Source organism: Jatropha curcas, chromosome 10, assembly GCF_041381405.1.
Source record: "Jatropha curcas cultivar XTBG-Jc1 chromosome 10, XTBG_Jcur_1.0, whole genome shotgun sequence".
Lineage (NCBI taxonomy): Eukaryota > Viridiplantae > Streptophyta > Magnoliopsida > Malpighiales > Euphorbiaceae > Jatropha > Jatropha curcas.
The window spans coordinates 15,959,067-16,020,014 of NC_143160.1; the positions used below are offsets into that span (position 1 = coordinate 15,959,067).

The 60,948-nt window shown below is 35.7% G+C and overlaps 3 protein-coding genes, 2 long non-coding RNA genes and 1 pseudogene across 8 annotated transcripts; 3 read left to right on the forward strand and 3 right to left on the reverse strand.

Annotated features, from left to right (window-relative positions):
• The first annotated feature begins 18,317 nt into the window (after positions 1–18,317).
• On the forward strand, positions 18,318–21,075 carry LOC105641061 (peroxisome biogenesis protein 16). 2 transcript variants are annotated; one of them, XM_012225511.4, is made up of 8 exons: positions 18,318–18,709; positions 18,867–18,924; positions 19,273–19,489; positions 19,578–19,879; positions 19,961–20,229; positions 20,364–20,431; positions 20,540–20,601; positions 20,722–21,075. In XM_012225511.4, exons 1-8 carry the CDS (start codon positions 18,641–18,643, stop codon positions 20,781–20,783), a joined length of 1,107 nt encoding a protein of 368 aa, XP_012080901.1. In that variant the 5' UTR covers positions 18,318–18,640; the 3' UTR covers positions 20,784–21,075. The 2 variants fall into 2 exon arrangements, with proteins under 2 accessions (XP_012080901.1, XP_037497423.1); XM_037641495.2 differs by lacking the exon at positions 18,318–18,709 and having other exon boundaries at positions 18,867–18,940.
• A 4,736-nt stretch (positions 21,076–25,811) lies between these two features.
• Positions 25,812–29,281, reverse strand: LOC149493180 (uncharacterized). Its single transcript, XR_016318446.1, has 2 exons — positions 28,959–29,281; positions 25,812–26,122 (listed from the first exon to the last, which is right to left on the reverse strand). It is a non-coding gene; the product is annotated as an uncharacterized LOC149493180 (long non-coding RNA).
• An 8,622-nt stretch (positions 29,282–37,903) lies between these two features.
• On the reverse strand, positions 37,904–42,246 carry LOC149493181 (uncharacterized; annotated as a pseudogene).
• A 3,119-nt stretch (positions 42,247–45,365) lies between these two features.
• On the forward strand, positions 45,366–48,643 carry LOC105641060 (peroxisomal 2,4-dienoyl-CoA reductase [(3E)-enoyl-CoA-producing]). The gene is made up of 5 exons (XM_012225510.4): positions 45,366–45,652; positions 46,691–46,850; positions 47,786–47,955; positions 48,045–48,267; positions 48,362–48,643. Exons 1-5 carry the CDS (start codon positions 45,464–45,466, stop codon positions 48,514–48,516), a joined length of 897 nt encoding a protein of 298 aa, XP_012080900.1. The 5' UTR covers positions 45,366–45,463; the 3' UTR covers positions 48,517–48,643.
• A 2,017-nt stretch (positions 48,644–50,660) lies between these two features.
• LOC105641058 (uncharacterized) lies at positions 50,661–51,933 on the reverse strand. Its single transcript, XM_020682079.3, has one exon. It carries the CDS (start codon positions 51,775–51,777, stop codon positions 50,812–50,814), a length of 966 nt encoding a protein of 321 aa, XP_020537738.1. The 5' UTR covers positions 51,778–51,933; the 3' UTR covers positions 50,661–50,811.
• A 1,112-nt stretch (positions 51,934–53,045) lies between these two features.
• On the forward strand, positions 53,046–58,749 carry LOC110010255 (uncharacterized). Of its 3 annotated transcripts, XR_002285240.3 has the most exons (8): positions 53,046–53,679; positions 54,653–54,721; positions 56,412–57,093; positions 57,185–57,361; positions 57,574–57,916; positions 58,011–58,199; positions 58,281–58,373; positions 58,469–58,749. It is a non-coding gene; the product is annotated as an uncharacterized LOC110010255 (long non-coding RNA). The 3 variants fall into 3 exon arrangements; XR_002285239.3 differs by lacking the exon at positions 54,653–54,721 and having other exon boundaries at positions 57,519–57,916; XR_002285238.3 differs by lacking the exon at positions 54,653–54,721.
• The last annotated feature ends 2,199 nt before the right edge of the window (positions 58,750–60,948 follow it).

Below are 60,948 nucleotides of genomic sequence, written 5' to 3' on the forward strand. Positions count from 1 at the left end.
CGAATATGAGCGAGAGTTTACCAGACTCAGCAGGTATGGTAAGGGGATAGTGGCTACAGAAGCCGAGAGGTGTAAAAAGTTTCAGGAAGGCTTGAATGATGAGATTCAGATGGGAGTGGTAGCTTCCAGATTTAGAGAGTTCTCAGCTTTGGTAGAGGCAGCTCAGGAGATAGAGCGCATTCAGGCCAGTCAGCGTACCAGACGCCAGCGGTCTCAGCAGAGGAGAGACCAGACTCAGAGTGCACCCAGTACCTATCAGTCAGAAAGTAAGAGATTCAGAGGTGCTAGTAGTTCAGCTAGTGCTAGACCTTCCTTTAGCCAAGGCACAGCTAGGGGTGCTAACATGCCAGCGGTATCAGTTGTGGCTAGTTCTGCCGGAGGTAGTCGAGGTTCAGGCAGAGGAACTGGTAGAGGCACCAGTAGAGGTGCAGAGTCAGCCGGTTATACTTTTCCACCTTGTGAGCATTGTGGCAGACGGCATGGTGGAGATTGTTGGTTGATGACTGGTAAATGTTGGATATGTGGAGCATCAGACCATCAGAAGAAGGATTGTCCGAAGAGGGCAAAAGTTCCTACACAGTTCATAGCAGGCAGAGATAGAGGTGAGAGCTCCGGAGGGCAGAGACAACAGTCAGAGACTGTGGACAGACCTGATACAAGAGGTCCAGCTAGGGTTTATGCTATGCGAGCCAGAGAAGATGAGGAAGCTCCAGATGTAATAGTTGGTGAGTTTTCCTTATGTGATCATACAGTTTATGCTTTAATTGATCCTGGTTCATCTCATTCATACATTAGTGTACCTAAACCTTGGGTTAAAGGGTTAGAAGTTGCATATGTGAGTCAGGGTATGGTAGTTACTAATCCATTAGGAGATGTAGTACAAACTCATACAGTGGTTGAAGGATGTCCAATTGTTATACATGGAAAAGAGTTTCCAGGAGATCTTATGGAGTTACCATTCAGAGAATTTGATGTTATTTTGGGTATGGATTGGCTATCCAGACATCAGGCTATAGTTGATTGTGCTAAGAAAAGGGTGACACTATATACAACAGCAGGGGAAGAGATTACAGTCGTCGGGAAGCGGCGAGAGTTTCTAGGTAATGTGATATCAGCCATGGCAGCAAAGAGATTAATTCAGAAGGGTTGTGAAGCATACTTGGTATGTGCATTACAAGCAGAGAAAGAACAGTCAGAAGTGCAAGATATACCAACAGTGTGTGATTATCCAGATGTATTTCCAGAAGAGTTACCAGGGTTACCACCAAGGAGGGAAGTGGAGTTTACCATAGATGTCTATCCTGGAGCAACACCAGTATCAATTGCACCTTACAGAATGGCACCAGCAGAGCTAAAAGAGTTAAAGATTCAGCTACAGGAGTTATTGGATAAAGGCTTTATCAGACCCAGTGTATCACCTTGGGGAGCACCGGTATTATTTGTAAAGAAGAAAGATGGATCATTTCGATTGTGCATTGACTACAGACAGCTGAACAAACTGACAATCAAGAATAAGTATCCATTACCTCGAATCGATGATTTGTTTGATCAGTTAAAAGGTGCAGGTATGTTTTCTAAGATCGACCTTAGGTCGGGATACCATCAGTTGCGGATAAAGGAAGAAGATATCGCTAAGACTGCATTCAGGACTCGATATGGTCACTATAAATTTTTAGTCATGCCATTCGGTCTCACAAATGCACCAGCGGTTTTCATGGATCTCATGAACCGCGTGTTTCATTCATATCTGGATCAGTTTGTGGTGGTATTTATAGATGACATTTTGGTCTACTCCAAAGATAAGGTCGAACATGATAAATATTTGCGGATTGTACTTCAGACACTGAGGGATAAACAGCTGTATGCCAAGCTCAGTAAGTGTGAGTTTTGGCTGGACGAAGTTTCTTTCTTAGGACATATGGTGTCATCGGAGGGTATCAGAGTGGACCCTAAGAAGATTGAAGCTATTGTTGATTGGAGACCACCCAGAAATGTCACAGAAGTTCGAAGTTTTCTGGGTTTAGCCGGCTATTATAGAAGGTTTGTAAAGGGATTCTCCATCATTGCATCACCTTTAACAAGATTGTTGAAGAAAGAGGTTGTATTCCATTGGGATGATAGATGTCAGCAGAGTTTTGACACTTTGAAGAAAAAGTTGACTGAAGCACCAGTGTTGACTCAACCAGTGTCAGGTAAAGACTTTGAGATTTACAGTGATGCCTCTCATATTGGGTTAGGATGTGTACTCATGCAAGACAGGAAAGTCGTAGCTTATGTCTCCAAACAGTTGAAGCCACATGAATTGAATTATCCAACCCATGATTTAGAACTGGCAGCCATTGTTCTAGCATTCAAAGTATGGCGGCATTATCTGTATGGTGAAAAGTGTTACATTTACACAGATCATCAGAGTTTAAAGTATTTACCAACACAGAAGGACTTGAATTCAAGACAACGGAAGTGGATGCAGATTCTGGCTAATTATGATTATGTCATTAATTACCATCCGGGCAAAGCTAATGTGGTAGCTGATGCCCTTAGCCGCAAATCATTATTTGCTTTGAAAGCAATGAGAATTAGCATGGAGTTGCAACAGCAGGGAGTTATTCTAGCACAGATGCAAGTACAGCCATCTTGGGTTCAAGAAGTTGCAGAGGTACAGAAGAAAGATGCACAAACAGCACTATGGGTAAAACAAGTACAAGACGATCATGGTGGGAAATTCAGATTGGATAACAGTGGAGTCTTATTCTATGAAGACAGAGTTGTTGTACCACAGATAGGGGAGCTTAGACAGAAGATTCTGCATGAAGCTCATAACAGTCCATAGACAATGCATCCATGTAGTACCAAGATGTATCAAGATTTGAAGAAAGGCTATTGGTGGCCGGGCATGAAGAAAGATATCGGAAATGTTGTAACAAGATGTTTAACATGTCAACAAGTAAAAGCAGAACATCAATTACCATCTGGGTTACTTCATCCAATAACAGTGCCAACATGGAAGTGGGATCAGATCACGATGGATTTTGTTACTGGATTACCTCAGACGCAGCGGAAGCATGATGCAGTATGGGTGATCGTGGACAGATTAACTAAGTCCGCACACTTTCTACCAGTCAGGATGGACTATTCTCTGGACAAGTTAGCAGACATTTATGTTAGCGAAATAGTTCGACTACATGGAGTTCCATCATCCATTATATCTGATCGTGATCCAAGGTTTACATCAAAGTTTTGGGGTAAACTGCAGGAAGCATTAGGGACGAGATTGCATTTCAGCACTGCATTTCATCCTCAAACAGATGGCCAATCAGAGAGAGTCATTCAAATTCTAGAAGACATGATGAGATCATGTGTTATAGAATTTGAAGGCAGTTGGGACAGATATGTACCTCTCATGGAGTTTGCCTACAACAACAGTTACCAATCAAGCATTAAGATGGCACCATATGAAGCATTGTATGGTAGACCATGTAGGACACCTGTGTGTTGGACAGAACTGAGTGAGAAGAAGATTTTGGGTCCAGATTTGGTTAGAGAAACAGAAGAGAAAGTGGAAATCATCAGAAAATGGCTGAAAGAAGCAAGTGATCGACAGAAGTCTTATGCTGATTTAAAGAGAAAGGATATTGAGTACTCGGTCGGTGATAAAGTATTTCTGAAAGTTTCGCCATGGAAAAAGATCCTAAGGTTTGGACGAAAGGGTAAGCTTAGCCCTAGGTTCATTGGTCCATACGAGATTGTTGAACGCGTAGGACCATTAGCCTATCGCCTAGCGTTACCTTCAACCTTAGATCGAATTCATAATGTCTTTCACGTATCCATGTTAAGGAGATACAGATCAGACCCATCCCATGTGTTATCAGCAGAAGAGATTGAAATTCAGCCAGATCTCACCTATGAAGAAGAACCAGTTCAGATCTTAGCCAGAGAAACTAAGGAATTGCGGAACAAGAAGATAGCATTGGTAAAAGTTCTTTGGAGGAATCATAAGACAGAAGAAGCAACTTGGGAAGCTGAAGACACCATGCGACAACAGTATCCGCAGTTGTTTACAACAGGTAACTTCGGGACGAAGTTTTTTTTTTAGGAGGGGAGAATTGTGACATCCTACTTCGAGTCGAGTCTTAGCATAGAGTTGAGTAGTCGAGTTGAACCAAACCCGGTTGGGGTAGAATGGGTTATTAAGTGGACTTATTTGAGTGAGAGAAAAAGATCAAGCACATGGGTGAGGAGTGATTTGCATTAAAAGATTGAACTTGGGTCTTTAGTAGTAACCTGTTAACAATTGAGGTACCATTTAGGAAGTTTTACATAAAATCCTTTGATTTTTGATAGCCCACCCGTGCATACCCATTTCACTTTCCCCATTTTCATGTTTATCTTCATCTTCTTCCTTTCCTCTTCCACCTTACTTTCAATTTTCATGGTAGTTAAGCCTTAACCTCAACTTCTCTTTTATCCAAGTAAGTAAACCTTTTTGAAGTTCATAATTGAATCATTTGGTGTTATTATTTTAGAATTCATAAGAATTCTTATTTATAGGTGAAGGGAGTTCTAAGAGTGTAGAGAAAAGAAGCTAAAGAGGAGCTTAAGCTTTTGGAGTAAAGGTTTGATATCTCTTGTTATTTTTCATTTTCTTTGCATGAGAATTGTGTGGTGTGTTGCTATTGAGACAATATTGCTTCATGTTGAGTGGGAGGACTGGTAATGGTGAGAAAACAGGGGAAAACAGGGGAGGTATTGAATAAATGAAGTAAATATTGAGGTTATGTTGAAACAGGTTTTGCTGGAAATCTTACCAGTAACTTCATCTTGATTTTAACCCCATTTATTGATGGAATTAGGAAGTGTCATAGAAGCGTTATTTGTTCCTCTATGTGTTAGCTTTACATGGGTTTTTGAATCATTCAAATTGGAGTTGTATATTGAGAGATATGACCAAAAGAGTACAAACAGTGCAGGCTGGAAGCGCGCGCGCGAATTGCATTTCGAGTTCGCGTTGCCTTCTCGCGCTCGCGAATTTGAACTACGCGCTCGCGACTTTCACCTGAAACTCTCTGACTCTCATTTAGCACATCTCGCGCTCGCGACTTTGAAGTACGCGCTCGCGACTTGTGCTCGCAAACTCTCTGACTCTCATTTGGCACATCTCACGCTCGCGACTGTGAAGTGCGCGCTCGCGTACTTGGCCCTTGGCCTGTAAACGCTCGCGACCTTCATTGCGCGCTCGCGAATTTAGCCTGAGAACTCACTGTCTCTCAATTGGCACTCCTCGCGCTTGCGACTTTCAAGTACGCGCTCGCGACTTGTGCCCGATAACTCACTGTCTCTCATTTTGCATTCTACGCGCTCGCGACTTTGAAGTACGCGCTCGCGACTTGTGTTTTCATGCACTTTTGGACTTCTTTTTCAATGCAATTGTATTCCTTTGCTTCACTTATATGCCTCCAATCATTTTAACATCAAATACAACATTAGAACATGTATCAAAACAACATTCAAGCATGCAAATGATGTGAAACCAAATAAACATTATGAATTATGAAGTTATGAACTATGACTATGATGTTGTGTGATATTATTGACATACCGACATTATGCTCCATTGAGGTTAGGTAGAAACCATGTAGATAAGGCTATGTCGCGACATAGGATAGCAGATCTGCGCCCCATACAGTTTGGTACTCCGGCTACAGGCCGTTGAGTGGATATGATTATATATCGGCCATAGCAGCCAAGCATACAGTATTCATCCAGTTTCATACAGTTTTTCTTATCACTTCGGTTTCACTATAACCTTATGGAGCCATACAGGTATCTTGACATAACATTTCATGAATTATACAGTATTGTAAACAGTACAAAAGATAATCCAGGTATCATGAAAGTATCATGATGTGTGTGCTTATATGTGCCATATGTGTTTACATGGTTCTTTCTATACATGTATGTGCTTAATTGTTTCTTTACATGTTGAGATATCCACTGAGCATTATTTGCTCAGCGAGTTACCTGTTTAACTCGCAGGTTTTGAGATTGGACCGTAGAGAGTCCGCGTACAACTGCAGCAGTTCATCTGTAGAAGACTTAGTCTTCAGGGTAGCTCCTCATTTTAATATGTATCTATGTCGACCCTTTTTATGGCATGTACAAGGCACACAGTTGGGCCCATTCATTTTGTAAACTAGTATCATTTGTAAAAATAAATTACATTATTTTTGTATACTACATCAGCATGCTATTATATTCAATATACATTATGATTTCAGCATGTCAGGCCATACAGTCAACCAGTTTGTAGCGCCTCGGTTCGGTTCATTCGGGTTTACGGGTGGACCGGAAAGGGGTGTTACATTACCCCTAAATTGTTCATAATAATTCATTCCATCCTAAGATGAGAGTAAATGTGAAGTAATTTTTTTATCACATAAGTAATGCTTCTGCATCTATATGTGGATAGGTTTCGTTAAAATGGGAATACATATATCGTTCTCTTTTATCTTTATTAATCTATAGCAATACATTTGTTTTCTTTTTAAATAAATTAGGTAGGTACCATTAAATCAGACAAATGTTTGAGGTTTGTAAGATTCGAGATCTATAGAAGTTGAATAATGTAGGTATAACAAAAGTAATGTTAAGGAAGTGAATCCATGATTATAATATTTGCCATATGAGAGTACTGCTAAATCAATTTGAGATCTAAAATAAATAATATAACATCTATTTAATAATGACAACTTAACACGTTAGGTGTTGAACTGATTTGGAAATATTCATTTAGACCAACATCATTAAGATACCATTATAATTCTTAAACTTTTTGAAAACAACTCCGACTGTGCACATTAGCTAGCTAAACAAACATTAATCTTACACTAAAATAGCTTAAATTAACCGCAGTCATCAGACATTGATGTACATAAATCAACTTACATATGTCTATATAAGTGAACATATATATATATATATATATATATATATATATATATATATATATATATAAACACACCATGTATCGTAGAAGAACGTTTAGATCTAAAAAACTATTCAATATCTTCTTTATGGAAGCAACTATGTCTGCACACATTTGGTCATGAATGCTATTGACTAATGTTAATTGAATTAGAGGTGGCAATATCATCGCCCATACTGTATAGCCTTATTCCCAATGTATGAAATATTAATGAATATATTAATAAACAGTCATATGTTTCTTAAACTTATAAACTGAATTCATAACAAGGAAAGATATAACGAGAAACAATATGCATAGTTTTTAATGTTATTAAATTTTTCATGAGTTTTCTTTCATGAAGGCTTTCATTTATTTTACAATAAATAAATTATCGTATTAAAGATGTGGAAGCAACGATCAGTACTAAGAGGACACAAAGGACTGCAACTTTGGAAGCAATAGACAGCGCGAGGAGGACACCGAGAAAGCAAAATTTAGGCAAGAATAAGAGGTTAGTTGTTTCTCAATCTATTCTCATTTGTTGCTCGGAAAATACTTTTCACTTTAGACTGTGTCGATAGATGCAAAATTTGATTATTGTTTAAGTGATGACAGGATTGAATCAAATGAAGACAGAGAACGTCATTTTTCAAAAATTGTGCAATGACTTCCCAATCAAAAAAGGATGCAAGAACTAGACCTTTCGCATACCTCCTTCGAATACATTAATAGATTGACACACTTATTATGATTAATTCCTTATATGAAAAATTTGTTATGGACATAATAAATTTCAAATATAATGCAAAATGTATGTGATATTGTGTTTCACTTGTTCCCTTCTAGGCTGACTATTACTGAAGTGATCCAGTTCACGACTAAGCTATTGAAGTGGATCTAGAGAATAGCAGTCTAATGTCGATTATCACCCATGGAGAAATGGGCTTCACATACATTTTGTATGTGGTCTGACTTTTATTTACTAAAGGAACTAGTATAGTGCATAAGTATAAATTACCAACATATTCCAAACCACTTTTCGATGTACAAACACTACTCATAAATCGATCATTTGTTTGGCAAAAACCATTGTAAAGAAATTTGGAATTAATAGTATTATAGGACTTCTACACTTATAGTTTGTTCTACACTTACAAGGATGTAAATATTATTCACTTTCAGATTACCAATTGAAGGAGCAAGGGATGACCATACTAGTGAAGTGGTTGAAGTTGAGTAGAAGACCATTTTGGTGATGTTGTTGGAGTTGACTCAAAAGACGTAAGCAATGAAATGAAAATTTTTATCCATCTATTCCACATACAATACAAATCCCAATATTCCCATTTGAGTATTAATTCCTAATAGCTAACTGAGTCTTCCCAAACAAATTAAGCTCCCCTTGCACATTTATTTACAATTTGGCCAAATGGAATTTATAACTAGTTTAAATTCGCAAGGTGTCGAGGTAACAACCAATGGTAGGTGCATGACCCACTACCTTGGACCGGACTGGCACCAAGACTTGGGAAGGTTTAAAGCCACCAAGGCCTGTAGTAAGCCAAAAAATATACCAAACAAACTTCTTGTTCAAAAGAAATGGCCTCAAGCACAATATCATCAACATTCACATATCATAAGTCTTGGGCTCACTTGGCCCATATCATCATACTTTGTACCAAATCAATTTCCAAATTTCTCTAGGCTCATATATATCAATATATTATATAATAGAAACCTCAATAAGTAATACGTCAATGATTTTTAAATTTATTATATACATAACTATAGTAATTGCGGAACAATCTAAGAATTTAAATTTTTTCTTCAATACACTAAACAAAATTACTCAAGATTTCATTTTCAACGTTTCCTCTAGACGTCGGGTGGCAAAGAATCACGAGATACTGGAAGACTTGTAACTTGAAAAAATATTAAGGCAAGAATGAGTGCCTAAACTCAGTGAGTAGGTTAGTTAACCCTCTCACCCCACACAATCACACAAATGCGTAAATAAATCAATCTGGTCATCCGACTAGTTATATGATCATGCAATCCATCACACAAATGAAATAACAACAGCAATCACAAAAAAATCAACATATTCACATAATCACATCATGTGGAAAATGCTCAGTGGCATCACTAAAACCTTGACGAGCCGTCCTCCCACATGGCCCACCCTCTTAAATATGTGCACTAGGGAGCCGATCCCCCATACATGGCCGACCGATCTAAACCTCACTTGACCAGCCCTCTCATTTTTTTTTACACCCTCTTTTCTTTTCCATACCAATAGGAGGCCACCCTATGGTTTTCCATATCATATATCATCAGATGCACATAGGGGCACCGATCTCCCGATACATAGCCGACGGTATCTACGATCGCCCTCACAAACCCATGGTGACCCACTTCATTCCAATTCTACACAAGCAAAGCATACATAAAGCACATCACAACTAATCAAACCATTTCTAATAGCAACACATAATGCAACACAAAATAACGATTTAATAAGTAATGCATGTCTAGCATTTAGCCGTATATGCATGAATGCAAATGCAGGTGGATAATACGAATTATCCAATACTACTCATAGCATTATATGATGCAGGAGCAATCCTAGTCCTAATTGGATTCCTAGCACAACTAGGATTTTTTTATTTACTGTTTTATTTCAGATTTGCATTAGTTTTCCGTTTCCTTATTTGATTAGGATTTACTATTTTATCATTGAATAGGAATATAGTTTTAATTCTTTCTTTAATTAGGATTCCTAATCTAGTTAGGATTTATCACTATAAATAGACAGCACTAGTAGCATTGTAAATCATCTTATTTTCCTCATAATTTTAATTCAAAGGTTATAAACCTAATTATTTACTGTTCCACCTACAATCAACCCTATTCTAGCTTACTTGTTAAAAACTGATAGCCCTACATCTTCCCCCTGCGTTAACTGGTATCAGAGCACAAAAACAGATCCTAGGATTCTTTTTTTTGTTTGAATTAAACCCTGTTGGAAGAGGCAGAGGCAGAGGCAGAGGCAATCAGCCCCAACAAGATGAAATAGCTGAGATGTGGCGAATGATTGAGGATTTGACCCGGGCTGTACAAGCCTTGCAGCGTCAGGAACCCATGGAAGCCTGAATGGAGATTTCGGAAGGCAACCACCAAAACCTTGATTTTCAAGAAGCTCTTGAGAGTGAAGAGGAAGTCGAGGATGTAAACCCCTTTCATGAAGCTGGACCTGCAAACCCAGCAGCACGAGGCAGATTGGAAGAGCGTTTACTTCATGCTCTTGATTTAAATAGTGGAGGAGTTAAAATTGAAGTCACTGATTTTTATGGAAAATCGCATGCCGAAGACTATTTAGATTGGGAAACTAGTTTAGAAAATTATTTTGAATGGAAACAAATGGTTGAAACCCGAAAAGTGCTTTTTGTAAAGCTTAAATTAAAGAGTACTGCACTTCAATGGTGGAAGAGAGTTGAGGAGCAGCGTGCACGACAAGGAAAGATTAAAATCAGCACGTGGGAGCACATGAAAACTAAGCTAAGGAAGCAATTTTTAGCAGCTGATTACGCAATGGAACTATATGAAAGGTTCCACTGCTTGAAACAAAATAGCATGTCTGTTGAAGAGTACACTGCAGAATTTAATAATTTGTCCATTCGAGTTGGAATATCTGAAAGTAATGAACAAATTACCTCTCGCTACCTTGTTGGTTTGAATCAGTCCCTTAGAGATGAAATGGGCATAATCCGATTACACAATCTTGAAGATGCTCGCCAATATGCCTTAGCAGCTGAAAAGCGAGTTTCTCGTTACGGTGCTAGAAGGCCCATAAACAGATTGCAAAACAATTTCGGACCTGCAAGAGGGATTCAAACAACTCAACGAAGCGGGAAAGAGGCTGCCGCTACTAATAAATACAATGAAGAGACAGCCCGTGTTGACAGGAACGGTAGAGGGAAAGGTATAGTACCTTATGGTGGACAAAACAATTCTGGTTCGTCCACAAGGAGAGGCAACAATTCTCAATTTTGTTGTTTTACTTGTGGAGAAAAGGGACATACTTCATTCATCTGTCCACAAAGGAGGGTGAATTTAGCCGAGTATGATGAAGACCAAGGCCCTATTTTTGATGAATATGATGAGGAAGTAGAAGAAATTGATGTTCACCCAGCTCAAGGTGAGTCTTTAGTTGTTTGAACAGTTATGACAGCCATGAACAAAGAAGGAAAAGAAGATTGGAGGAGGCGTAGCATTTTCCGTACACGTGTTATTTGTGAAGGCAAAGTGTGTAATTTAGTCATTGATGGAGGAAGTATGGAAAATATAATATCAAAGGAGGCCGTAGAAAAATTAAAGCTTCCTACAACAAAACATCCTCATCCATACAAAGTAGGTTGGTTGAAGAAAGGACATGAGATACCAGTAACATCTCAATGCTTAGTGCAATTCACAATGGGAGATGACTTGGCAGATGAAGCACTATGTGATGTAGTACCAATGGATGTTGGGCATATTCTAGTGGGACGACCTTGGTTGTATGATCATGATATGGACCACAAGACAAGGCCTAATACTTATTCGTTCTATAAGGACAACAAGAAGTACACTTTTCATCCTCTCAAGGAAGAAACAAGGCAAACAGCAAATAAAGGAGCTGCAACTAGTAAATTAAATGGGCTTGTAAGTGTTAAAGAATTTGCAGCTGCGCCTAATGAGGTGGGAGTCACATATGCCTTAGTGAGCAAACTAATAGGAGCTTACCAGGTTGAAAAATCAGTTGAATATTCCTTTGAAATTCAACGATTATTGCAGGAATTCAAGGAGCTGATTAATGAAGATGTACCGAAAAGCTTGCCACCATTAAGAAGTATCCAACATGCTATTGATTTGGTACCAGGAGCAGCTTTACCAAATATGCCTGCATACCGAATGCCTCCTTTACAGCGGGCTGAAATAGAAAGACAGGTTAAGGAATTATTGGAAAAAGGTCTGGTGCGTGAAAGTAAAAGTCCATGTGCCTGCCCAGCCTTATTAACACCAAAGAAAGACGGTTCTTGGAGAATGTGTGTAGATAGTCGTGCTATAAACAAGATTACAATCAAATATCGCTTTCCAATACCAAGATTGGAGGATATGCTTGATCAACTAGCGGGTTCTGAAGTGTTCTCCAAAATTGACTTGAAAAGTGGATATCACCAAATTAGAATGAGGCATGGTGATGAATGGAAAACAGCTTTTAAGACACCATATGGGTTATTTGAATGGTTAGTAATGCCATTTGGCCTTTCTAATGCACCAAGCACATTCATGAGAGTCATGACAGATGTACTTAAACCTTTCTTGAATTCTTTCGTTGTGGTATATTTCGATGACATTTTGATTTATAGCCGCACCGAGGAAGATCATTTAAAACACTTGCGACAAGTGTTAGAAGTACTTCGTCAAGAGCAGCTGCACATAAACCTAAAAAAATGCAGTTTCCTGTAACCAGAAGTGGTATTCCTGGGATACATTGTGTCCGTTGAAGGATTAAAACCAGATCCAGAAAAGGTTCGTGCAATTACCGAATGGCCAGCACCACAATCCATCAAAGAAGTTAGAAGCTTTCATGGTTTGGCCTCTTTCTATAGGAGATTTATCCAAAATTTCAGCTCAATTATGAGTGCTATAATTGAATCTATGAAAGAAGAAAAGTTTGAGTGGACAAATTCTGCACAAAAGGCATTTGAAAGAATCAAGTTTTTGATGACTAGAGCACCTGTTCTTGCACTTCCAGATTTTGAGAAATTATTTATGATCGAATGTGATGCTTCACATGAAGGGATTGGAGCTGTTCTTAGCCAAGAGGGCAAACCTCTTGAGTTTTTTAGTGAAAAGTTGTCTGAAGCTAAGAAGCGTTACTCAACTTATGATCTAGAGTTCTATGCCTTGGTAAGAGCTATTCGACATTGGCAACATTACTTAGCTTATCGTGAGTTTGTGGTTTTTTATGATCATCAGGCCTTGAGGTATCTAAAATCTCAGAATAAACTCAATAATCGACATGCTAAGTGGAGTTCTTTCCTTGATGAATTTAATTTCTCACTAAAGTATAAATCCGGTCAATCTAATATTGTGGCTGATGCATTGAGTAGAAGATCCCTAATTTTGTCAATTTTGAGCAATCAAATTACTGGTTTTGAAGAACTGAAAAACTAGTATGATTCAGATTCATGTTTTGGCAAGATAAAGGCTGATTTGTTGCATTCTTCAGAAGCTGAAAGTCTGCCATACCGATTACAAGATGGTTATTTATTCAAAGGGAATAAGCTATGCATTCCTGAAGGATCTTTAAGGGAACAAATCATTAGAGAACTTCATGGAAATGGTTTGGGAGGACACTTTGGTAGAGACAAGACTTTTGCGATTGTTTCTGACCGTTATTATTGGCCAAAGATGGAAAAAGATGTGAGAAAATTGGTGAAACGATGTCCAGCCTGTTTACTCGGAAAGGGAAGCACGCAAAATACAGGATTATATACTCGTTTACCCGAGCCAGATGCACCTTGGGTTCACTTGGGGAAGTTGCAGAATCCTTGAATTTCAAAGTTAGTCAAAAATTTGTGCAATCGTGATTTTTTTTTTTTTCATGGTTTTTTTCCCTTTTTTTTCACTAATCATTTTTCATAAATGACAGGGAAATGTTCGTGAAATCTGTGAAAGCATGTGTGGTCGTTTGATTCGGAGCGACTTCAACCGAGTTCGAGATATTATCTTAATCACAATTGTGGAGAAGTGAAAAATGGTACAGGACAAACACCAAACAACTTAACATTTTATCTAATATATTGAACCAAGTATAGAATGATGATTGGGTCAGCAATAAACATTTAAGTCAGGACAAATTTTTGGCCCACAATGTGGGTTTGCACTACTATAAGTATATAACTTTTGTGCAATAAAATATTATTTAAATGTTGATCAATTATATTATGATGTTATGATCCAAACACGAGATTAGGGGGTACAATGTTATAAGCTTTTTCTTAACTTCGATTCTCTTTTGGCATATAAGATAGTGGACAATACCTTTTCCGTAATAGATTGTAAAATATTTGAACCACAAAAGGCATGTAAACATGCCTCCACGACCCTGCTCATAGTTTCGACCCCTATCTATGTCAATTTTTTTTCAACAAAATTCATTCTCGTAAATTTTCCGCGTATCGTTCATACAATAATACCTCCAAATGAACCACAAATTAATTGAAATATTTACGTTGAATCGGTGCGACATAATATTATATACTCAACTGTTCATTTTAATACTTCTACTCAGTTCCTTTGCAAAACTGTTAACAAATTGTTACTAACTAAAAATATTACATATAAAAGGCCTCTTTGAACAGCCTAGTGGACCAAACTCACAACATTCATTCAATTCTTATCCACTTCCCAAATCATTGTTAAACTTGAAGCCAATTCAATTCTAGGCTATCTCGGATACAAATAATTTAAATCCTATCATTTCGTTTGCAATGCAGCAAGAGCAAGGGAAACTACTCGGTCCATTCCTACACTTGGATATATAATTACTTCAATGCTTTTCCAATTCCTAGCTCAATATTTAAATTTGGTCATCCTTGGATCCAAATAATTTAAAGCCACAAAAACTAGTTAAAGCTTGATTGCACAAGTACTTGTCTAGATATATACATGAATAGAAATTTTATCTCACTCCCAATATCACGGTTTTCTTTTCATTCGTTAAAGCTCAAATGTTGCCCCTCTGGAGGAGATTCCAATGCCGATTAAATGAACAACACGATTTCAAGCTAAATTGCAACTCAAATGGTCATTTCAATGTGAAACTAAATTCAGCAGGTCATTAAAGGACAATAGCACACCATCATATTGTACGGGAACATTTAAATTCAACTGCGATATTATTACAGCCTTCCTAACATTTCTAACATGCAAATTTCTTCCATCGGGATTTAAGCCAGCAACGGGTAGATTACATTGGCTAAAATTTATAGATGCCAATACATATACCAAACCATAGACCAACTAAGAAGATGGCTATGAAACTTAAGAAATATTTTCCCTCCCTGCAATTTACTATTGCAAATTCATCCCTTGCTTTCACTTCAACTTCGTGAGAATCTATATTTACACCAACTGTCGATATTGGATATTCAATCTCTTCCTCATTTCTTACTTCAGATCTTGCCATGCTTGATTCCAAATTCGCTCCTACATACCCAGTTGGGGACAAACCCGAACTTGCTGGCCTTTGAACCAAGAGAGGTGCGCCACTTGATTCCAAATACAAATGGCAAGCTTTCACAGCATCATCTTTGCTTTCATAAGATCTATACAAGCCATGGCTGACGCCTAAGACTCGAGACACGGACTTTGACCAAGAATCAAAACCCCAGTTTCAATTCCATGAAAAACTACATGGACCTTTCCTTTCTTCTTCGTAGATTCATGTTATAATAACAATTCCTTCTCCGTTCAATGGCATTGTAGAAGAAGATAGAGACTTTGTTGGGTAAAAAGATTTTTGGAGTTAGGGATCTGAGGGGAGAGAGAGTGTTTAAAGCTATAATAAAGCACTTTATTTGGGGTCTTGGTTATTTTCAGATTCTCATCATTAAAGTAGGAGAGATAGTGTAAATTTTAAATTTAAATTCAATATCCCTTATCCAACTAAATAAAAAATTATTAAGGGCATTATAGACATCCCATCTATATAGATTCTAGTTGAGCCAAGCTCAACTTGAGCCATTTAGCATTGCTCTTTTATAAAAATAAAATAGTACTATGAAATTATTGTCAATGCTTTTGATGAGTATGAGGAACTAGTTTATCTCGTGGGTGATGTTCTTTTAGGAATATGAACGTCTCATTCGGACCAGCAGAACTACGATGCTTGTGGAGGAACGTCTGACGCTCTAGATACCTCATATCTTTGAGACTCAACTAAAGATATTAGAGGAACGTCTGTTGTATTTAGTCCGATTCTTCTTGCTCATTGTCAAACTTTGTTTGGAAAACCTTTTGGAAGGCTCTAATGGTAATTTAATCATAATTTGATTGTTTAATACTTAGGCTTGTCTTATGTAAGTGGATGCTTAGACTGGATAGAAATAACATTTGCAAAAGTAGCAAATTTTATAAGTGTTGGCTCATCTAATCTGCTAAGTCCTAAAAGTCCTTTCTTTCTAGCCCTTCAAATTTCTCAGTTCATATAATTGAAAGCTTGCACGATAAAATTATATAAAAAACTCAAATAATCGTGATAAAAGAAAGGTTATTTCTTATATTATATATGATTTAGCTTCAAATTTGAGGGTTGAACTAATATATATATATATATATATATATATATATATATATATATATATATATATATATATATATGCTTATCCATATATTTAATTTAGGATTTAAAAAAAATACTTGAAAAAATATTTATCACTTATTTATTTCAAGTGTTAAATTTCTTGAAAAATTAAAATAAATAAAACCTAGAAATGGTTTTTTATGTTGAAACTGAATTTTAAATATAGAAATTAGCTTTACGTAAATATTACTTCTTTAACATGTATTTGAGGTAGGAAATTGATGATGTGTGACTGAGCCTAAAAGGGGTAAAAGGGTTCTAAGCCAAATAAATAAAAGGGTATTCTAGATAAATTGTTTGCCATGCCAAGTCTTAAGGAGAGAAAGTTTTAAGCTTAAATAGTTCATCACTTACTAAGCTTGCTCACCTTTTACGAAGAACTGATCAGAGGCCCAACACTCATCATTTACCTAGCTTAAATAGCTCCAAACCTGGTGCTCACCTTTACCAAGCTTAAGTATCGCTAAACCTTGACGCTTATTATTTAAGCTGAGCCTAAGCGTGCTTACTATAAAATTTTTCGAGTCTAAAAAACTCAGAATTAACTACTGAGGTTTAAGAAATTCAAAGTTAGAAATTCAAAAAGAAAAACCTAAGCTTATAATATCTTTATGCTAAGAAGCTCGAAATTAATTGTTTAGACTTAAGAAGCTCAAAAATAGAAATTCTAGAAGAAAGCCCCGAGCTCATAATATTCTAAACCTAGAAGGCTCGGAATAATACTGAGTAAAATAACTATGAAGCTTAAAAAAGCTTTAATTAGAAATTCAAAACCTCAAAGTCCAAACTTATTATATTATGAGCCTAAGAAGCTCTGATTAAAATAAGCGAGCATAAGCAGCTCATCCAAGGCACAAAGCTATTATCAAGCTTAAGTAGCTCAATTAAAGCATATGCATAAAAATCAAAAGCCAATAAAAGAAAGAATCATGTCTTGAACAAAAAATTGAGCATACTATTGTCATCTAGCTATCCAAAAAGCTTGAATTTGGACATATATATTCAACACTTGTGGGGAGACATGATAAACTATATAGTAAACCATGACTAAAGAGTAATTAGCCAAGTACCTAATCATAAATTGTCAAGACAATTGCAACCAAGCATAATGTTAGAATTGATGAAGATTTATTTTCATGTCTCCCGCTCCATTATGTCTAACAGGTATATTTCGGTAATTAAAGCATAACGACTATATTTAGTAATGAACGCCTAAAAACTATATTTCTAATTATAAAATCCCATTTTATTCTCTTTTTAGAAGGACATTGAATATTTTCTACGCAACATTATTTCTATTTTTATTATCCGTTTAATTTTTATAATTATTAAGTGTATTTTTTTTTCAAAATAAAATTATTGAGAATTGATTTCGGAGTCACACGCATCTTTTTTGGAAAAAATTAATGAAAATTTTAGAAAATAGGACCGTGTTTTTTGCTGCATAAACTTAGTGAGAACGTAATAAATTTCTCAACTTTCAAATGTATTATTGGCTGTACCTGCCTATTCACAGTTGAAATGGACTTAATAGCCAAAAATTTTTCAAAGACCAGATTGAACACCCAAGTTCAACTTCCGTTATGTTTTATAGCATTAAAAACTTTAACCGGTCCGTAAAATGTCGTCTCTGTTACAAATTTTTGAACCACCCATTTTGGGGCAGTTCTTCGTTCACCCAAATCCATTCCAATCCAGGTTCGGTTGCGGTTCAAACGGGCCCTGCATACAATTACGTAATCATTGGGGTGCGCAAATTGGATATATGGTCTCATTTGTCACAATAATGACTATCTTTCAAGTTAACACAAGATCTCAACCATACACCTAGACGGTGACATGTGGATCCTATGGTCAAATAGACAAGTTAAAAGTTTACTGCGCCACATAAAATACACAATTTTAACATCAAGGGCCCGTCACTTGATGAACGGTTAAAATAAGCAGCTTCATTTCATCACAAAAGAAAAAAAAATACACATCACCATGACCTTCCTCCCTTAATTTGTTACTTCCTCTCCAGCAACTCCCATTTTCGCAAAGCATTCATGTTCACATCTACACCTCTTCATATCGAGCTCTGTATTCCAATTAACAGAGACTGTATCTTTTCCTCTGTATTTTGTATTCTAGGTTTGATCCAGAAACACCAACCAAAGAGGCGTCGTCTAGTGGGCTGGGATTTTGCATTTGGATTCTGGGATTTGGAGGAGAGCTGAGTCTCTCTTACTGTTTTTCTTATTTTCAATAGAGATATTGAAACCATGGAGGCTTATAAAAGATGGGTTAGAAGAAATAAAGAATACGTGCACTCGCTTGAATCTCTTGCCAATGTATGAACAAATCTATCAAACATTTAGTTATTGCTTTTAGTATTTGGACTTTCTATTCAGTTGGTTGAAATGTTAAAGTTATGAATTGTTATGGAATTTTATTTGTATGTCTATGTATGAGTGATATCTGATATGGGTATTGGGAATTTTTATGCAGGGATTGACATGGCTTCTTCCTGAGAGGTTTTCTGCTTCAGAAATAGGACCAGAAGCAGGTTTTGTGAAACTTTGGTAACATTTGGCTTCTTCTGTTGAACTAAGGATTTGATGGGGTTTTTCATTTCCTTTTCATATTTTTTTATAAGAATTATGAAAATTGCTGGGAAAATAATTATTAAATTTGATATGTTAATTTCATTTTTTCTATTTTTTCAGTTCTGTTGGGTTTGTTGAATGTAATTTTGTTGCGTTTTTGATTCCAAAAAATTAAGAATTTTAAATTTCAAATTTTAATTGCTTTCAGTTTCCACTTTCCTTCCTAGCCAATAAACACAATAGTGTATCTCTTCATACTCTTCTATTGTCTGAATTGTCGAATTGAGCAATTTAGTCATTCTCTGCAGTAACTGCTATCTTGGGCGTAGTCACTGCAATCAATGAGCATATAATTGATACAACTCCAACCCAGATGCAGTCAGGCTCTGTAGAGCCTTATTCTTTCCCTTATTCATTGTGCATATCTGCGATAAAGGACTTAGAAACACTTGTTGAAGTTGCGGCACAACATTATTATGGTGAAGATAAGAAATGGAATTTCATAGCTGTTACAGAAGCAATAAAGTAAGCTGTCTTTTTAAACGAGTGTATCTTGCTATTTTATGCATTTTAGACAATTTCATGCATAGCGATTGAATATTATTATGGTCAGGGTGTTAGTTAGGTTGGCTTCATTCCGGAACAGTGGATATAAAATGCTTCTGCATGGAGGAGAGACACCAAATAATGAAAAGCACTTGAACTTTTCTTCTCAGCATGCTACTGGGGGTTTCTCAAAACCTGGAAGCCACCATGGACCTGGTTATTACAGAGATGTTAATGGACAGAATCCATGGAATCTAGAAGGAAGGGCATTGTCAGCGTTGAGCAGGTTTGGAGAAAATGCTCGGATGGTATCTGACCCAGTATGGTTATGCAGAGTTCAACATCAGCAGGCAATTATGGAGCCTCCATGTAAATACTTATTCTGATCTTAAAGAATTTCTTTTGTTTCCTTGATCAGTGCCATTAACACTCACAATTATATCTTTACAGCTCCAATGGTTGAGAGGATGACACTTTCTACATTATTGTCTGAGAAAGGGTTTCATGGAGCACTATTTGTCATGGGAGAGGTTCTTTTTATCACAAGACCTCTAATTTATGTCTTGTTTATCAGAAAATATGGAATTTGGTCATGGACCCCATGGTTTGTTTCTCTGGCTATGGACTTTATTGGAGTAGGCTTCATAACACAAGTTACAAAATCAAGCCACAGTGGAAAACAGCAACAATTTGGTCTCACTGACTCCGAAAAGGATGAGGTTAGAGTTGTGCCAGATTTTATCCTGCAATTTTCTAATGCATCCAGCTCATTAATTCAGGGCTGTATCTTGCAATCTACTCATTAGTTGATAGATTTGATACTCAATAGGTAGTGATTTTATGTTTGAATCAGTTAAAAAGGAGAAAATTGCTATGGGCGCTTTATGTAATGAGAGATCCATTCTTTAGCAAGTATACCAGGTATGTACTTTTTTTTTTTTGTGACAAGTTCTGTTACAGTTTCATAGTTGGAATCTTTTCCATTATAAGTTATCCAAGAAAGAAAATAATACTTGTTAATCATTGCAGACAAAAACTTGAAAGAACTGAGAAACTACTGGAACCTGTACCTCTTGTTGGCCTTCTGACCGGTGTGTTTTGTATATTCTCTTCAGTTCAAAATTTTTCCATGTTATATTCATGTCTCTTTTTCTTAATCGAATTAATTTTTAAAGATTTAAATTACTTACAAATATCTGTTGATTGTGCAGGCAAACTTGTTGAGCTTATTATTGGAGCTCAGACTCGTTACACTTACATGTCAGGATCATGAGACATATTCAATAAGTTCTCTACAAGTTTTTAGGTGAACTATACTGCCAAATTGTGAACTACATACATATAATACTTTAGTATTTTAGATTGTCTACGGTGCAGATGGGAATGGCATCAACGCATTAGCATGTACATGCAATCCACAGCAAGTTTACTTTTACCCAGCGAACTGGTTAACATTTGATTCTGATTGCTGTGTTGTTATTGCTTTTTTGATTATTCGGAATTCTCTTTCTATTGCACTTTTTTCTGATATTTAAGAAACTAGCTTCCCCTGCTTCTTCGTTTAATCAATTCTACAAAGCTTAGTTACAAATTTTTGTGTCGCTTATGTATAATAGTTACAAGAGCAAATTCCTGTTAGTCAAGCCCCATAATTGTGGTGGTTTCTTTGAATATTTCTTTGCTTGTAAATGACATTCTAATTTTATTTGGAAAAGCTTCTCACTGTCCTAGTAGAAGCTAAACCTGGTTGGATAATAGTGCTGCTCATTCCATGTTCGGGTAGCTCTGGATTTAGGATGTAGTTCTTGGAGTGTAATTCGGGTTGCTCATTCCATATATGTATTTGTTCACAAGTAATACTTTTTTTTTTTTTTTTTGATATTTCTATATATGAATTACTTGAATTTTTATTTGAAATGATACCTATTTTAAAGTATAATTCTTAATATAACTAATAAATATATAATTTTTTTAAGATGTAAATGTGGAATAGGATTCTTTAAATTTAGGCATTCATTTTTCTTCCTATTCCATTCCAAGGTGAATCAAACATCGCCTTAAGGCTATGTTTGCTGAGTCGTGATAAAACGTCATGAAATCTACTCGAAGACGTTTCTATTATAATTTAGTGTAAATATTATACTAGAAATGTCTTCGAGTAGATTTCATGACGTTTTATCAATATTATACTAGAAATGTCTTTAATTGCATTATATTATGGTTCATTGCTAGTCATTGAACATAATCTAAGATTAAGAATATTTTAACATTCTTTACCAAAGGCATAGTAAAAATCTGCTTATTTTTATTCATTTTTTTATTTAATTTTTAATTTAGATATTGCAGGTTTAGCTACAGTCCACATGGATCACAGTTAAGATAAGTTTTTAACGTGCAATTCTTCATTGTTGCTGGTAGTTGATGAGTAGCTTTACATTGTCAAATTTATTTGCATATTTTGAAGGAAAAACAGAAATGTCAAACATCTTTTTGTATCACTTTCAAGGTATGCCTAGCCTTGTTGAGCATGTAAAATTTTGATTGAAATATGCATGATTATAATATGTGTTCATAGAAAGGAATGGCTGTGTTTTCTTTTCATAATTTAGTTTTATGGAATTCAATACATTAAACGAGTGTTTTGAGGTGAGATTGAGAATTCATAAATAGGCAGATTATGCAATTTGTGTTATTGGGAATTGATGCGTCCCACATCGTCCGCGGATTACATTCTGGGCTAGTGTATAAGGCTGGGTTCAGTCCTTTCTCTATGAGCTAGCTTTTGGGGTGAAGTTAGGGGTCCAGATCTTTATCATTTGGTATCAGAGCTCTGGCTTCGTAGGGTCGGTGTCTCATGGGGTTCCACATCGTCTGCGGAGTACATCCTGGGCTGGTGTATAAGGCTGTGTTCAATCCTTCCCCTGTGAGTTAGTTTTTGGGGTGAAGTTAGGGTACAGATCCTTATCAGGAATGATGAAATTTATTAGAAATGGAGGAAAAAACAAATTAAAATGAAATCTCATTAGTAAATTTCAGGGTTAATTTCATTAGAAGGACCTAAAGTATATGAGTATAGGTTTTAATAGGGTTTCAATTTCAATTTGTGTAACACCCGCCGCCCAATGCCGGAGGATTAGGCGGCGGATGCCACATTCAGTGTTAGAGGAAACCAACCTAGCATACAAATCAAATTTAAATATAAAGATGTGAATTACATATGTTACAAGTGGCCAATTCTAGCAAGTCTATAATTAAATAATTTGAGAAATTCTGCTGAAAAATTACAAGAGTTTGCCTGAAACCTGGACTTAATTAAACCCTGTGAAATAAAAACACTTCTAATTTACCAACCTTAACATATATCCATTAAAATCCAATATCAATCTAAACTATCGACTTCAACATCAATGCATCTCATACATCATCAATATTCATATATTTCTTATAAGTATTCATACATGGATATCTTAAATTTAATTAAACTTAAGCATACATAAGCTCCATAAATTTAATTATCATACATGCTTGAGAATATAAACTTAATACACATCCTTCAAATGGAATACAACTCCAATTGACATGATCTATACATGTCATACTTCAAAATACATAACTAAGCAATAAATCTAAAACTACCAAAATAGCTTCACTTTGATGCTGATTCTAGTTTTCTATCAGCACCCTCGGTCTATAACCATTCGATAAATATCAACTCACTGAGTATCAAATTCATTGCTGCTTATAAATTTCATGCATCCAAAGATTACCGTTGACCTAATGTATACCTGCCATAATTTAGAATACATAACTAAGCAATAAATATAAAATTACCAAAATAGCTCCTCAACTCTATTGCTGATTTTAGTCTTCTATCAGCACCCATGGTCTATAACTTGCGTGTGATAAATATCAATGCCTGGGTATAAAATTCATTAGTGCTTATAAATTTCATGCATCCATAGATTGCGATGGCAACAAATATACGAGGGGCGGAGCCAGACTCCAAAACTAAATGGGGTTAAAGGAAATTTTCAAAATTAAAGGGGGCCAAATCAAGGGAAAAAAAATTCTTTTGTATTATTTATAGATAAAAGTTATTTTTTTTTTTTTAAAAATTTGGGAAGGCTCGAACTCCCCCAGTCCCCCCCTTCCTCCGCCCTTGAAACATACATAAATAATAACATTCAATCATCATAGGATAATAATAATGCATAAAGCAGATATTTTGCATATATCCGTGTTAAACATATTACATCATAGATTCCTATTATTAAGTCATAATTCATCATTTAAAGCATGCATGCATACTTATAAACTAAAGCATGGGATAACTGGTAAAAACATTTAATACATAAATAGCCAAAATCTAATCACTTATGTCAAAAGCATAATATATAAACTTATAAATGCGTCTATTACATAGTGTTACCATATTAAAACATTATCTTCCATTTTTAACTTGTGAGGCTCATATACACTTAGTAGAATAAGAAGCAGACAAGATTATAGAAGCAGAGATAGAGAGCTTAAAAGCCAATAGAAGTAGATAAAATGCGTTCGCTTATATAGAGAGCGGTCACATGCCAAGTATATGATTATAGCTATATCTAAATAATTAGAGTTACATTAATATGTAGAGCATACTTAGAAACAAAATCAATCTTAATTAAGCATCAAATTCATACCAAATATATTAAGAACCCAAAAATCTTACTTTCTTTCTTAAGTTATATAATTTCTCATAAAACTTTATGTTCATCTTATATGCACCATTTCATAAAGATTTCTTAGCTGAATACTTGTTAAATCTATAAAGTATATATTTTATCATAAAATCTTGTGATAGGAAATTACATGACATAAAGAAAATTCTCATCATACAAGTCATGCACTCCTCATATGCATGATTATACACTAAGCATGCATATATCCTAGAATTTACTTAAAATTCTAACATTTCATGTCATAGGAAATCATAAGTCATAAGTGTAATTCTCATCATGCAACCTTTCGTAATTCACATACAATTTATCCAAAACATTATTATACTTGAAGAAGCACAAATATACATAAGGCAAGCATATTCTCATTCAAATCCCCAAAATCCTTTTGACTTAAGTAATAAAAAAATTTACATTCTTAAGGATTTAAGCAAAGCATTATTACCAACTCTTAGTCATTTGCTTAATATCATAATTTAAAGGAGAATTGTCACTTGAAAAGCAAAACAAACATAGGTGCATACATTGCCTAGTTCGGCCAAACAAAGTACCAAATGAAAGGAAGTTTATTTTCGTGTTTTAAATATTCTAACAACATCTATTTGGTCTCAATAGCACATACATATCATCAATTTACCAATTACGCACTTTACATGTAAAAGCCCCAAATTCTCATGAATTACCAAAACATAGCATTTATACAAAGCAAGCTTACAAACATTTTAAACTTGTATCTAGGATGGAATTACAGGCTTAATCATATATTAAAAAGGATAAAACATATGTCTTACCACCCTAGGGTGGTTCGGCCAACAAGGGAGAGAGAGAGAGGTAGGGGGCTTCTTTCAATCAATCCAACCATTCATACATTATTCATATTTACCCAAGCACACAAACATACATCAATTTGGCTACTTAGCACAAGATTGTAACACCCACCACCCAATCTCGAGAGACCCAATGGCGGATGCAACATTCGGTGCCGGAGACATCGTCCTAACTTAACTTATAAATCAAAAGAAATTAGATTATGAATTAAAAGTAATTGAGTATTCACAAGTTTAACAAGTAATAATTTTTTATTCATATAATCATTTCATTTCATTTTCATTCATTTTTTTTAATCTCATAGATTGGGAAAAATTCTACAGATATCCTAGAACCGCCTAAACCGATGATCTGATACCACTAAATGTAACACCCACTGCCCAGTCCCTAGAGACCTGACGGCGGATGCAACATTCTGTGCTGGAGACACTGTCCTAACTTAACTTATAAATCATAAGAAATTAGATTATGAATTAGAAGTAATTGAGTATTCACAAGTTTAGCTAGTAATAATTTTTTTTCATATAATCATTTCATTTTGTTTTCATTCTTTTTTTTTTTTTTTTTAATCTCATAGATTGGGAAAAATTCTACAGAAATACTGTAAAAATTTTCCTTTAAAAACTGAGCTCGCCAAACATGTGAATACAAAACACTCCCAATTAAACTCCAAACTCCCAAAATCTCCAAATAATCATCATAGCACAAAAAACACTTCTATATCTTCATAACTGTATAAATCCTCAATAGCATTTAATATTCATTAATTAATTGCATTCATTATAAATATCAAGGCTTAATAAACTAATCATACCAACTATCTTAAAATATTTTACATTAAATCATTTAATAAATCTTATGCTTATCTCCAAATTTATATACACCAACATAATTGATAATTACATGCTTTAGTTATAATTCAAATAACATAATCTCCGAAAATATAATAATTATACGTGCCATAATTCTTAATTACATAAATCTCAATACACTACTACCAAAATAGTCACTTCTGCTCTGATACTACTCTTCTGATTTTCAAGCAGCAATTACGGTCTTCAACCTACGCGTGATAAAATCAATGCGCTGAGTATAAACTCAGTGGTGCTCATAATTCACATACTTACCAAAGTTGCGATGGCAACTTAAAACACAAATTTCATAAAATCATTTACAATCATAGAGTCATGCGATTTCAACATACATTGACATTTATAACAAAGGTCTATACAATCATAGACATTTTTCGAGTTTCAGCTTACTTTAATAATGAAAAAGAACATGAAAGACAAAGATACAAGATAGAGATTTCTACCACATACTAAATAATAATCAAACATTACCCAAGAGCATGTTTATACAACCAAATTTCAACAATTCAATCATTTCATACAAAATCTCCAAGTATACACATAATAGCATAAATTCACAAAATCAAAAATTGAAACAAGGTAACTGTATTTATGAACACTAACCTTAAAAACAAGCTTGGATTAAAGTTTCCTAAGCCTTAGCTTTGCCTTACACCTTGGTAGAAGGTTTCCCCAACCTTTGGCTCAAGTAGAGAATCTCCAAATTTCTTGAAATAAGTCACCAAAAACCAATTCTCAACCTTAATTCTCTAGGATTTATTACTTAAATCAGGTTGGATGGAAAAGATTTGGTGAATTTAGCTAAGTAGGAAGTGGAGAAAAACAAAGAGAAGGAGGAGAGGAAGTTCATGTTGAAGAGACGAAGAAGAAGAAAAAAAAGTGGTTGCTCAATTATTGGAGTTGACCTTAGAACATGATCAAAGGGTATTTAGGTCTTTTTCCACAATTGTATGGCTAAGATTAAGTCAATAGTAATCTCATCTAATAGCTAAAAATATTGTCCAATTAAATTCCTTCAAAATACTATTTTTCTAAACAAAATTCTCACATTTACTCCATAAAAATAATTCCTCAAATTTCCTTAATTAATATAACACCATAATTCACTATTCACTAATTATCTAAATTCTCAAAAAATATTCATTACTTATTTTCTACCCATAAAAATCATGTATGCATAATCCAAAAATATTAACTAAAATATGACACATAAATAATAATTTTTTCAGACCAAATAATACTAATTTCTGAACCGGTACTATTATTCACAGACCGGTAACTTATTATTTCAGACATAAAAAATGAGGCGTTACAAAGATCCCCATATGTCTCAAGTTTAAGTCTTAGCAAAAATACTAAACTAAGGAATTCATGCAAGATAATTCTACCATATTTTAAACACCTATCTATCATCATTAAAAGAGAATTACTAAGATGAGAAAGCAAGAAAAACATCAACCTCAACCACCAAAGTGGTTCGGCCACTCATAGGAGAAAAGGGAGGGGGAGTTCTTTCATGCAATTAATCATTCACCTATCTTACATAATCACCCAAGAGAACATTAATTCACTTAGAAAACAACAATTTAGGGCTAATTCACACAAAATTTCTCACAAAACCTAGAAATTGAAATTCAAAGAAAAAGAAAGGGGAGATGAAATTGGTAAGCACTAACCTTCAATAAGCTTTAGAAAGCTTTAATTTCAACTATAACCCTTGACTTTTCCTTTATCTTGCTTAGAAGGCTCTCCTTCTTCTAATCAAGAGTAAAGCTAAAGCAATAAATTAAAAACAAGCTTTAGAAAGCTTTAATTTCAATTATAACCCTTGGCTTTTCCTTTATCTTGCTTGGAAGGCTCTCCTTATTCTAATCAAGAGTAAAGCTAAAGTAATAAATCAAAAACAAGAAAAGAGGAGAAGAGGGTTGAGATTTAATCTCCAACTATTTGATGTAATTGCTAATATCTCATCCTACAACAACTCTCAATAATTATCTTTTCCTCTACAAAATTTGTTATTAATTTTTAGTCAATATTTCTAATTCTCCAATTTTTTTAATTTTTAAAAATACCCCGAAACACTATTCATTATTGCTTAATTTCTCCAAATAAATTCATAACTTATTTTCCACCAAAATAATGCATGCGCGGACCAAAATAATTAACAAAAACATTAATTATGAACAAAAATATTTTGGGGCCAAAAAAAATACTGATTTTTGGTCGGATGATACTATTCATAGTCTCATAAATCACTGTTCATGACACAAAAATATTAGGGAGTTAGAATATGTAACTTGAAAAAACTCAAATTTCAATGTGTGTAATACTAAAATGCCTAAGGACGATTTTATCCCTTTATATTAGCCAGAATGCTACATAAGCGACACATGGATATTTTTTATGAATTTATTTACTGGAAAAAGCCTCTCCTTCAATACAAACACGTCTCTCTTCCTTTATCATGGACGCCACAGTGAATTGGTGGATTTGGAGCTTGAGATGTTCATTTTATTATTTTTTTTAAACACAAAAAATAAATGAACAAATGATTAGAAAATAAAAATAAAATTATTTTTGCCTTATATTAATAATGGCAATCATCAAAAAATTATTAACATAAAATAAAGAGACCTATAAATTGAAAATCATAAAAAAAGGGCTATAAATGTTAATTAAAATCATCAAGTGCAAAATGTTTAAAGGAATAAAAAAAATATCTTTGAGTTTGAATTCAAAACAAAAATCTATATAAGTGAAAAAGGATAGCTAGCAAAATGGATAAGAAGACAAAGCACCATAATCTACATGATTAATCAATTATTTTCAAAAATAAATATTTTTAAGTAATTTTTGATTCTTTTTAAATAATCCAGACATAACAAACATACCCACAAATGCAAAACCAGCTGAGAGGAAAGCAAAAACAAAATAGAATAACATGCAAAATTGCCAATTCGAGATTTGAAATCCTAGATTTGTTTGATTCATTAATAACAAAAATAACTTCTCCATATAGAAACCCACCCGGAGATTATAGGCACAATCTCTCACTTTTTAATATTGAAACCTTCTCTCCTCTATCTCCATATTCACTAAAGAGTCAGCCTTTTGCCTTCCATCGTCTGATCCAGGATGCGATGATGCTATCGCCATGCATAGGCATAACCCTCTCTCTCTCTCTCGTTGATTTTTTAGAATGCTCATAGCAAAAACTTGAGGATAATATAGAGTGAAGGATGGATGTTTGTACTATAGAGATTAGAAAGAGAAAGAGAGAGAGGTGAAACTAAAGAAGCACATGTTGGAGGGGATGGTTAAAAAGGGAAAATCGCATATGGCGTTAAGTTCCTGTCGTAAGTTTGAAAATAGAGAGGGGCTGATATGACAGGAGAGAGAATGTTAATTGGGAGAGAGATGCAGTTGACTAAGCATAATGACATGGTAAAAAAAAAAAAAAAAAAAAAAAAAAAAACTATAATTGATAATTGTGCTATCCACATCAGCATTCTGGTAGAGCTTTGCCGGAAAATTGGTTGTAGGAATGTTTATGTTATACTAATGATAGTTTAGGAATTTTTATGTTACAAATTGAATTTTAGGTATGACAATATGATAAGGGTTATAATTCAAGTACGATAAAATAAGCTGAAAAACATAAATGTCAAACATCCTTTTTCTATCATTTTCAAGGTATGCCTATCCTTGGTTTGCTTGCTTCCTTTTTAATTTCTTCAAAGGATTGTTGAGCATGTAAAATTATGATTGGAATTTGCACGAGTATAATATGTTTTAATAGAAAGAAATGACTATTTGTTTTCATGTCATTCATAACTTTAGTTTTATGGAATTCATAAATAGAGTATTTAGGATAAATCCATGTGAAATTATTTTTATTATTAAGATTCATTTCTAAATAAATTTTCATCTTTAGAATTAGTTCTAAGTATTGTAAGAGATATAGATAAATTTGTTTTTATTTAAATTATTCTTATCATTATCATTATCATTATCATATATTGTTATTATCATAGTTATCTATAACTTTTACTCATCCTTTTGTTATAATAGCCTATATATAAACAATGGCAATTGCCTTCATAAATACGACAAATACTTTTCTCAATATTCTCAGTATTCTTCAGTACCAATATTCAAAATAATTCCCTCTTTCGAATCTGGTCTCAACCTTGTACTTGACCTCTCTACCAATCAATCATCACCTACCCGAACTCATTCAATGAAAATTCGTCCTTCTACTCTTTCTAAGCACCAAGTCAATCACATCACTGTCCGTAAACCTACGAAACCACAATCCAAGGTATATTATCTTGAGGTAGAACCTTTAACATATTCACAAGCTAAGTCTTACAGTGAATGGCAGGATGCAATGTAGGCAAAAATTCAAGCACTCATGGAGACACATACATGGACTTTGATGCCTCGACCTCTAAATGCTACTATTACTGATAGCAAATGGGTTTATCGCATCAAAAGAAAACCAAATGGTAGTGTGGATCGCTACAAGGCAAGGCTTGTGGCCGAGGATAATCAACAACAATCGGGTCTTGCTTACCATAAAACATTTAGTCCCACAGTGAAAGCAATTTGTTCCTGCTTATGCTTCTACTCAAAATTGGCTTATTCGCCAAATTGATGTACCTAATGCATTTTTGCATGTTTTTCTTGATATTGAATTGTTCATGGATCAGCCAAAGGGCTTTGAGGACAAAACTCGGCCTTATCATGTATGCAAGTTAGCTCGATCTCTATATGGTTTGAAGCAACCACCACGTGCATGGTTTGCAGGCCTCAATTCTTTTCTTTTGTCCCTTGGTTTTACTTCTTCAAGGGCAGATTATTCACTATTTGTTCATGCAGGCTGCGTTAAAGTTTTTATTTTAGTTTATATCGATTATTCTTACAAAAGTTCTCATTCTGTTATTAACAAATTTATTGAAGCTTTGAAGTAGAAATTTTCCATCAAGGACCTTAGAGACATCTCATATTTTTTGGGTATTGAAGTGCATAAGGATTCATTTGGAATAATTCTCAGTTAGTAGAAATACATTATTGGTTTACTTTCTCAGACAGGGATGACAACGGTCTCCATTGTCCAAATTGGATGGGTCACTACTTGATGATGGCACCCAATATTGGCAGACATTGGGTGCATTACAATATGTGACAATGACACATCTATACATACCTTTCATCGTCAACAAACTATGTCAGTTCATGCATGCTCCAACCACGGTGCATTGGCAAGCTATGAAGCATTTACTTCAGTATCTTGCTGCCACTAGTTCTCTTGGTTTATTCCTCTCTAGTGATTATAATTCATAGCTTCAATGCTTTGCTAATAGGGACTAGGGTGGCTGCCAGGATGATCACCGCTCAACCAATGGCTTTGCTGTGTACTTAGGTAGCAATTTGGTTTCTTGGGTAGCTAAGAAGCAACCTACTATAGCTCGTTCCTCGACTGAAAGCGAGTATGAATCCCTCACTAATGGCACAGCTGAACTTCTTTGGTTGCAATCCCTAAAGAAATGGGTATTTATACTCCTACGCCTCCAATTATATGGTGTGGCAATATTGGTGCCATCCATCTCTCTTCTAATTTAGTGTTCAATGCTTGTACCAAACACATTGAGCTCGACTACCATTTTGTTCGAGAGCGTAACGCAGCAAGTCAGTTGAACATTCATTTTCTATCCACTGATGATCAAATTGGAGATATTTTCACCAAGCCCTTGCCTACTTCTCATTTTTTATTCCTCAGAGATAACATCATTAAAGCTTCCTCTTTTACAGACTTAACTAATGATGAAACCCATGTAAACCACTCAACCAAATCTATAATAGTTCTCCAACCAACCTACTACACTACCCAAACCTGTCTTGCAAAATCACACATAATGATAGCATGAACAGTACTCTGTTCAGCCAACCCACAAACCAGACAAAGCGGCGACACATGAACCCTGTGAGAAATCAAGTTAACAGCACAAGGCAGTAAATTAAAGGAAGCCCGCCAGCAAAAAATGTTGTACTTTCATCGGGACCTTCGCTTTCCATATTAGGGACCAAAAAGTTACCGTGAAACATAAGAAGGGGCTGAGATAATTGCAGCGCAAGCTGATATCCGCTCGCCACAGTTAAGCTCGTTTGCGATCATATCCCCACACCCATTTATCCTCATAAGGCCTGAAAGGCAAAGGTATTTGAAGAATTAAACTTGCATCTCTTTCATTAAAATGTTCCCGAACCATAGCCTCATTCCATTGTAAAGAAACATTCATAAACAGCAATAAAACATGAGAAAAGAGAATACCAGGACTGAGGTCAGTGGTAATTTGAGGATTAGCAAAATCAAGTAACCAAGGATCACAGTCTATTATTGTCGAATCTCCATTACCAATCCTTTTGCAAGAGCCTGCATAAAGCAGGGGGCGAGACTCCAAAATGCTACACCACAGGTACTAAGGATTACGCCCCAACTGTGCTTCCCAAAAGACTCATCAGGATAATAACAAGCTTTTAAAACCACAACTGTAAGTGAGGAGCCATTATGAACAAGACACCATCCTTGTTTCGCAAGAAGAGCAAGATTAAAGTTCCTGATTCGGCAAAAACCAAACCCCCCTGACCCTTTGCAGCATATAATCGATTCTAACTACGTCATCGAATTCCAATCTGCTGATATTAGACCAATAAAAAGAATTCAATAGAGTTTCAATTTTCTGATATATATCTACTGGTAAAAAAAAAATAAAGACATAAGATAATTGGGTATAGTTTGAGCTACCATTCGAATTAAAATATTTTTGCCCGCCTTCAAAAGAAGTTTCGCTTTCCAACTATTCAACCGCTTCACCAGCTTATCAAGAATGTATTAAAAAATATGCTTTTTATCGCGACCAATAATGGAGGCATTCCAAGATAGCTTCCATGAGAAACAACTTCCTAAATGCCTATATTTTGGCAAATTAGCTCGTGAGCTGCCGTAACCACATTCGAGCTAAAAGAAACTATTGATTTGACAAGATTGATACATTGGCCGAAAGATAGTTTCAACCGCATAGCTTCAGCCACATACGCCGGCACAAAAAATAAGCTGTCATAAGCAAATTACAGATGTGAAACAGACAAACCATTAGTTGCAATTTTAATACCATGAAAAAGCCCTTGTCTTTCATACTTTGTGAGAATAGCCAACAACCCTTGAGCACAAAGGTAAGGAGACAATGGACCTCCTAGCCTCAAACCTCTCTGTGGCAAGATAGGGTCGAAATACTCCCCTTCACGAGCAATAGAATAAAAAACTGAAGTCACCGTTTTCATTACTTTTTTAATCCTAGCAGCTACAAAACCAAGCTTTTCCATCATCGCTTGTTAAAAAACCCATTCAATATGATCATAGGCGTTGGACATATCCAACTTTAAGGCAAGGTACCCATCTTACCCCTGTGATTTACGCTTCATTACATGAAAATATTCATAGGCCACAATAACATTATCAATAATGAGCACATTTGGAATAAATGCACCTTGCGTTCACAGATTACAGAGGGTAAAATCAATTTTAATCTATTCGCCATCATTTTACAGACCACCTATCAATCACATTACATAAGGATATCGACTGCAAATCTACGACAGACACTAGTGTATTCTTCTTCGAGATGAGAATAATATTCGTTTTATTTTCCCCTAGAATAGGATCCGTGGAGTTCAAAAATTCAAGGCACAATGCACACAACTCCCATTGAACTATATCCTTGTTAGAAAAAACAGAGTAGAACAGAGTTGCTGAAAAAAATAAAAAGAACTAAGAGGAATTTCAGCAAACCGCTGGTGTGCACAGAAAATGTGAGAGAAAAATTGGATACGTTTCCATTCATCAAATGCTCTTTAAATACAATCACAGTATAACCAAATCCCAAATTACGTGGACACAAATTATCTCACGTCAACAAGAAAATAGGGAATCAAATAACAAATCTTGACTTATTAAAATAGAAAATTAATATCACTAACTAAAAATAGATAATGTGCAGAGATACTTTGCATTACTCTCTAACATACTCCTCCTTAATGCAAAAATCCATAACTCCTAGCTTGTCTCTGAGGTATGCAAACTTCTCAAAAGTAAGAGCCTTTGTAAACAAATCAGCTACTTGCTCTCTTGTATTGCAAAACTCTAGCTGAATACTTCCTTCTGCAACTTGCTCTCTTATAAAATGATGGCGAATATCAATGTGTCTTGTTATTTGGTGATGAACTGGATTTTTCGCCATCGAAATTGTGGACTGATTATCACAAAAAATGATTGTTGCTTCTTTCTGCTCAATCTTCATATCTTGCAAAATTCGTCTGAGCCAAACTGCTTGACAAGCTGCTGCAGTGACAGCCATATATTCGGCTTCCGAAGACAACAAAGCTATAGATGGTTGTTTTCTTGAGCTCCAGGATATGGCACTAGACCCAAGCAAGAACAAATATCCTGCAGTACTTTTATGGTCATCCAAAGAACCTGCCCAATCACTGTCAGAAAAACCATACAGTTTAAAATTTTCTGAGCTAACATAGAACAACCCATGAGAAGAGGTTCCCTTCAAGTATCTTAAAACTCTTTTCGCAGCACCAAAATGAACCTTGCTTGGACTCTGCATAAACCTTGAAAGGAGACTGGTTGCTTGCAAAATATCCGGACGACTATTCGTTAAATAAAGCAGACTTCCCACCAAACTCCGATATAACTGAGAATCTACTTTCTCTTCTCCATCATCCAAGCAATATTTATGGTTTGTGATCATTGGAGTTGTGACTGAATTGCAATCTTTCATATTATATTTAGAAAGTAGATCATTCACATATTTTTGTTGTGAAATGAAAATTCCAGCCTTACACTGGCTCACTTCCAATCCTAAAAATAACTCATCAAGCCCAAATCAGTCATATCAAATTCAGTCACCATAATCTTCTTAAATTCATTGAATAACTCAATGTTATTTCCTATATAGATTAAGTCATCCACATAAAGGCAAATGATCAATACCTCATTGTCTGCTTTTCTCTTAACATACAATGTGGGATCGCTTGCACTCTTTTGGAAGCCATTTTTACAAAAATGTGCGTCAATCCTCCCAGACCAGGCCCTCGGTGTTTGCTTGAGGCCGTAGAGAGCTTTCTTTAATTTGTACACTTTCTTTTCTTCACCAACAATTTCATAGCCCTTAGGTTGCTGCACATACACTTCTTCTTCCAAAATACCATTTAAAAAGGCTGATTTTACATAAAACTGAAAAACTTTCCAGTTAAAATAAGCAGCAATAGCAAGAGTAGTTCGAATCGTGTCAAACCTTGCTACTGGAGAGAACGTTTCTTCAAAATCAATGCCTTCACGCAGCATGTATCCAAGTGCGACTAACCGAGCTATGTATCTCTGAATAGACCCATCTGGCGATTCCTCGAAGAATTGGAACAGAAGGTTGTGAGAGATTAATTCCCACTGAATTACAAGCCATCTGGAAGGGAACCTGGGACCTGTTAGTAAAACAGATTAATTCCTCGGAGTATAACCAGACTCTGATACTAGATGTTAGAAAAAACAGAGTAGAATAGAGTTGCTGAAAAAAATAAAAAGAACTAAGAGGAATTTCAGCAAACCGCTGGTGTGCACAGAAAATGTGAGAGAAAAATCGGATACGTTTCCATTCATCAAATGCTCTTTAAATACAATCACAGCATAACCAAATCCCAAATTACGTGGACACAAACTATCTCACGTCAACAAGAAAATAGGGAATCAAATAACAAATATTGACTTATTAAAATAGAAAATTAATATCACTAACTAAAAATAGATAACGTGCAGAGATACTTTGCATTACTCTCTAACAATCCTAATGGGTTTGGAAAAATCCCGGATTGAAACCATCTGGACCCGGTGACTTGTCTGGATGCATAGAAAAGAGAGCTTCTCGAACTTCCTCACATGTATAAGGAGCTAATAACATGTTATTCTAATTGGTAGTCACCTTCGCATAAACACAATCAAGGATTTCTGTAGCATCTCCTACATGAGAAGTAAAAAGCGACTGAAAGTAATCAACAATCAACTGTGAAAGACCATTAGACCAATCCACCCACTCTCCATTATCATTTTTCATCTTAGCAACTAAATTCTTTTTATGACGATGAGAGGCCATTATATGAAAATATTTGGTATTTGAATCACCATTAGCCAACCAATGTTGTTTAGCTTTCTAACACTAATAAAGGTCCTGTTGAGAGAGGAAAGTAGCGCAAACAGCCTCAATCTGCTTCAATTCAGAGTTATTAGGATCCAAGCAATATCATCATAAAAAATAAAGGCAATCTTTATAGCTGCCAAATTGTTGTTTAAAATCATGATGGAAATTGCTGGACCACCGTTGGAGCTTCTCACTACAAAATGCAAGATAAGCATTAAAACCCAAATGTCGACTGTCCTGCTAGCAATCGTTAACCACTTGTTTACAATCAGGCTCATAATTCCATGAATTCTCATACTGAAATCGCCTTTTAATATACTGCACTACCCGAATTCCTAACTGAAGGTACAATGGTTTATGGTATGAACTAATAACTCCCAACACATGAACACAAGCTTATGGAAATAAATAAACCCATGAACTCGTTCCAACAGCCCTATCAAGCTGCTCCCTTGTAACCACAGTCCTTCCATTGTCCCATGTAAATTTTGAACTAAAATACCCCAAATCAAACAATTATAAAAATTCCAAAGCCTTGCTAAAACCTTCAAGCAACCAACAGGGATGAGATTGGTGACTCTCCTTCTCCATATCATAGAGGATTTTGTGAAATCCCCTATAACCACCCACAGAAAGGATGATTTGTACTTAATAGAACATAATAAATCCCGACTCTAATGTCGAAGATGCCATCCTAAAAGGCCATAAAAGCTAATTAATCGCCATACCTGGCCTATTTCATTACTAACTTGAACATCAATATGGCGAGATGAGAAGCTTATTAAATGAACAAGGTGTGAATTGTTCCAAAATAAAGCAACACCTCCACTATGGCCAATAGGGTCCACCAAAAAAAAGCTTATAAAACCCAACTTATCACAAACCTTCAAAACTGTCTTTTGATATCATAGGCTCCATCAAAAAGACAAACTTGGGTCTCTTATCAGAAATTAGGTCCTGTGAGACCTGAACGATACGTGGATTCCTAAGCCCGCGACAATTCCAACTTATGGTACTCATAACCCTTGGCAGGTCCGGAGAACAATACCCGCCCCATCTATGTTTTTTGACCCAATTTCCAAAGTATCAGCTACCATATCTTCCTCAAATCCACTATTAATAAAATCCATATCCTCATCGACATTATTATCTTTTCTCCTCCATTTTAAATCAAGAAATCACACTAGAATCATGGACATCAATCAACGGATTGATTGCAAGAGCTATGCCCATAGAAGTAGGATGACCAGCTCCTAAATTTTCTTAACTAGCCCCTTCTTTATCAACAAGCACATCCTTACCTTTCAAATTTTGAAACAAATGCGTGTCACTAGCATATCCCATGACATGTGCAATATTCATTATCTATCCACCACCCACAACATTCATTATCTGTCCATGATGATTCCGCTTTGTGTTGGTGATGGGTCCCTGTCAAAGCCAAGAGAATTGAACAAGAGAGTAAGAAGTTTCAAGTGTTTTTCAATGATGAACTCTGCTGCAGATACAAGGAAAATAAATAGGAAAAGAATGAAAACTACTTAGTCCTATTCTAAAGGCCACAAGCGGCACTTTATGAGTTAAAATAGCCAAGATTTGCTGACACAATCACAACAGCAAATTGACTTTATTAAACCAACATAAAAAATAATTACAGCAGAAAATAATTCCAACAGCAGCAGAGATATAAGCTAGAACAAAGACTTGGCCCAACTACTTCTTATTCTTGATAGGCACCTTTGCATATCTTCGTGGTGATCTATCATTGCTTCCCCCTTTCGAAGGAACCTTGTCCTCAAGGTTCAAAGCAGGAAACCTTGACTGCAATTCTGCAGAATTTTCCCATGTAGCATCTTCACGCGGCAAATGTTTCCACAGAACCAGACTTTCCTGTACAAATTGTGAACCGTTGCGAATCCACCTGGTATCCAACACCTCCTTTGGTTCCAAAACAGTATCACCATCAACAGACAATGGTGGCAAATCAATAGCCACAGGCACATCATCACCAATATGCTTTTTAAGAAGCGACACATGGAAAACTGGATGAATCTTAGAACCAGCATGCAGCTGCAATTTATAAGCCAATTTCCCAATTCTTTCTTCCACCGAAAAAGGCCCATAATAACGACTTGCTAGCTTTTGGGAAGCTCTCCTGTATACTGAATGTTGGTGATACGGCTGGAACTCAACATCTCTGCGTTTCAAACCAGTAGTCTGTTTCATTTTATTAGCAGCACACGAAAGATGGAGTTTCAGTTCCTGCAAGAATTCATCTCTAGTGACCATGGTTTGATCTACTTCATGAACAAGGGATTAACCCAATTCATACCGTGGTACCACAGGTGGAGGTCTGCCATACAAAGCCATGAAAGGAGACATACCAATCGATCTGTGAAATGAGGTATTATACTAGTATTCAGCCCAAGGCAGGAATGAGCTCCATTTGCGTGTTTATTAAGATGCAAAACAGCGAAGGTACTGCTCCAAACATATGTTATCACTTCAGATTGTCCGTCAGTTTCAGGATAATAAGACGAACTCATATTCAACTTGGTACCAGACAATTTGAAGAATTCACGCCAAAAATTGCTAATAAAAATTGGATCCCTATCACTGACTATAGACTTGGGCATTCCATGATACTTAACGACCCCATCAACAAATTTGTCAGTAATAATTTTGGTAGAATATGGATGAGCCAAAGGCAAGAAGTGTGCATACTTGCTAACTCGGTCAATTACCACCAACACCAAATTTTTACCACAAGAAGATGGAAGTTCGTCAATGAAGTCCATTGCAATATCGTCCCAAACTTGGTGTGGAATTGGTAATGGTTGGAGAAGCCCTGCTGGCGATGAGGTGGAAGCCTTATTTGTCTGACAAACAGAACAAGCAGTAATGTAGTCTTGAATCTGTTTGCACATAGAGGGCCAATAAAACTGCTGAGCGATCCACGAAGATATGCAAAGGTGCGCAAGACTCCTGAATGGCCTCCACAAGGTGAATCACGAAATTCCTATAAAAGTTTACAAGTCAAATCAGAATTAGGAGGGACCACCACCCGATTCTTGTAAAAGATTAAACCATTTCGCCAGAAATAAGGGTTCCCAGGTTTCTCTGTGGCTAATTTGCTCAAGCCAATCATATAAGGATGTGTGGAGACAATTGCTCGAATCTGATCCTATAGAGAAGTGTGAGGGAGGAAAAGAATATTGAGACTGGGGCTGCCAACAACACGCGATAAGGCATCTGTAACTTTATTTTCTTTTCTCGGTTTGTATATGATTTCATAATCAAACCCCAATAGTTTGGAAACCCACTTTTACTGTTCAGGTGTGACAATCCGTTGTTCCACCATATACTTGAGGCTACGTTGGTCAGTTTAGATGTAAAATTTTTGGCCAAGTAAATATGGTCGCCGTGTATGGATAGCTTGAAGTATAGCTAGCATCTCTTTAGCGTAGGTGGACCAAGACTATTTGGAAACTCCCAAGGCGCAACTCATGAATGCGATGGGCCTATCTTGTTGGGATAATACAGCTCCAATGCCGTTAGTGGAGGCATCTATGGTGATGATAAAGGACTCGTCAAAATTGGGCATTGCAAGTATAGGCGTTGAGGACATGGCTCTTTTCAAGGTTGAAAAAGACGCGTCCGCCTCGTCATTCCAGGAAAAATGACCCTTCTTCAACAGATTGGTTAAAGGCTGAGCTATAACTCCATAATCACGAACGAATTTCCTATAATAACCTGTCAAGCCTAAAAAGCCACATAAATAAGAAACATTAGTGGGTTTAGGCCAGTCAAGCATCGCCGTTATTTTCCTTTGATCCACTTGAACACCATCACGAGATACAATGTGACCCAAATACTCAATTTGCTGCTGTCCAAAAGCACATTTACTAAGTTTAATATAGAACTTCTGCTGTCTCAGTAGTTCAAAAGCCAGATGCACATGTTCCATATGCATGTTCCAATTTGGGCTATAAATTAAAACACCATCAAAGAAAACTAATACAAATTTTCTTAAATAAGGGCGGAAAATAGTATTCATGAGAGCTTGGAAAGTGGAGGGAGCATTACACAAGCCAAAGGGCATTACCAAGTATTCATAGTGGCCATTGTATATGCGGAAGGAAATTTTATGGACATCTGCAGGGTGAACCCGAACTTGATGAAACCCAGCGATGAAATCAAGCTTAGTAAAATAAGCAGCCCCATAAAGTTCATCCAGCATATCATCCACAGTAGGAATTGGAAATCTATCCTGAATTGTTATAGCATTAAGAGCCCTGTAATTCGTACAAAATCGCTAAGAGCCATCCTTTTTCTTAACAAGTAGGACAGGAGAAGAAAAGGGACTTGTGGTAGTCCGAATTAGCCCTGAGTTCAATATGTCATGAACTTGTTTTTCAATTTCGCCTTTCTGAAAGTAGGCATACCTGTACGGCCGAACATTGATGGGATTCGTTCCCTCTTTGAGGTTGATTCGGTGGTTAATTTCCCGCTCTGGAGGAAGCTGATTCGGCCTTTGATAGATATCAGAAAACTGATCTAGCAAAATTTGCATTTCTAGGTGAATTTCTTCAGGGAAAATTGTTGATGAGGATTCCACGCAAATGGCAAAGAGTGAGTTGCTGTCTCTTAGTTCTTTGGACATCGCCTTCAAGGAAAAAGATTTAATCTGTTGATCTTTGATTCCTTGTAGGTGTTGTTGCTGGCCTTTCCAAGTAAAGTCCATTGTCAGCCGTTTCCAATTACATTGAACCGTCCCCAATTGCTGAAGCCATTGAACTCCTAACACCACATCCAAACCCATAATTGGCAGGGCATAGAATGTAACAACAAAGGGTATACCTTGTAAGAGAATAGGAGTATTTCTGAATTTCCCGTTACACTACAAAGGGCTTCCATTCGCTACTTTCACATTAAAAGGTGTAGTTGGCTCCACTGGCAGTTTGAGTAATCCAGGTATCTTTTCATTGATGAAGTTATATGTGGATCCGCTATCAATGAGGATAATTAATTCGAGGGACTTGATCTTAATAGCAACCCGCATAGTACTTGTTGAGGACCACCCAGTAAGTGCGTGTAATGAGATCTCAGGTTCGAAATCATCATCATCTTCCTCAATGTCAAATTCGCCATACAGGAGAAGGAGTTGCGGTTTGGAACACCTGTGTCCAGGGACAAACTTCTCATCATAGTTAAAGCACAACCCCTGAGTCCACGTTCCTGCATCTCTTCCCAGGTAAGCTGCTTCACTGGAGTGGATGGTTTAGTTTTTGTCGGAGATGAAGAGCTCTCTGGTAAGATGGGCGAATTGCCTTCTTTTGGCGCAACAATTGCTCATCTTTCATTCGAGCTAAACTGATGGCGTCCTTTAATGCTTTTGGTTTGAACATTCTAATGTCGTTGGCAATTTCTGGTTTAAAGTCACAGCTAGCGCTTTCTGAGTCCAACCTTTAACCCTGTTTCCAAGCCTTTCGAACTCCCTTTGATAGTCTCGTAAGAGTCCTGTTTGATGAATTTTTGATAAAGACTCATCAAAGTCTTCGCAATCAGTAGGCCCAAAGCAAGACCATAATTTCCTCAGAGAAAACTTCCCACGACACATCTTTTCCTTCTTCCTTATGGGTTCTGCAAAGCCACTGCCACCATTCATTGGCCTCCCCTCGAAGGTGGTAAGAAGCCAAGGATACCTTCTCAGTTTTTGGGGTCTCTTGGGATTCAAAAAATTCGCTCACCCTAGTGAACCATTCTGTTGGATCCTTTCCTGAATACTTTGGGAACTCTAATTTCGCCAATTTGGAAGAGAACATGGGTCGCCCTCCTTCTTTGGTCACATCTTGGTTGATATGAATTTGGCTGTTCCGATTACTTGCACTACCAGAATCATCTCTGCTGGGTAAAGCAATTTCAGAGAACTTAGTAATGGCTGCCTTGATTTGTTGTAGCTCATCACTAATTCTACGTTCCATTTTAGATAAATTATCTTGGAGCTGGCCAAGCCCAACCTCTAAATTTTCGATTTGCTCTTTGTTTGTAGCCATGAAAAGAGGAAAAGAAAAGAAGAGAATAAGATAAACTGGCTCTGATACCACTAATGGTTCCCTGTCAAAGCCAAGAGACTTGAACAAGAGAGTAAGAAGTTTCAAGTGTTTTTCATTGATGAACTCTGCTACAGATACAAGGGAAATAAATAGGAAAAGAATGAAAACTACTTAGTCCTATTCTAAAGGCCACAAACGGCACTTTATGAGTTAAAATAGCCCAGATTTGCTGACACAATCACAACAGCAAATTAACTTTATTAAACCAACATAAAAAATAATTACAGCGGAAAATAATTCCAACAGCAGCAGAGATATAAGCTAAAGCAAAGACTTAGTCCAAGTACTTCTTATTCTTGATAGGCACCCTTGCAGATCTTCATGGTGATCTATCAATTGGAGCCTTCATCCATGGACCATGTGGAAAACCATCTCTTAGAATATATGGTACATCAAACAACTTTGCACAAAAGCAATCTAAATGGTTGAGTAATCCACAGAAAAAACAAAAAGATGAAAGTCATTCATATTTAAAATCCACCCAATACCACTCCCCACAAGGTTTTGCCAGCTTCATCTAACACTTAAGAGGCTATCTAACATCCAAGCTAACTCGAATCCTCATATACTCTTTCTAGAAACTAGAGTAATTACATGGGTCTAATTCAAGATAAACTCCTAATACATTGCCAATATCACGTCCAACACACTCAGACATAAAGCTACTCTAAAGTCCAAAAGTCGGCTCGTGTTAACTCCACAGCTTTTGGATTATCACTGGCTGCAACTCCTTCATAAGAATTAGATTTTGGAAAAAACTCCACGGACCTCCCTTTACTACCGTTTCAACATCGTACTCATGGAAAAACTGGAACAAAATAAGTATTATTACCAACATCCTTTATAAGAAGACTCTTCACTAGCCTCCAAACACTGGCCATTGTCTCTTGGAACATTGGAAAATTAATGGACTTATACAATCATCAATCGACCCACCACATAGTACTTCCAATCATTGTCAGGTGTAAACTCAGCTGACTGTTGTCCCACCTGTTGCACTACTACTCTCCTTTATTCTTCCTATAAATTAAGTTGCACATGGACATGAGCAATCAAGTTCTCTACAGTTCGTTCTAATGTCATTGGATAAAAAATTCAAAGATTACCAAAGGTGGAAAAAGATGAAAAAAAAGAACAACTTGATATTAAATCTTATTATCTAAACAAGAGAAAAAAACTCCTATCATGACAGACAAGAGAGAACATAGAAAACAACCCACTTGGATATTAAGTCCATTTATCTAGTTTATAAATATTTTAAAAAATCGCACAAAACACGAGCAATAACTAGTTCGTTTATATTTATAATTTTAGTTTTGTTATTATGTCTTTGAATTGTCACATAGCTATAGTAAGTGTTTTAGGATGAGAGGGAATTGAGTGCCTAGCATGAAATAAACAGTCTTGCTACTCGATTTGGTAAGACATGCGAATGAGATAGGTCATATATTTTATGAAAAATATGGTAATTTTAACATAGTATTCTAACCCATATTTCTATATTTTTCAATTCTGCATCTAAAATTCTAAATAGTCAGTGACAGACATTGAATATGAGGAGTTTACATGAGACAGTCTCAAAAGTAAACCTGAGGTTGTAAGCACATTGATTAGGTCAAATCTTCTGGGATTATAGAAATCCTGTTTTGTTCTCAAAAACCATATTGAATTTTTCATTCTGAGAAAAATCTTATATTAATTTAATAGTCTCATCCTAAAAGTAATTATGTGACGAGATTGGTGTTTTTGATTAAAACTAACTCATATGCATCTCATCCCGAAAATCATATATTTTCATTCCATTGTTTCTCTAAAATTTTAAGTGTCTATCTCTCTCTTTCTTTTTATGAATCTCAAATTATGTCCATGAAAATCTCTTTCATCCTTTCTATTTTTAGTTTGTTTACTACACGAATCACTTGTTAAGGTAATAATAATATAAAAGAAAATAAATATATTTTTCTAAATATAAAATTGATAAATAAATTTAATAAAATTTTCAACATAAATTTTCATCTTAAATAAATTTTTCTGAATAATTTTATCAAATAGAAAAATGAAAATATTAATTTGTAAAAAGAGAAACTGTAATTTAATTTAATTACTGGTTATATTTAATGCACGTTGGGGATTATATCAAATAAGCATCAAAATTTGAATTTGCTCAAAGGTAATAATAATAAAAGCAATGAAGTTAAAAGGTTATAAGTTGTATGTAAAATTAAATTGCACTGAGTCTGTGAATTATTTTGTTTTGTTATACTTATGCTCTTATTAACTAAAAACTAACAATTAAAAACTATTCTATTGTAATTTTAGTAGCAGATCAATAGTTAAATTATTTGACTTTTATTTATTCTTAAATTTCTATGTATGAATTTTGTTTGATTGTAATTGATAACTAATGCAATTTACTAAGAAAATGAAAAATTTTAATTTATTTTTTACCATTATTTCATTACATCCTATATATTCGAGCTCTCATCCCATTCGGTTGAGTCCAAAAAAATGGAACAAAAGATACGAACTATATACCTGCTAGAATGAGACTGGAACTTATTTTTTACATATATTATTTCGGACGAGACTGAAAATTATATGTCTATATGTACTCAACCAATGCATTCTCCTAGTTAATACCTTTGGAAAAGTTTTTTACCTAGACCTGGTATGTAGATGGTCTCATACACCAAGCCAATCAAAAGAAGATTTAAGAAAAAAAAAATGTTACTTGGTTGTTTTATTTTTTGAGTTTATAATTAGAAATATCATTATTTGAAATAAAATATTATTTCCGTTCCATTTTGTTTGCTTGTTATTCCTTTTTTGAATGTTCCAAAATATTGTATAAGGTTTTTAAAATTATATATCTAAACAATTATTTTTTCTATAATAATCTTTATAATTATTTATTAGTGAAGGGTTTTTATTAATATGTTGATAAATTAAAGAAAGATAAAGTAATTTTTATTGATTAAATTGTATATTGAACCATGTATACAAAACGGTACAGTGTTGCCGGACAGATAGTCTAAAAGCATGACCCCACTGCCTGCATTGTAATAATCGATACGTAAACTAGCTCTGATAAAACTGTCACTACCAATTCCAATCGATCAAGTCGTAGGACTTTCGAAAGAAACAAAGCTTCGATCCAATGGTTGACTCACCGTTCAAGGCAGATATATTGAGAGGAAAGGTTGCTTTGTTGACCGGAGGTGGATCGGGAATCGGGTATGAGATATCCCTTCAACTGGGTAAACATGGATGTTCTGTTGCTGTCATGGGTCGACGCAAACATGTTCTTGATTCTGCTGTTGCATCTCTCCACTCTCTTGGAATTCCTGTAAATTGTCTTTCCTGTTCTTTGATTTTCTTTGCTTTATTATCTGTTTCTTTCACAGTAAGAGTGCTGTTTGGCGATCTGGGCATTTTTGTTTCATTCATTTCGTATTATTGATGTTGGTTTGTGTATTGCATTTGTAACCTGTTTGGCTGTTGGGAAAGTCTGAGAAAATCTAGGATTTTAAGGACCCTTTTCAGATTATACCATATTCTATCAAACCGTATTTGTTTCAGATAGATATATATTCAAGAATCTCATAATGTTCATTATTTTCAACATTTTCTCCAACCGAAAAAAGAACAATTGAAATAAATGAACTTTTATTATTTAATGTCTAGAATATGATTTTAATTACCAATATATTATTTTTAATTCGTTTCTCATTAATAATTTGTAGTTATTATCAAAAAAAAAAAAAAAAAATTGTAGTTTAAATAATGAAATTATCTTTTAATAGTAATATGTCTATAATTATATTTTTTTATTAAAAATATATTTACGAAACATGAACTAGTAATTTTAAATCATAAAATTGTTATTATTCAATTAATATAGTTATAACTGAGCATCAAATCAAACTGTCAATTTCAGTTATATTTGGTTTTTTACTAAATTCGATTGGATTAGTATTTTAGAGTTGTTAGTTTCAATTACTAAGAAAGTTCAATTCAGTTTACCAAATGCTTACCAATAGTTCTCCAAATAGACCCTAGTCTTTACATAATTCAATAAAAATACTAAGAAATTCCTGTTTGCGAATGAACTCTATTCTTCAAATTAATTTATGCTAAATAAAGGCTCAACAATGAACAGAACAGTTACAAAATTAATAATTTAGCTAGTCAACAATGTTAGTGTAAATACTTTTTGGATCTTCCTATAAGGTTTATGATTACAAATGTTTTTGTTGAGGAGAAGGCAAATCAAACCCGAACTATGTTTGCTTTTTTTTTTTTTTTCTGTTGTTTTATCTGCATAATTAAATTAGTTTCTAAATCTGACTTTGCTAGTTAAAGAAATTATTGGCATATATTGCAGGCTATAGGACTTGAGGGAGATGTTCGCAAGAGAGATGATGCAGTTAAAGTTCTGGAATCCACTATTAGACATTTTGGCAGGCTTGACATTCTTGTGAATGCTGCTGCTGGCAATTTTCTAGTTACACCGGAGGATTTATCCCCTAATGGCTTTCGAACAGGTATGTTTCTTCATAACCATGACTTCCTGATAATTTGATTTTAAGGTGAGAAAGATTACTTAGCAACTGATCTAAGTGTTAGGTGAGACTTTGATATTTGCTCATTATAACAAACATTATACGTATGCCTCTGTAGAATTCATCCAACTATTTCTTTCAAATCCTTTTTGGTCAATTTGGTCCAATAGAACATGGTCGGTTTGATATGTAGACATCAAAGAATGAATACCCAATTTGAAACCTCAGAATAAACTGAACGTACTCAAAAGTTGCAAATAATAGAAGTAAAAGATAGTGTATATTTACAAATGGAAAGTCTTCTTTGGGCCATATGGAGGGGTGTAAATAAGCGAAGCTCTATTGAGCTTGAAGCTCATTCGAGGCAAATCTGAACTCGAGTTGAGCTTGAAAACCAAGCTTGGCTCCTTTACGATTCATAGTTAATTGTTTCTATTTACAGGATTGAACTAGAGCTCGTTTAATAAATGAGTTCAAGCTTGCTTATTAATCTTATGGAACGAGTTTAATTACTTTTCCAGAAAAACATCAGTTTTGAAAAAACAGTTTGATAATTACTTGGCTGATCTAAAGCTTACCTGACTAAAACTTGTGAAATTCATTTTAAAAACAAACTTTAATTACCTATAATCAATATTTTCAACATGATATTTTTCTCAGCAGCAGTTTAGACAGTAGTATCAAAACGATCCTAAATATGATGGCACTAGTTAGTTAAAAGGTGTATATCAGATTAACATTTATATAGTAACTGTTTACAAAGTTTGTTTTCAATATTGTATCACCTGTCCAAATCACACAATGCAAGTCCCCTCCTCTGGTTTAATATTCTCCTTGCATGTTTTCAACATAAATGGTTTAGCGGTTTCATATTCATGTGAGGGTCTCTGAGGAATAAAGTTAGTTGTATTTTGCAGTAATGGATATAGATGCTGTTGGCACTTTTACAATGAGTCATGAAGCACTCAAGTACCTTAAGCAGGGAGGCCAAGGGAAGGATTCATCTACTGGTGGATCAATAATAAATATAAGTGCAACTTTGCATTATACTGCTACTTGGTATCAAATCCATGTATCTGCTGCAAAGGTTGGTTTTTTATTGATTAGGTTTGGAAGTTGAAATTTATTCTTTGAGAACCATATTGGAAGTTTCTTCAAATTGGCGTAATTGTACAGGCAGCAGTAGATAGCATTACACGAAGCTTGGCATTGGAATGGGGGACAGATTACGATGTTAGAGTGAATGGAATTGCACCAGGACCTATTAGAGATACTACTGGTCTTAGTAAACTTGCACCTGAGGAGATTTTGAGAGTAGCCAAGGAGAAGATGCCTTTAGATAACTTGGGGGAGAAATGGGATATTGCTATGGCTGCTTTATATCTGACATCGGATGCAGGTTAGTTTATATCCCTTTACTTATAAGTCTGCATTTCTCTTTGCATTGCAGACTTCTTTAATAGATGTATTCACATGCACCTTTTTCTGCCCAGGAAAATATGTTAATGGAACAACTTTGGTGGTTGATGGAGGGGATTGGCTGAGAAAACCTCGTTATATGCCAAAAGATGCAGTAAAGCAACAGTCGCGAACGGTGGAGAAGAGGTCTAGAAGTTCACCAGTTGGGGTTCCAAAGAGCAAGTTATGACAACAGATATATTCCACCAGCCATTAACCATTCTTGCAGACTCTAGATGTATTGTTAATGAACCAATTGGAATTTATATGAACTCATTTCAATAAAATAAAACAAAAACTTATAGTACCTAAAATAACTTCAGTACAACATCTGATACCAAGATGATATTGTTGTCAATTCATTTCATTCTTCATGAATGAAGATTAACTCACAAAAGAAACAAGAAAATTTATCATAAACTCATTTAGGATCCTTATTTAGGACTCGAATCAGTCCTAAAATAATGACACTGCAAAGTAAACAATCTGACAAAACCTCCTCAAAATGGTTAATTTCTAGGTATAATGTTAATGAATATTTGAAACACAATATTCATAATAATGACAATATCATGTTTAGGCACAACTAAATAAGATAATTGAATCATGCTATATTCCAAATGGCTAGAGCATTTAGCTGGGAAGAGATAGTAGGTTAAGAACAGAAACTTGCCCGTGTAGGTTACCCTTTTTATTTTTATTTTTATTTATCTTCAAGCTTCTTCATCAAGGGCTTTCACAAGGCTGCTTGTAGCTGCAATCTCATCCTTCTCTACATGTGTGTGCGCATGCTAGCGAGCATACGTGCATCAAATAATCTATAGATAACAATCATTAGCACTACGCCATTATGAGAACCCATAACGAAATGTAATCTGATAAAAACCTTTATATGGCAAGCACCTAGAAACTAGTAACCACTATTTCTTTTATCCTTTTTCCTACTTTTCTATCATGTTTAAACCCTTTCCCAGAAAGAGAGGGGAAAGAAAAAGACCAAAAGCCTTCATGTAGAAGATGTAAAGAAATAGACCAAAGATTGCAAAAAAGAGCAAAAGAAATAGCTATAGGACTATGAAAATCTGAAACACGCCCTAGAACTTGGAAAATCAAGAATACATTTATACCTAAAGCTAAGACGCAGAAAAATGAATTGAAATCTATGCAGTAATCCTTAACTTCCTTCCTCAGCACCAAAACAGCTCATTCTTCTTTGCCAGTGGGTTTTCTACTAGGAAATGAGATACAAATCATTTCTAGTTAGGCTAAATGCTTATTCAGCTAAGAATATATGAAACAGAAATACATCACATCCTTATATGATTAATAGTGCAGGCAAAAACTCTGACCAATAAAACGAGCAAGGTATGAAAAGTAAACGAGCAACAGAGCATGCACTTGTTTTAAAGTCTATCCAACAAAGATGGACAAAAAAATAATACAAACTAAAACAGAACAGTAATGACTGGCTAAGTAAACAGCAACAGGAAACACAGGGATATTACGAATAAATCCATATTTTTTACATGACCATATCTCTTGAGGAGCAAAAGGAGTTGTCAACTAAATCAATACATTCACATTAAATAACAGATATTGTTATAGGAAATATAAGCAAGAAAGAAAGAAGCCAAGCCAATTGTGCTTAAAGCTAAAGGACAGATAAAAAGGGAATCCCAAAAGACCAAATTTTTACTTCTAGTAAGATTAGGTAACGAAAGGATCAACCTTAACATATTCTAGCCTTGAATTAATGGCTCGAGAATCAAGATTAGTTTTCCTTCTCGTAAGATTAGTCAATGAATGACTGAAGATCAAGACTTGTATAACCTATTCTAGTCAACTTGAACGTTTGTGTCTTTCATCTGAAGAAAAACATGTTCAGAGATAGAGAAAGAAGAAGATCGGGGAACCAACATGAGTCTGCATGTAAACGACACAAAAAAGGCTAATTATACTCACGAGAGAAATCATAACTAGTTTAAACAAAACAGATGAATCTAAAAGTCATTCATTTTAGTTATCCATCATTATTTATTTGATTTTATTAATATTAGGACTTCCATAGAAAGCTACGGTAACAAAGAAAACAACAGCAATTTTAACATCACAAACAGAAAACCAGAGTTGCATTTCTCATTGACCAAGACCAATACACTGAATACTTTTTCCAAAAACCTATCTATCAAACAAACACATCATTCTCATATTGGGATTAACTAATAATACATGAAAATAGGATCGAAGTTGGACCAATAATCTGATATACAACGTCAGGATTAAACCACAACTTTTCAGCACTTGGGACAACTTGACATCTGAAGTTCAGAAAAATACAACTAAAAGGAAGTACTTCTCCAAATTTTTATTGAAAAAGGTCAAATATAAGAAGTATCCAAATAATAAAGATTCCTCTTAAGTGTACCAAATATTACATACATAGAAACTTACAAATGATGCCATTTCTTTATCTGTTAGCTCACTGTTAGATATCCAAGTTCTCCATTTGAACGCTGCTTTTCAAAGGCACATATTCTCCAAGATAGCCACCAAGATGTTCATGTAAAGCACTCTTATCAATTCCCTGGTGGTGATAGCTCTTGCAAACATAGTAAAATACACTCTGAACCAACAATCCCACTAGATTTACAATCACTAAAACCCCCACCAAAAACCCACCAACAACAATTCTAGTAAAAACCCCATAGCTTTCTCCTCCATGCACAACTACAGACCCAAAAATCCCTCCAATAACTCCACAAATTGCTAAATACCCAAAAACAAGAACTGCAGCCACACGAGTTTTTCCCTTGAGCAACTCATAGCTCTTTTTCATCGCTGCAAACCCATAAACAGGCTCAAGCACAGAAACCACACTAGCCAAGTGCCATAAAGCAGTTATAAACACATGGACCACCAAGAAGAGAACAAAAATCACTATCAAAGAGAAAACCACTAAAATAGGATTCTGGGTATCAATGGCAATAATCAAAATGACCAAGAAAATAAGAAATATAGAGTTATAAAGCAACATCAACAAAGATACCCAAAAAAAAGTGATAAACAATCGCTTAAAAACCTTGGGTATAGCAGCAATGGTAGAAGAAAAAGACACAGGCTTGGACGTGTAAAGAGAGGCAACCGTGAAAACGACAGCAGCTGTTGAAAGAAGGGAGAAGGCAAAAAGAAAGATTACATAACAGAACTGAATAATCAAGAGAAGAGTCCATTCATGGCGGGTTTGGTTCTCGTCAGCTGATGGGTGGTCCTCAAGATGAGCCAACAGAGGATGAGTAAAGAGAGAATGGGCTAAAATAGCAAAAGATAGAGGAAAGATTAGGGTTAGGGTTATGAGATAGAAGGTTTTTGGAGAGCGTTTAGGGATTGAGATTGATTCCCTCAAAATATCAGGCAGGGTTAAGAATTGGAGCTCTTCTTGCGCTAGATCCATGGCGTCGGAGAGTAAATTTGCGGATTGAAATCCAAAAACGTAAGAAAAATCGGTTGAGCAATTTAGATTCTGGAGAAAGGGAATAAGAAAGAGAGAGATGATGTAAGAACTAATGCAGGAAGAAGGAAAGAGACAAAGATGAAGAAAGAAGCTGTTAGATTCGTATTTATTAGCTTTGACGCTTTGGGCTTTTTCTTTGGGCTGTTGCAGCATTAATTTGATTTAATCTACCAAAAATATCCCTAACTTTCTACTTATTACTCCCTCGGGCCAAAAAAATTATCCACTGTTACTTTTTGGAATATTCCAGAATAATTGGCCAATGTATAAAAATACCCCACATATTTACATATTTGATCATGTAGCATCTCAAAGTCTTCTAAGGATCTATTATGACGTCTAAACTTTTATTTTTTACCGGTTTTTTTATAATGTTAGTTAATCGTTGATTATACTCGTTATGTACTCATTTTTAGTACTCTTTTAAATTTTTTTATTTATATAATATTAAAATATAAATTTTTATTTAAATTAAAATAAATACAATTGATTAATATGTATTGCACTTTTCCGTACGAGATACTTATAATACTGCTTTTTATGTACTTAATTTATTTTTATATAATAAAGTGTTTCTCAAACTAAAGTTCAACTAAATCTTTAAACTTAAACCTTCAGTCCCTAATTTATAAATGCAGATTCTTAAAACCCTAATAGGTGCTTAAAAAAAAAAAACAAGTCATCACTCAATCTCTAACCCTCTTCCCTTAATCTCAAAGTCAATATTTATATACAACTATAATACAAAATAATAATAAATTATTTTTACTGTTAGGTAAAAGAAAAAAAAAAGAAAATTATCTGAACAAATAATGGTAATCACTTTGGCTATAATGACAATATTACTTATCCAGTACATTAGACAAAGAAATATATCTGCATAGATACAAATTCTTGATATCCCAAAAAGTGATCTTAAAATAAAAATATATATGAAATACTCCAATAATTCAATTTTAAAGATTTTTCATTTAAAAATTTAATTGAAATTTTAACCAATGAAATTTAGTGAAAATATTTTATTATTTTCAAACCAGACCCGTAAACCAGTTTGAATTTTTTCGAAATTCAAGTGAGAAACCGATAAACCAAGCAAAAATCAAATCAAAAATCATTGAGTTGGGCCAAACCGGTTCGAATCAAACCGGGATGACCCATAAAGGCATAGAAAACCCTGATTTACTTTTTCTTTTTTACTTTTTCTTTTCCTTCCTTTCTTCTTCTCCCTCTAGCGCCGCTCAGCCTCTCTTTCTCTCTCTCTATCTCTCTCTCTAGTCCTTGATCACCGATCGGCGTCAACATTTCTTATCGGCGTCGCTCTTCCATCGCCACCTTTTCCTCTCGCCGTTCTCATTTTCAGGAGATGCAATGATCGTTGGAGAGCGGTGATCTCCTCTTTGATCGAACAGCTCCACTTATAACACTCTCCTTCTTGTTCCGACAGTTCCAGCACCGACGACGAGCATCAATAGATTCCTTTCCTCCCTGCAAAGCATCAATAGATTCCTTTCCTCCCTGCAAATAAATCACCTCATGCAATTTAAGCTTTCGTCGGCGTTTTGGGGAGCGGCCATTAACGACGAGGTTAGGGTGACTGTCGATCTCTGTCCGGCAAAATAGGCCATGTACTAAGCAAACCACCACTGGAAATGAACTATTGAGTGAAATCTGAGCCAGATGGTGTGAAGCGCTCGATTGCAAGCAATCATAGTTTTTCGGCCATCGTAGACGACTGCATCGACGACGGTCCGACGACCGATCAACGAGTCTCCGGCGAGACCCCGGGAGGCAGAAACTTGAGAATTACCCACTGAGCCTGAATTGAAATACAATTTTTAATCGGTATAATTTAAGATTCAGTTTATTAAATTCAATGTAAATCTCAATGTAGAAATTATTGTTATGGGATTAAATTAGTTGCGATTAAAATAATTAAGGAATAAGAACAAAATAAAGGTTTTAATAAATTTAAGCAAGTTATAATTGCTACCATAAAAATAAATTGAGAACTTTGATAAATATGGATTTTATGATATGAATTTTAAATAAAATAAGTAAAGTATGTAAATTGAATACTTGGTCATAAGAAATATGATTATTAAAAAGAGAAAGAAATAGAAATGTAATTAAATTATATTAGTTGCTTAATTTAATTTGAGCTAAGTATTATTAAAGACTATAAACTAAACGAGAAAGCAAATTAGATACTTAAGTGTTATACAAATCATCTTGAGGACGGAAAGTGATTAAGTTAAAAAGAAACTCATTATTGGATGAGTATCAATTATTTTGGAATTAGAATTATATTATATGAATTAAAATGATAAGCTAAAGGAAGTATTAGTTTTAGTAATCTATCCGGAGTTAATTAAAGAATAATATATTTCAAGTAAAAGTTAATTAAGTAAAGGATTATTTATATGGTGCGTATAAGAGATTTATGAGTTGATGCCTGGTTAAAGAAGGAAATTATATCGAGATGACGTACAAATATTTGAGGATGTATTGAGATTAGATCGAAGGTTATTTTAATCTATAAGCTATGAGTTGGACGTAAAATTATTACTTGTGATGATTGAAATATTGATTGTCTGATGGATGAGCTGTGTGAATAATAATCGATAAGTGTATTAAATAGCTAATACTTAAACAAATAGAAAGTTCAATTTGAGAGAAAATACTCTAAAAAATATTGATAAGATTTAGATTAACTATATCAGTCCAATATCTAAGCAGATATATATTAGCTTAACTATTATTTAAGGTAAGTCATATGTTTAATGTAGTCTTTCCTTTATATTTGTGTTTTATCTAGATCGTCCGAGTTTGTCTAACACTCTTGCTAGTCAAATCCAAATGAAGGCTTGCTCATTCTTTTATCATTGTGAGTAATAATAAATGGTACATACCATTACCTGCATACATGCACCGTTCACCCTATACTATCTAAATATATTCAATACTCAACTCTCATCTTCATATATTAATATAATATCATTGAAATATAATTATTATTATCGTTATCTACCATATAAGTAAAATATTACAATCATACAAATGTTATATAATTATATACCCATGATTACACTCATGTGCTTCATATTAATTATCGATATGAGTTATTATATGAAATGAATTGTTTGGATTACTTGTGATATGATAATACTATGCTTTGTCTGCGTGTGGAATTGGAATAAAATGAGTCGAAACATAAAACCATAGGGTGACCTCTTGATGGTAATGGAAATGAAGAAGAGAATGGAAACCTCCCAATCGTATTTCGCCACAGATTAAAGAGCCCCCTCCAGTTAAGAATTGGGGCCTCAGAAATAATGTGAGGACTGGTCAAGTGAGGAATAGACTACTTGGCCGTATGGGGGATCAGCTCCTCAACTCATATTTGGGGGATGAGCTCCTCAGTCCATACTGGGGGATGGACTCCTCGTGCCCTAATAGAGGGATGGGCTCCTCTGTCGTAAAACATGATTAATGGATTTCTTGTTAAATGAGAAAGTAATGATGCCACTGAGCAATCTCTATTTGATGTGATTATTTGAATGTGATATCATTGTGATTGCTGATGATGTGTCATGCGCTTGGTTGAATGAATGCTCATTATATAAAGTTGAAAAGCATTTTGCGTGACTGTTTAGGTTATGCATTATTTATCATTATTCACTGACTTTGTGAAACTCACCCACTTCCTGAAATTTTTCCAGGAGGTAGACAATGTGCTGGTTTTGATAAGTTTGCTTCCTTCTTCGCAGAGTTATAGTAGTAATTACCAGTTTTTGATAATATTTAAATATAGAGTATTATGTATAAAAATGTATCCACACCTGTTTACTAAGCTCCAAAGATAGGGAGTCATGTATTACAATTTATAATGTAAAAGTTATTGATGTGTTGTTCAATATACCTATGAATTTTTTAATTGACTCTATAAAGCACGAATGGGCCAGGTTGCCCATATTATGAATGATGTTAATGGTATAAAAGAAAAGTTATAGGCCCGAGCTATGAATTAATTGAAATATGGAAGTTGGGTCAAAAATATAAATTGATGGTATGATTTAATAACATCATATTATAGGCTTATTGTTCCTAAAAATGGATTGAAGGATTGGATCCATGTGAGTTAGGCTTACTATGAGCATCGGTGGCCTTAAGCTTACCTAGGCTCTAGTGCCGGTCCGGCCCACGGTTTTGGGTCATGACAAAGTTGGTATCAAAGCATAAGATCATTATTGTATAAGTAGCTGCGGAGCATATAGAGAATTCCATCTTATCCTTCTTAGTCTTCTTTGCTTCTACTTCAATTATCTCTCTTGTTGTTATGGTTTTGTGCGCTACTGTTGTTGTTGTTTGGCTGGATTGCTGAACTGTGGCGTGCTAAACAACAAAAGTGGCGAACGCCATTTGAGTAGTGCCTTGCTCAACTACTCAGTGTCTTACGCCATAGTGACTGTGAAACACTTGCTTTTGTTATTTTTTTCTCAATTTCCTACACCAAAATTCATAAATTTATGCTTTGCACTTATTTGTCAGCTTACTTACATGGGTTTATTTTGCAGAAGAGCGTGAAGTGTGGAAAATTGGGTTGTACCGCTTACGTGGCCGGTGAGTGGTTCGACCAATTGCCTATCTGGGTTCAAGATTATGTTCGAGAGGCTGGCTTCGGTCATTTTGTTAACACCTTACCGCGGTGCAGTGGCGGACTCTTCCCTCTAGCATCTTGGAATTAATAGAGCGATGGATAGACACTAATCATACCTTCCATCTGCCATTCAGTGAGATGACTATCACCTCGGTGGACTTTGCTCTATTATTGGCTTCCTTTCGGAGGGCGATCAGTTGTATTCGACAATCAGTTAAGGACTTTAGATTAGCCAGGCTTGCGGGCAAGCCTCAGAGCTATTATCGGGATGGAGCCCACCATCTCTGATAAGAGGGTCGGCTACGAGAGCATCATCTCACGCTACGAGAGCATCATCTCACACTACGAGGAGATGCCTCGAGAACACATGGAAGAGATAGATGTGGACGTGGTGGCTCAAGCTTTCCTTTTCTATCTGCCGTCGACCACCTTATTCACAAATCACGATAATAACGTAGACCTAGCGCTTCTACCACCTATACTTTGCTTTGTCGAATCTGTATAATTGGGGAGCTACTACCTTGTCATATCTATACTATGGGATGGATCTCTATGTCTGAGGGGTGCACTTGAAGGTCGGCTATAGGCGTGTCATTGAGGTATAATGCCATAATCTCTTTTTGGTGATTTGTTTCTTTTCTTCTTTCCTCTTTGCTTTTATTACTGATTTCTGTCTTTTGCTTGGCATAGATTTAGGCTTGTGAGCATCAGATCCTCCCTATGCTGAGCTTGCTGGGCTTTGACATTGCCACCACTGAGAGGACTCTCCCTTGAGGTCAAGCTTGGAGATTTAGCTGGAGGTACGTTCATACAACTTCGGACATATTAGCATTCAAGCAGATACTGAATGGCCTAGCCTGCGATCGGGTGAGTTGTTATTTTGTACTGCCTTTATTTCTTTTTCTTTTTTTTCTCCTTCTGTCACTTTTTTCTTATTGATTTCTTCTTCTCTTTTTTTTTTTTTAAAATTTTTCTTTCATCTTTTTCTTTTTCTCTTGTTTTTTCTTTTTTTTTTTTTTTGTAGATAGTAAAATATCCATAGAGGCAAATTGCTGAGTATCCTAACTTCGTCCATGCAGCGGTTAGGTACCAACAGAGGATGCTCCTGTTGCCCAACCTCTTTTACGATATGTACTATCTCGAAGAGAGGGTGTACGAGTGGGACCTTGGTCCAAACCGGAGGAGGGTGCCTCATGATGTGTCGTATTACATGCTGTCCACCAGGTTTATCAGGCTTGAGCAGGACATTGCGGCTGCATGCAGAGGATCGATAGCCACTGACCACTGACAACTTTCGTGCCTAGTGTCTATGCCATCTTCGTATAGACTCAACTTCTGGTCCATGTCCCTCCGCCGTCTAAGTTTGACCCCTTTGCTGAAGTGGAGGAGCTTGATAGGGATCATGGCCGTACCCCAGCTTGGGTAAGCTTTATTTCCTTTATTCTTTTCTCAGCTTTGACCCAGTGTCCCATTCTATTTATTTACTGTTTGTGCTTTGTTATTGCAACAATAACAGCGCAACAAGCATGTCAGGAGGGGCTCTGATTTTGAGGCTCCGGACACGGCTGTCATTATTGGCAGGCTGGAGCATAGCCCAAGTGCTTCCTTCTCCTTCATCTTAGAGTGCACGGGGTAGGCAGCACAGGGTATGTTGGAGACCCATCTCGTGAGCCCATATTGGATCATTTTTCCATATTGCACCCATGTAAGTCTTTTTCTCTTTTTCTCTGTCGACGAGTCTGTATAATTTCACTCTCTTATTGGTTACCCCTATATGATTCGACAGGTTTCAATTGCTGACTACAATGAGGTAAGTCAGTTGTATGAAGTGGCATGCCTCAAGCTGGCAATGGTGAGGCTCTCGGACGAGCACATATTTGTAAGTATAAAAATAACAAGACAAACAAAAATATACAATGTGTATGCCATGTGTGCATGATATATAATTACTAATGATCTTATGAATGTATACAGAGAGTTAGCATGGCGCCTCGGGTAGGCCGAGGCCGGGAATTCCAGCATGGTGGGTGAGTTGGAAGCGGAGTTAGACGTAGACTGATTATCGTTGAAGAAACCAAGGAGTCTGGTAGTGACAACTCGGAGGAGACAACTTTGTATGGGTCTTGAGGCAGCTACCCTTGCCCACTGCTTTCTTTTTATTTCGCTTTCTTTTGTACTTAGGATCCAATTGGGGAATGATTTTTGTAAAGAATCGAATATTTTCATTTATAGAAAGGCAAAAACCTATTTCTTTACGAGTTTCTAGGCCATGATGTTTTATTTTTGCTTTATGATTGATGATTGCACTGCTTATCGAGTCTGAAAGTCGAAATATGATAAAAAAAAGTGAAATTTCAGCTGTCTGCTACCTAGTGGTGTATGTCACTGTGGCTGTGCCTTACTCCACACGTAGTGGCTTGTGCCACTAGTGCTGTAGTGGCAGCCTTCGAGCTTGTTTTTTTATTTCTTACTATAAAAGCTCATAACATCCGTACACGCTTCAAAAGCTTATTTCTCTCTTTCTAGACAAAGCTTCATTTAAAAACTTCCTCAAACTCTTCATTTCTTCACCATTCTTCATGGATCGGTCCTTAGCACCTACATTCGAAGCATTATTCCCAGTTTTACTAGTGAAGACTAGAGTGTGCTTTTGCCTTTCGAACTCAACGAGCTAAGCTATTATCGAAATATTCGGGTCCTACACGGGCTGCTGCAATGGTTGATCAACCATTTTGACCATTCGGACAACTTATTTCGTCATAATGACTTTGAGATTTATTCATTATTTGAGGAGCTAGCATCATTCCTGGGAGAATACCTGTGACCGAAGAAATTTCTACAGTGCCTTGACTTGACGTTGACCCCACTTCAATGATTCTGCCAGTATTTGGTTTCTCAGCTTTTGAGATTCCATCTTATGATTTCAGAGCTGATGTCGTGCCTTTGCGACCACTTTTAGACCGTGCATTGGGGATGAACCGCACTAGCCCACATTAGGCTCCACTTGTCTATTTTTGCATCTTGAGCCAATACTTATTACTCAGCGGTATTGATGGCTATGGTAGCCTTCGACTGATGCCCGTAGTCGAGTAGATGGCTAGGCGACGCATGCTGTTTCCACTTATTTTAACTAAGATGCTTAGTTGGTTGGGAGACCACGCTCAGGACTCTAACACAGTACTTGGTCCGATGGGCAGCCCACTTCTTCTGCAGGTAAATGCATTCTGCTTTTATCTTTTCTTTCTTTTTGTTTCTTTTAATGCTCTAACTTTTGCTTAAGCCACCCTTGCGGGTTTTCGACTTAATGAGCTTTTTTTCTATTATTAATGCTCTAACTTTTGCTATCACAACCAATGCTAAGAAGGCATTTTTAACACCAAAGAATGAAAAAAATGAAGAAAAGAGTTAAAACTCTCAGAGGTTACCTGCACTACAAAAAATTCGCTAATTTGCGACCGACAAAGTGGTTGCAAAATATAAGAAATCGATCGCTAAATCCAATCAACGACGGATTTGCGAACTACATTAATCGGTCGCAAAAGTATAAATATTGGTCACTAATTTTCGTCATGTATTCCTTCGAAATCCTATTGTAGATTGTGTCGGTCGCAATAATGAATAGAGGTTGCAAATCGGTCACAATTTTTGAAGGCGATTGGTCGGTGATCTGTCGCAATTTTAAATTTAACGTTTATAATTTTGGTTGCAGTTCGGTCGCAAATCCGTCGCAATCAGAAGCATCATCATCAAGATCACAACACAATAACAATGTAAAAATGTAATTATTAATGTAATGTACTATACAAAATATGAAAAAATCACAAAAAGCTAAAAAGGTCCAAAATCAAATATACGAGGTTGGTCATATGCGCTGGGAGGAGTATCTGCTGGATGTGTCATAGTGTCGACAGGAGTGACCAAGGTATCGTCTACAGTATCAGGATCAAGAGGAGACGGTAGTGGCCAATGCAGAGCTGTAGAAACATCTCGATCTGTAGCAGGCGGAGTATCAGAGGAAGAAGTACCAGCACCAGGCTGACCATACATCCGCATGACATGCGCTCTAAGCTCTGCAAGCTGTCTCTCCTGGTCATCAACACAAACCCGTAATGCAGTAATCTCCTCGGCACTGTGGTCAGGCTGTGGTCCTGAGGTGGCTACAGAATCATACAATGTTGAGCCGCAGTAAAACTATGATGCCTGAGACTCGAAGCCATATACTTTCCTCTTCTTTTTGCCCCTACGGCCTCCAGATAAAGTGCTAACTCATCAATTCTTAACTCAGCTTCAGATTCAGCCTGAGAAGAAATAACACACTCTCGAGTTGTACTGTAGTTCTCCTGAAAACAAATTAATTAATCAATGTAGTTGCAAGCTTTATTATATTGAACTTGTACACGTAAGAGACGACTAGAAGGTAAATGTAAATATTTTTCATTGTTACTTACATTGAC

Coding starts and splice junctions, on each gene's coding strand:
- LOC105641061 (XM_012225511.4), top strand. CDS start 18,641: ATGGAGGCTTATAAAAGATGGGTTAGAAGAAATAAAGAATACGTGCAC. Junction 18,925..19,272: donor AGAAATAGGACCAGAAGCAG/GTTTTGTGAAAC, acceptor CATTCTCTGCAG/TAACTGCTATCTTGGGCGTA. Junction 20,230..20,363: donor CTGACTCCGAAAAGGATGAG/GTTAGAGTTGTG, acceptor TGTTTGAATCAG/TTAAAAAGGAGAAAATTGCT.
- LOC105641060 (XM_012225510.4), top strand. CDS start 45,464: ATGGTTGACTCACCGTTCAAGGCAGATATATTGAGAGGAAAGGTTGCT. Junction 45,653..46,690: donor TCCACTCTCTTGGAATTCCT/GTAAATTGTCTT, acceptor CATATATTGCAG/GCTATAGGACTTGAGGGAGA. Junction 46,851..47,785: donor CCCTAATGGCTTTCGAACAG/GTATGTTTCTTC, acceptor TGTATTTTGCAG/TAATGGATATAGATGCTGTT.
- LOC105641058 (XM_020682079.3), bottom strand. CDS start 51,777: ATGGATCTAGCGCAAGAAGAGCTCCAATTCTTAACCCTGCCTGATATT.